Raw genomic sequence first — 72,089 nt, forward strand, 5'->3', positions numbered from 1 at the left:
CATTGAGGCATTGGCTTGTATGTGTCCCCAAATATATGGGACAAACAGCGTAACTCCTAGAAACACTTCAAAAAAAAAAAAAAGATGCACATCACGACTTCCTAACTCTTCCTGACAAATATTCATCTTTAAAATCCCCAGCTCTACCCCAGTCTCTCCTATGCTACCAAACATAGATGGAAGCACAACAAATTGACTTGCTTACAAGAGATCCATAATTTCACATAACAGACCTAAAATCTTTTGGACAGCTGACCCAGCAACACTAGCCAAGAAAGCCAAATTTTCGGAAATATTCCCAGGTGTAACACCACCTTGACTCAGAAAACACATTAACTGATGTCCAAAATTTAAACTGAACTGAGAAAGCTGAGATAGGCAGAACAAAAATGCCTAGTCAACTTTAACTTATACAGCAATAAATAGCATATGGTACATGAGATGGAACTGGAATTCCAAAGACCCATAGTAATAGATGCAAATTTATAATGGCTCACATGGCCACCTCCTTAGCACAGAAGATCATGAGTCCACATAACCATACAAAACATCAAGATCCTGCATGTACAGGATGCTCCATCAAATACTATATAGACACCAGTTCATCTACATATCTTTCTGCTTCTTGCTCTCAGTTTGATTTGTTGCAACAAATACCAGCCTGACCCATGACTTGACTAATTGCCTGTGCGACAGTGAATTATTAAAATGCCTTTGGTAAATTCTTTATGCCAATTTCTAGTTTAACTTTATTTATATTATGTACAGCTAGCTACTTAATGGTATGCCTTCTCATAACACAAATAGCTTGCTAAAAATGCCCATACTAGACAGAAAAACTATGTTAATATTTACAGTGCCATAGGCACATAACAGACAAAAAAAAACTATGGGGTTTTCCCCCTTAGGATCTTACAGTTTAACAGCTTAGTTGTACAGACAATGAACAGAGTCTGAATCACGTTTAAACAATATATTATATCCTCTCTGAGCTCATTAAGAAGAACCCACTGCCCTACTGTCTACACTTTATGAAATCTATAATAAAAAAAAAATAAAAAACAAGACACTATGATCCTGCAGTCCTTCCTCATCCTAAACGCCCGTGAAGTTATTCAGATGTCAACATGACTTTATTTTATTTCCGATTTTATATTATTTTAGGAACAGTAAAAAGCTTAAATTTAGCAAAACAAAACAAAAATCCCTACATACTACAATAAAAAAAGAAAATTAAACTGTTGAAAGCTATAATAAAATAAGGTTAATGGTCTGATTTCAGTCCACTGAAGCTAGTTTCTATAAAGTGAGTGGTGAAACACCTTCCTATAAAGCAATCCTTAATAATACTTCAAGAACTCTTGTGTGTGATTTAATATGTTTTACATTCTTTTCAGAGTTATGTGTTCTGAAATGTCTAATCTCAGGGTGGTCTGTACGTTCCAAGGAAATTAAACAGTAAATAAACAACCACTACCCTGCTTATAAGTCTCCAAATCTGGATTGAGTTGTTCTCAGACAAAGTGTTATTTTTCAAGTGAAGAAACACTGCTCCTCAGAAAACTGTGGGTTTTATTTTTAAAAAGGGGGTTGGGAGGGGGAACTCTAAAGTTTATTTTCCTAGATCACTATCCAATTCTAAAAACTGCATTCATTATGGGTGAAATTCACCTCCGTGCAGAAGGTCAGCCCTCGGCCTAGGTAGCGCTTGGGTATGTCTACACAGCTCATGCAAGTGAGCCTCCAGTCCCAGCCTAGACTCAGGTTAGTGGGGCTCATGATAGTGCTCTAAAACTTGATCTGTAGACAGTGCTTTGAAGCTGTGGATAGCTTAGCCTAGGCATCAGAGCCTGACCCACACCTTCAAATAGCTACACAGCTATTTTTAGACCACAGACATGAGCTCCACTCCCCCAAGTCTGTCAAACCGGCTGGGAGGCTCACTTCCATGAGCTGGGTAGACATACCCTTTCAGTTCCATTTAAAACCCCGAATTAGGGAATCTGGTACAAGGCCTATGAACAATTTTGCTTCCACACAGTGGAAGCTTCACACTTCCTTCCTGCCTGAAGCTTCACACGATGGAAAACTTACTTCCAAAGATCCCAGCCTCTTGGTTCCTGTCAGATGGTGCCAGTGAATATAGAGATGTTGCAAGGGATTTTGCCTGAGGAAAGTACAAGGGGGAGGATCCATGGGGTTAACCTGTGAAAAAGCTTGCAGCTCCCAGGCCATAGTCTCTCTCTCTCTCTCACTTGCTCTCACTCACCACACACATACACACATCTAAAAGAAAATAAGGCATTCAGAAAAAATAAAGCACTTGACTCATACACAACTATTGATATGATGCTGTACAGGAACTTTGCATTTTATCCCCTATTGTGTTAGATGCTAAGAAATACTTCAGAGAGTAGAGTCAAATCCTATTGATATGACAGGCAGATCCTATTTTTTCTGGTAGTCTTCACGGTCAGGACTTCACACTACAAATTAGTGACTCCAGTGACCTGTGTAAATTTAAGAGTACCTTCAGGTTAGTAATCCTGAAAGTAATAGACATATGAAAAACACAGCTCATTCATGCCTAAAACTTGCATTCTAAATCTGGATCCTATTAGTGATATTTAAAGGGATTTAGGTTCCCAGCTTGCAAAGAGACCAGTATTGAGTTTAAATGTTAAGAATAATACATATTTATATCAGACACAAAACCCCCCGTATATTAAAACAACATTCAGGTTGTAAAAAATAAACACTAAATTAGGAAATGCCAAAATAAATTTGCACAGCACAAAATTAGGGAAATGCCAGAATTAAGGTTGCACTGAGACCATTCCCCACTTGTATGTATGCATTATGATACTGTGTTTAATTACTTGATCACATATTACTTTTCTACAAGACCCCCTCTGACTCATTCAATGCACAGGATGGACAATGCTTCTTCGTAAGCAGTTATGCAATATTTTGTTTTATTCTCATTGCACTGGGTCCGCACATTGAATACATTATTCAAAGCCTTCTATGAAGACAAACAGTTATTTCCTCATGGTCTTTTCTATGGCACTCATAACTATAGTCTTCATTTATCTTCACAGAACCTCAGTGAGGTAAGAAGGTGGTATTAACCACATTTTACAGATGAGGGCAGAGAGAGATTAAGGTCAAAAGTACCTCTAATTTTGGGTGCCCAATCTGAGATGCCTATGGCCTGGTTTTTCAGAGTAGTTAACCTTATATAGCAATCTAAATGCTCAAAGCACAGTTCCAATTGACTTCATTTGCAGCCATGAGTGCTCAGCACTTCTGCAAATCAGACCCCAAGGTCTCAAGAGGCGCACTCACAAAATGAGAACACACAGTTAGTAACCACCTGGGAAAAGTTTGGTGTAAGTGATTTGACTGGCATCACATAGGAACTCTGTGGCACAGGCAGGGATTTAATCTAGTTCTCCAGGGTAGCATTCATCTGTCTTAACCATAAGATCATCCCTTTCCTTCCTGCAATCCTCTGCCTTAGTCACTATACATCTTCCTACTTCTGCAACAACTGAAGCAGGATGCCTACGGACAATAGACTCTGTCACTGCAGAATCCTGATTCATCCCCAGTGTAGGTCCATCCTGTGGACTGAATGAGGCAGGGATCCTGCAGAAAAAGTAATATATGAACTAATTAAAAACTGTATCATAATTCATATGCATGGGGGGCTGAATTAAGATTGGCAAAGCAACCTTAATTCTGGCATTTCCTCATGTCTGTTTGACTTTGCAATCTTAATAATGTTCTTTTAATATTTTTATTTTATGTGTGTGTGTGATTTCCTTGCTTTTTTAAAAAAGCAAACTGAAAAAACAACAGAAATTCTATCATGTGGCATCATATTGACACCCATATGGTTCATCAACAGTGTTGGAACCTTTAGATCCACAGCACAGACCTCTTCTGTCACTCAAGCTAATGAAGTAGCCCATAACAACAGTAAGTTGTGACCCTTGAAGTGGAGTAGCACTAGACAAGGATGGCATACTTTGCCAGGGGGCTTCTAGGTATCTGCTAAGAGCAGCAGAATGGTGAGACTCAAGAACCCTGGGTTCCAGTCCATCCCCTGGAAGGGAGTGTACTCTAGTGAGCATAGACTCTTCTGTCTGTTCCCCTAAACTTGAGCCTTTCTGCCCCATCTCCTCCAATCTGTCCCTATCCTGGTCCTATTTATTTCCCTCAAGTGGCTCCTTGTCCCAGTCCCAGCAAGTTCTTTGTGCCAGTATCTATTCTTCAGGCTTCTCATCCTAGTCCCATGCTCCTTGCCAAGTCAGTCCTAGTCTCTCCCTCTGAGCTCGCTGACCAAATCCTAATCTCTCCCCCTTCCAGTGTCCCCCCCTCCCTGCACCCAGTCCTGGTCTCCTTGTCCTGCCTGCCCCAGTGTCTCCATTTCTGACTCCCCATCTGATTTGTCTCTCCTCTCAACTCCACAACACTGAGTCCTCGACTCCCTACCCAGGGTCCTCATCCAGTCTACTCCCACTCTCACCAATTTCTTGTCTCAGTCTCTTCCTTCCCTGTCTTCTTGTCCCAGTCTCCTTGTCAAATTAGTGTCAATCTTCCCCCTCCCACCAGTTCCTCATTCAATCTCAGGTGTTGTTCTCCCAGCCAGCTGGCTCCCAGTCCACCAATTTCCTTCACCAGCTCCCAGTCCCAGCCTTCCATCCCCACATCTCCAAGTCCTAGTCTCCCTGCCCAACATCCACTCAGGTTCTCTCCTCCCTCCTACCAGAGTTGCACCAGACTGCTTTCCCTCAGTCTATTCCTTTCTTTTTCCCTTGGTCCAGCTTTTGTCCCTTCTGCATTGGAATCAGGCAGCTTCCTCCTTCATGTTTCCTGGGTGCCAGTGTGTGTGGGGGGGGTCATTGAGAGCACAGAAGAGACAAGCTCCTTGCTCTCAGTTCTGGTGACCATTTTCATCCCAACCTGGAGCAACCACTACAAGAAAAGTCCAACTTCACCACTATAGCCCTGAGCTGGAGCACGCTCATCTGCTCTGTAGGGATGCCACATGTACATCTGGTCAGCACTGGGAGCTTTGAGAGGCTCAAGCATGCTCAGGGAGGCCAGAATCTTCAGAGATTTGAGTTGCTAAGAAACTGGAGAACATGTGCATATGCAAACTGAGATTTTTTCAAGATTTCTAATTTTGGCCACATTTGTGTGGTTTGTAATGGAAATGGCAAAAGGCAAATCCCTGACACAAAGGCCACTGCCCTGCCAAATTTCAAAGTCACTGCTCCAAAGCATGAGGATGCTAGAGCTTCTCAAAGAAAAGGCTGCTAGAATTGTTTTACTATGAGAAAAACAATACTTATTTTTCCTAGCCTCGTTCTCAGAAATGGCTGAACCACTATGGCCATAATTAAAAAAAATACATTCTGACAAAGGAAAATTTCGGCAAAAATGATTGAAAGCTAAGTTATAAGCGACTGAAGGTCTTATAATTGGAAGTTTTGGGCAACCTTTAATAATGGGTGGTATGACCAGCCCCCACCTGGTAATAAAAGGCCATATAGGATAGAGAATGTTCTGATTACAATACATTATAATCATCTGGTGAGAAAAAATCCTAACAGATAGCATTTAAAACAAAACAGACTTTTTTTTCCTTTTTTTTTATGTTTTGGCTGTACAGATCAATGTAATCAGAATAAGCAACATATATATACATTGACTGGATCTTACTAGCTTTAGTTCTCAGTGCTGAATTTGGAAGCATATTTGAAATTCCAACATCTGGGTTGGTTGTACTACATTATAACCGACTCCATCTGGAATGGAAACTGAAGTCCTCTGTTTAACCATAGAACAGGCAGATCACAGATAGTAGCAGTGTAAGCATTACAAAGGATGAGAGTAATTCAGTCATGCAGTCCGACTCTTCTTGCCTCTGTTATGTTTCACAGCAACAGAGAAATTAGATAAAAACGTAAGATACCCATGCATAATGGTTGCAACACTATTTTATTTCTTAGAATTCAGAACACACAAGAACCCCAAAACAGAGACACAAAGCAGGCTGTTCTTCACTTGTCTTCACTGCAACAGTTAGCTTGAATTAACACACTAGAGTTAACTGCACTTAAGAACATAAGAATGGCCATACTGGGTCAGACCAAAGGTCCATCCAGCCGAGTATCCTGTCTACCAACGTGGCCAATGCCAGGTGTCCCAGAGGGAGTGAACCTAACAGGTAATGATCTACTGATCTCTCTCCTGCCATCCAGCTCCACTCTCTGACAAACAGAGGCTAGGGACACCATTCCTTACCCATCCTGGCTAATCGCCATTAATGGACTTAACCTCCGTGAATGTATCCAGTTCTCTTTTAAACCCTGTTATAGTCCTAGCCTTCACAACCTCCTCAGGCAAGGAGTTCCACAGGTTGACTGTGCGCTGAGTGAAGAAGTTCCTTTTATTTGTTTTAAACCTGCTACCCATTAATTTCATTTAGTGGCCCCTAGTTCTTATATTATGGGAACAAGTAAATAACAAGTAATAACTTCTGATGTGTCAGATTTTTTATGTGAATGTTTCTCGTCTGATCTGGCCCATACTTTGGCCTCTTTCATCACCTCCTCCTGACTAAAACCTAGAGAATCTCTATCAATACACTGTCCTCTAGGAGAAGTCTCTGTCTGATCCACGTGCGCCTCTGCAGCAATCGGCTTTCCCCCAGCTCTTAGTTTAAAAACTGCTCTGCAAACTTTTTCATGTTTTTAAGTTCAGTGGCGGGTATTCCATGTTTTTGGGGTCTCTAAAGTGGCTGATCTGGAGTATAGTAAAATAAGCTCAATTAACATAAAAATTAAAAACAGCATTGCAGTTCCTTTAAACCAAGGACCTCATATAATTATACAGAGTAGAGGTAGCGGATCATTCAGTTTGGGAAACACTGGAGTGGATTACTTTAAGCAAGGTATCCTCAGTTTTGCTATTTCCTTTCTGGAGAAGGAAATTAAAGGGATTTCTATAAATAAAACTAAAATGCAAGCCCTGAACAGTAAGCTCAAGTCTACAGAGAACTGTATCACGGTAGGAGAGGGATAGACTGAAGAGATAACAAAAGGCGAGTTAGTGGTAGTCCAACAACTGAAATACTTAGAAAAACCAAGAAATGTGACCGTATTTCTTGGCATCTCAAAGTGGAATGAAGTGGATGAAGACTTAACTGCATTCATGGAAAATGTAAAGCCCAGAGTTCTAAACTTTGACCTGGTCTATGTAACACAGTTAGGTACATGTAAGTTGACTTGTATCAGCCTAGTTGTGGATCTGTTTCTAGGGATATCAGCCTTATTTCTTCATTTTCAATACGACCCTTTCCCACACCAGTCCATGAGGACTTCAGCAGGCACCACTGCAGTAAATGGGCGAGCAGCATTTGGGCTCAGGCAACTTTGGGAGGCCAACAGCACCTGTGCTCTCTGTGCCTTTGTTAATTTCAGGAGCAAGATATCAGCTAAAATCACCACTGCCTGTGAAAAATAGTGCCAGTACCCAGGCTATTGTCCTGCACTCGTACCCATGGAAATAGGAACCAAAACTTTATTGTTTCATGCAGGCGAACAATTATCTCATCATCTCCCCATCCCAACAGCTGTGCCATCCTCACCATGGCTGGGACTGGAGATAGGTGTTGTGCAGAGGCACTCCAAAGCTGAAGTGCCAATAAGCGTATGTTGTTTAAACCTTTAGGGGAGAAAGGGAAGGGAGTCGTGAAACTTAACTTTCACTTTTGGTTGCAACTTTAAATATAACGATACCTCTCTGTGTTTCATCTGTAGCTGCTGCCATTGTGGCTTGAAGGGTCTCCTCTCCCAGAATGCCCAACAGTGATAAGGAGAGAAAAAGAAGGGGACATGTTCAGTGAGATCCTGCAAGCTAGCACTGCTTGCAGGATGTCACTGAACAGAGGACCTGGAGGATGAACAGTGAGGATAGTATGGAGAGGGAAAGAACTGACAGGAAAAAAGTGCAGGAGTTGGAGAGAGAGAGCTGCACCAGGACACAATGGGGCTTCTCTGGGAGCAAAACACAAATACTGCAGACTCTTGTGACCTACAAGTTCAACAATCACAGGCGAGCCCCCCTTCGCAGCTAGTGAAGAACTCCATTTTAGCACTTTCCTGCAGCCGCCCCACAACATACCACAGGGCATCAAGGGCAGCATCCCTACCCCTCCCACACTACACCGGGGGACAGTAAGGACAACCACACCTTCACATTCCGCAACCGTGGCTCTGACAGTTTAGTGTTTGTGTAGCTAAAATGGACACTCCTTTTTGTGCCAAAATCAATAATAAAAATGTTAAATAAGATGGGTCCCAAGGCTGATCCCTGAGGAACTCCACTAGTAACCTCCCTCTAGCCTTTCAGTATGACCTGTTGTAGTCTCCCCTTTAACCAGTTCCTTGTCCACCTTTCAATTCTATCCCCATCTTCTTCAATTTAGCTAATGTGAAACTGTATCAAATGCCTTACTGAAATCCAGAGAGATTAGATCTCCTGCATTTCCTTTGTCTAAAAAATCAGTTATCTTCTCAAAGAAGGAAATCAGTTTGGTCTGGCATGATCTACCTTTTGTAAAACCATGTTCATATTTTAATCCCAGTAACCTTTCACTTCTATGTGGTTAGCTACTTTCTCTTTCAACATTTGGTCCAAGACCTTGCATACAATTGGGATCAAACTAATAGGCCTGTAGTTTCCCAGATCACATTTTTTCCCTTTCTTAAAAATAGGAACTATGTTAGCAATTCTCCAATCATAGGGTACAACCCCCAAGTTTACAGATTCATTAAAAATCCTTGCTATTGGGGGTTACAATTTCATATGCCAGTTCCTTTAGTATTCTTGGATGGTGATTATCTGGGCCATAGGTGCTGGAACTAGGAGTGCTGGGGGTGCTACTGCACCCCTGGCTTGAAGTGGTTTCCATCATATACATGGTTCACAGTTTGGTTCAATGGTTCTCAGCACCCCCCACTATAAAAATTGTTCCAGCACCCTTGAGATGGGCACCCTGATTTAGTCCCATTAAAATGTTTGAGTTTGACTTCCACGTCAGATGTGGTAATTTCTACCTCCATATCCTCATTCCTATTAGCCATCCTGCCACTACCTCTAAGCTCCTCATTAGCCTCATTAAAAACGGAAACAAAGTATTTGTTTAGGGGTTGGGCCATGCCTAGATTACCTTTAATCTCCACCCCATCCTCAGTGCTTTAGTGGTCCCACTTCTTTCTTTATTTTCTTTTTGTCTATAGAACCTTTTACTATTAGTTTTAGTTCCATAAAGTTTAAAGAGCACAAACTTCTATTTCCACCCCTACCTCCAGACTTTAGTCTAGCTACACAGGCTACAAGTGACTTTGCCGTACTTTAAAAAGTAGATGAAGCTTCTATTTCATATTTGGAAAATCTTCAAGTCACTTCCAGTATTTTGTGCAATTAGCACTGTGGTGCTGAACCTGAGCCTGCCAGCCACAGCGGCTCAGGAGAAACATCCAGATTTAACTCATATTGGGCACAAGGTTTTTGTTAATTTGGTTTTGATTTTTGTCTCTCCACAGCTCTCAGGAACTGGAGCCATAAATGCTCACACAATTAAAGCCTTAGATGGCAAGTGACAGACAAGAGATGAGGGGAGAGGGATACAGTAAAATCATTTGCAATTTTTCATTGGTCATAAATAATGAAGTCACTGCCAAACATCGTCATCTGCCCCTCAATCCAGCAATCAAATTGGCTTCTTATAAATTGATTTCTTACATGTGATGAGACATTAAGAATGTTACCAGTCTTTCATCGTTACAAGAAGAATTTAATCTTTCTAAAACTGATTTGGTTATTAAATGTAGGCCTGATGTGTGGTTTGCATGTAATACAGTAGAAAATAACAAAAAACATCAAGTATTTTTCTGTTATCCAGAAGTAATAAGTACTTCTAGTTTGGCACAACTCTAACACCCATCAAGATTTTCTTTATTTTTGTGCCCAGAGTGAAACATCAATTACAGTCACATGCTTTGGTTGTCTTGGAACTTATCAGTATGGTGATAGTTTCAAAGAGAATTACAGACACAGTGTTGTGGTGTATTCCAGAGAGGACCATTTTTCAAAGTAAAAGCCTAATGTAAAGTATTTAGGGTAATATTATATAAATAAGCAATAAGACTGAGGATTCAACTGTAGCGCTCTGTGATTTTCCTTTGAAAGTTTTTACTTTTTGGAGTTCACTGTAACCTCATTACGTCTTGCTGGCACTTTCTCCAGTAGAGGCAACAGCTGCACAACACTGATAAACTTTAGGACGGCGGAAATGGATAGCTGGGGTTGTTGCTTCAGTATAAGAACACCATATATAAAAGTTCTTACTTGGCACCATTTGCTGTGGTTAAATCTCACAATGCATAATGCAGTTAACAGCAGCAAACTTCACAAAAACACATTTATTGAAAAAAAAATCAGTGTGTATGATTCTCCATGCTGTTACACCACCTAAAACGGGCGTACCACCTCTGACATAAATGGAATGTAAAATTGGTGCAGGGAAGTGGAGATTCAAGCACATAAAGCTCATTATGCATTATTTATTTTTTTATAATAGCCATAGATGCACATGGGTGGCACTTCTAAAAATCCTTTGAACGTTTGTTGAATAAAATAAATATTTATGTAAAATGCAAAACTCAATTATTAAATCTGCTAACTCAATATAGAAATGTGCTATACCAAGTATGTCACTCTGAGATACAAGAAGCCTCTGTTAAATGAGCAAGCCCTCAAAGGGTTCAGGTTTTTCCTCTGTCATTTCTAAGGAAGAGCCACATGAGGGTTTTGTCTCTTATTCCTAAATTCACAAGCAAATAAATGGAGGAAGTTAAATCTTGCCCATATGCTCAGGGTTCAGATGATTGCCATATTTGGGGTGGTTAAGGAATTTTCCTCCAGGGCAGATTGGAAGAGGCCCTGGGGGTTTTTCGCCTTCCTCTGTAGCATGGGGCACGGGTCACTTGCTGGAGGATTCTCTGCCCCTTGAAGTCTTTAAACCATGATTTGAGGACTTCAGTAGCTCAGACATAGGTGAGAGATTTATCGCAGGAGTGGATGGGTGGGATTCTGTGGCCTGCATTGTGCAGGAGGTCAGACTAGATGATCATGATGGTCCCTTCTGACCTTGATATCTATGAAACTATGAAAAAAAAAAAAAAGACTTTCAGTATACCATTAGCATCCTCCTTTCCCCTGCCAATATCTTTATCGTGAGCCAAAATTACTTCAGTATTACATGTTGGAATCTACAAACACTCTGGATATGGAACTTTTATTATTCTAATAGAACATCTATGCATGGACAACATTAAGAAAAGGCCCTATGTGAAAACAAAGTGGGTATCTATTTCTTGGGTATGATTATCAAAAACATCATTTGGGGTAAAGAATATTACCTTTCTGCTCATCAGCTCTTCTAATTCAGATTAATGTGCTTCCTGTAGAGAAATTCAGGAAGATGTAGAAAGAATTTGCATAGCTAATCTTATGTGAGGGACCTTAAAAAACACAAAGGGCTAATTTTGAAATCAGTGTGATAACCACCAGAAAGCAATTCTCAATATTTAAGCAACAGAGACTAACTCTCTGTCAGCACAAGGAGAGAGGTTAGCTTTGGTGAAGTCAAATGCAAAGAACAGAAACACTTTTGACATGGTCAGGCCTGGCTCTAGAAGACCTCAGAGTTTCCAACAAACAATTTGGAGGCTTAACTGTAGAGGAAATCTGTTTATAAACAGTGTTTATTCCCAAGAGCTGTCACTCTAATCTCTATTTTGTTATGGTAGGACGTATCAAGGCATCACACTAGGATACTCTCTCTCCTTAATACACTATTCCTTTTACTTTAAGGCTGGTCTACAGCGCAAAGTTCGGTCGGCTTAACTACATTGCTCAGGGCTGTGAAAAAAATCATGCCCTATGTGATGTAATTAAGATGATTTAAGCCCCAATGTAGACACTGCTATATTGACAGAAGAATTCCTACTAACTGGATACACCTTTTGGAGAGGTGGTTTTACTTCAGTAATGGAAGAACCCCTTCTGTTGCGGTAGTACATGTCAACAGCACAGCATTACACTCTAGAGTTTCTCATGTAGACATAGCCATATTCTCTAAATGTAGTGGGCTGCAGCAGCACAGTATAAAGTATGTGAGTGTAAAAGGATGAGGACAGTCAATAAATCCATTGTCTCAAAATGCTCTTTGAGGGAAGGTAGTAGCCAGGACATAGCTGCATAGATGCTCACACACCAGTGGGCTTGCTGCCTTACATCACCTGCATATGTCTCATATAGTTAAGCTTCACGCTGTTGGAAAAGACTTCAAAGTTGAGTGACCATTAAAGTGAAATGTATTCTTTGTTCCATTTCTAATACAAATGGCTATATTCAGAGTAAGGACAAAAATGAAAAGTTATAAAAGTGTGCACATACATATACAAAAACCCTTTGTATGTTCTTTTAACATAGCACACACAAAACTATGACCAAAGTATGTAAAATAAAGAATGGTCTCAAGCAGGTAGATTGGGAACAAGAACAAGGGGACATAAAATTGAATTAATAGGAGGGAAATTCAAAAGTGACAAAAGGGAACACCTTTTCCACATATCATGTGATTAAACTATGGAACTCAAAACACTTAATATGATTCAAAAAGGGATTGGATATTTTTACTGCTATCAAGAACATCCAGAGTTATACACAATCAAAAATTTGGAATGGATATGAAACCTCATGCTTCAGGGCTTGAGCCGATCTCTAACTATTAGAGATCAGAATGAGACAATGTGGGAGACAAATTGTTCCACATCTGTCTACTGCAAGATTTTTACACCTTCCTCTGAAGCATCTGGTGCTGGCCACTGCCAGAGACAGGATATTGAGCTAGCTGAACTGTGGCTCTGATTCAGTGTGGCAATTCTTATATTCTTACTAGGTAGTGCTTACAAGCAAAGGACCACATTCTTTCCAATTGTTTACGCAAGGTACTCGTGACAGACAGTCTGTCCTGAAAAGGATTTGTTGGTTCAGAAAATGAGGTTTCAAGGCCATTTTCATGGAAGTTTCCATAATACTTGATGGCCTGTATTTAGGACTAGACTTCATGCTGAGTAATGTTTCAGAAGTGCCACCCCTAAATGTCCACTTCTTGAGAAGGGCATGTCTTCAGAAAATACAAATACAGTTCTAGTAAGGGCAACTCTGTTCTATGCACTAAGGTTTCCTGACTCAACATCACAGGATCATGATCCATACCCATCCAAAGCAGGGGATGAGAATTTTGTAGTCAAATAAATCACTAGAATGCTCACCAGGGAGCAAAAAGGAGGACAAGACTTGTACAAAATAAAGAAAAAAAAATCACAGCTAATACATTCTATAAGAATCATAGAATATCAGGGTTGGAAGGGACCTCAGGAGGTCATCTAGTCCAACCCCCTGCTCAAAGCAGGACCAATTCCCAGTTAAATCATCCCAGCCAGGGCTTTGTCAAGCCTGACCTTAAAAACCTCTAAGGAAGGAGATTCTACCACCTCCCTAGGTAACGCATTCCAGTGTTTCACCACCCTCTTAGTGAAAAATTTTTTCCTAATATCCAATCTAAACCTTCCCCACTGCAACTTGAGACCATTACTCCTCGTTCTGTCATCTGCTACCATTGAGAACAGTCTAGAGCCATCCTCTTTGGAACCCCCTTTCAGGTAGTTGAAAGCAGCTATCAAATCCCTCCTCATTCTTCTCTTCTGCAGGCTAAACAATCCCAGCTCCCTCAGCCTCTCCTCATAACTCATGTGTTCCAGTCCCCTAATCATTTTTGGTTTTTTTGCCAATCAGTTTTGTTGCCCTTCGCTGGACTCTCTCCAATTTATCCACATCCTTCTTGAAGTGTGGGGCCCAAAACTGGACACAGTACTCCAGATGAGGCCTCACCAATGTCGAATAGAGGGGAACGATCACGTCCCTCGATCTGCTCGCTATGCCCCTACTTATACATCCCAAAATGCCATTGGCCTTCTTGGCAACAAGGGCACACTGTTGACTCATATCCAGCTGCTCGTCCACTGTCACCCCTATGTCCTTTTCCGCAGAACTGCTGCCTAGCCATTCGGTCCCTAGTCTGTAGCTGTGCATTGGGTTCTTCCGTCCTAAGTGCAGGACCCTGCACTTATTCTTATTGAACCTCATCAGATTTCTTTTGGCCCAATCCTCCAATTTGTCTAGGTCTTTCTGTATCCTATCCCTCCCCTCCAGCGTATCTACCACTCCTCCCAGTTTAGTATCATCCGCAAATTTGCTGAGAGTGCAGTCCACACCATCCTCCAGATCATTTATGAAGATATTGAACAAAACCGGCCCCAGGACCGACCCTTGGGGTACTCCACTTGATACCGGCTGCCAACTAGACATGGAGCCATTGATCACTACCCGTTGAGCCCGACAATCTAGCCAGCTTTCTACCCACCTTATAGTGCATTCATCCAGCCCATACTTCCTTAACTTGCTGACAAGAATACTGTGGGAGACCGTGTCAAAAGCTTTGCTAAAGTTAAAGTTTGCTAAAGATATTTATCTGGTTGTATTTACAATCCTGCCTCCACTGTTTGAACTCTCTGACCAACAACAGGGGCCTGATTTTCAGAATTGCTGAGAGTCATAGAAGTACAGGACTGGAAGGAACCTCAATAAGTCATCTAGTCTAGCCCCTGCACTTGAGGTGAGATGAAATAATAACTAGACTATTCCTGACAGGTGTTTGTCTAACCTGTTCTTAAAAACATCCAATGACAGAGATTCCACAACCTCCCTAGGCAATTTGTTCCAGTGCTTAAATACTCAGCCATTAGAAGTTTTTCCTAATGTTCAACCTAAACTGCCCTTGCTGCAATTTAAGCTCATTGCTTCTTGTCCTATCCTCAGAGGTTTAACCCTCCTCCTTGAAACAACCTTATATGTACTTGAAAACTATCATGTCCCCCTTAGTCTACTCTTCTCCAGACTATACAAACCCAATTTTTTCAATCTTCCCTCATAGGTCATGTTTTTAGACCTTTAATTGCTTTTCTTGCTCCTTTCTAGATTTTCTCCAATTTGTGCACATCTTTCCTGAAACGTTCCTCCCAGAACTGGACACAAGACTGAGGCTTTGTCAGTGCAGAGTAGAGTGGAAGAATTATTTCTCGTGTCTTGCTTACAATACTCCTACTAAAATACACCAGAATGAATCTACAACTTTGAGTCATTGGGAGCTGTGGGACTCAGCATGTCTGAAAGTTAGATGCTAAATGTGTAAGAAAAACAGATTCTACTATTGTTTCAGGTCAGCAGTAAGCTGTAGGTTGCCAAGAAACTGCTAAAACTTTGTATGCTGTTCATTAGGATTCAGCTATAGAAGCTAATTTTTAATCTGTCAGTTTGTCCAGTTATGACTATTTAAAATCAGCAGAAGCTCTTTGATAAGCATCGTTAGAGTAACAATCAGCTCAAACTGGAGGCACAGTTTAGAGTCCCCTAAACCCATGACCAATTCCAGACAGAAAAGAGTAATTACAAGGAAATCCTTTGGTTTAATCTCAGTTGAATTTCTTTTAGGACAGCTGTTAAGCATTTCAGGTTTCATGCAGGATTGAATCTGTGAGTGAGCTTAGAGAAGTACAGGAAATTTAGGCCATGTTCATTTTCATTGACTGGAAAAGAGAAATTTAATTGATCCCTGGAGACAGTAATCTATGGAGACTATCATTGCCTGCTTCTCCAAGTTTCAGGAGAATTGTGACTGCCTCTACTAAAAGAGGTCATTTTCACATACGTAGAAGTTATTATGGTGTCTGACTGGTAGGCAGAATCAGTGAACGGCTGGAATTATTTTTTTAGTTAGGCTGTACAGCCTATTGCTCTTAAGAAAAAAAATCTGAAGAGATGGTCTTCGATTGCACCATGCACATCAGTGACTCAACACCTTAAAAGCAAATTCCCTGATGAAAGTCAACCCTTAGGGTACATCTGCTGACTAATATGTTACACTGTGATCTGACATTGTCTGGGAATGAGTCCCAAACAACATGCAATCAAGTTCTTTGTCCCTTCCCTGGATTGCTCTGATAAAGAAAAAGATTAAAAGAAAAATCAGATAATCAGTCCAAGGCTGGACCCTTACAGAGGTCACTATCAGTGTGATGTTTTGCCATGTGTTGTCATACCATGGTATCTGAGACCCCACCAGTTAACTACACTACAGTCTATAAAGTAACTATTTATAAAAGATGTCTTGATAATGACCACTATATCCTTGGGGTATCTTCAAAGAAGGTTAATCAGGAATATGGCTGCTCCATTATCATCCAGGAATGGAAGGATTTCCGTGGGGCTAGGGCATTGGATTGGGAATTAAAAGACCTGCATTCTATTCCCAGTTTGAACATGAACCTGCTGTGTGACCTTAGACAAATAATTGTGTCTCCTTGCGTCTTGCTTTCCGGTCTCCGCCTTAGTCTAGTCTATTTTACCAATTTAGACTGTAAGCTCTTTGGGGTAACTATGTATGCAAATGATCAGCTTTCAGGGGACTAAGAACCTTTAAGAAAGGCTGAGAGAGGAGATTTTCAGGTGAGCACATATCAGTTATGTAAACTTTTCATGTGCACTTCTTGATTCAACAGACACTTTATTCAGCAGCATTATGATGTCTCGATGTAAACCTCTTCCAAAAAAAAAAAAAAAAAAAAAAGTGTTTGCCTGCTAATCTGACCCTTGCCTCTGGACATTGAGCTATATTCAATTGTGAAGCATGCCCAGAGTGAGTTAAGGCTAGGAATATTATAGCAACAGTCTTGCAGACATATTTTAACTGGGATGCACAAGTTTGGCTCTCTCAGTATGGCAATATAATTGAAATAGATGAGCATAGGATCTCTGAACAGATAACACATTTGTCCCTTTCTTTTTTTTCCCCTCTTATGTGTAAAATGACTCAACTGTTGTGCTTAAAGATACAGCAGAGGCTAGGAAGAGGTGGAGGAAGCCATGGGAGACCTCAACTTTTCATTTTTATTTGTCTGTCTATGAATTTAAAAAAAAGACCCTCATCCTTACAGAAGCACATAGGCTCAAAAACATTTTGTAACTCTACAGCATGCAACTGTTCAGGAAGAGAAAAAAATATACATCACAGTTATACATCAGGGGAAATGGTGATCACAAGATCTGGGGCTTGATTCTCCACTGTCTTGCACCTTGTGTAGTCATTTATACATGTGCAAATGTGTGCAAAAATGCTACTAAATTAAAGTGGTGGCATTTTACTCTCACTTTGCACAGGTTAAAAAAAATGACCACATGAGGTACAAAGCAGTAGAGAATGAGGCCTCTACATCTCCATGGTGAAAAAATGTAATGGAGAGCACTGAACCGGGGACTGGTCATTTTTTATTTATTTCATAATGTAGCACTAGATGAGAGGATTCCATGGGGACAATTAGGAACAAGGCATATTACTTTTTCCTCCCTGTAAAGCCTATTAACAAGCTTATTACATGAATTCCTTTACTCGATAGACTAAGGAGCTCTCCTCCCAAAGCCTTTTATTTTATTTCATTTTTTTTAAATTATACTTGTGCGCTCTGGGACTTTGAAGAGCCGGATTGTTTTTTTCATAACATTTCCATTCATATCTTCATTAGGAGAAAAAGGGCTGCTAATCCTAGACTTGCTCTTCTTGAATTATAGCACTGGTACAGGGGCTACTGGCTAAAGCACAGGACTATCAATCAGAAGATCAGGGTAAAATTCTGGCCTTGCCATGGATGGGTTGAGTGACCCCGTGCTAGTCACTGAGGGTTTCAGAAATGGCCTCCTGAAATTAGTATCCAATATAAAATGAGAACATCTATGTTAACCACCTAATTTGCAGTCTTGGTTATCTATAATTTTTGTACACAACAGCTGAATACAGAGTTAGGGTAAGATGGTCTTTCAGTAAGTAAATAGATAAGCAGAGCTGGTTGGGAATTTCTCAAAGTGTTTCCATCAGAAAATGCCTGTTAACCTGAGAAACCTTCCCATGAAAGTTCCAGAATAGGAAAAAACAGACATCCACCTTAAAATATACAGTAGCCTGGTGGTTAGGGTACTGTTGTATGAACCAGGCAAGGTACTAACAAGCTTCAACAGGACTTTATTTTCCAAAGTGGAAACCTCTTTACCAAGCTGCTGCTGCACCCTCTGTAGCTCTCTCCCAGCCTCTCAACTCCTCCTGCCATCCTTCCTATTTCCTGTCCTTTCAGACTCCCAACAGCCAGTGCTCCCAATTCTAATCATTACAAGCAACATCTAAACACATCTTCCCTCCTCTCTTAAGAAACTCTCCCAATTAAAACAAACATTATTCTTCTAACAATAGTGACACAGGAACAAATATGAAACAAGACACGATACTGTTGGCAGAAATATTACACTGAAAACACTGTAGATAACAGTCTCTAGTCCAGACAGGTGGTCGTCTGGGTCTGACAGGCTGTCTCTCAAGCCCTGGTTCCAGTGCAATGTCTTGTTGTATTGGTAGTATGGTGAAGTCATCCAGTGCACACTGGGTGTTGGCATAATCTCCTCTTGGTGCATAGGCAGGTGCAAGATAAGAAGCATTCCATACCTGCCTATCAGAAAGTAGATAGGTGTAAGGTCCCTTCTTCTCTATGATTTTAAGAGGAGCTGTGAATTTATGGTCCCCTTTGTGTAAAATTCCAGGTTTTTGTAGTCTAAGAAAGGAACCACACTCAAACTTTGGTTCCTTAGCACCCTGCCGCTTGTTTGTGAAAGCCTTAGACTTTGCTTAGTTCTGTTCGACTGTTTTTCTCGCATCATCCTCGTTTGGGGCATCAGGTCATGGCTTTAACAATCCAGCAATGTTCAGTTTAGTATTCATCTGTTTCCCATGAAGTAACTCTGTGGGTGATCTTTGTGTTGTGGCATGTCGTGTAGCCCAGTTTGCTTATAAGAAATCAGTAGTACAAGGTATCCACAATCGCCCTTCCAGTTTAGTTGTTTGCAAACTCTTTCAAAATTCTGTTAAATCATTCGATTTCCCCATTGGCTTGAGGGTAATATAGGGATGACCTTCTGTGTAAAATGTTCCTCTGTGCTAGAAAAGTTTCAAACTCCAGGGAAGAAAATTGACTACCATTATCTGAAACCAGTTCTTTGAGGCTACCTTCCCTGCTAAAAACTGAAGAGAGGAACTTAATTACTGTAGCAGAAGAGATTTCTGATGTAAACACTATCTCAGGCCATTTACTGAAATAGTCTATTAAAGTGATAGCATAACGGCAGTCAATTGGAGCAGTATCAAAAGGGTCCTACAATGTCAGTCGCCACTTTTTCCCATGCAGATTCAGGAATAGGAACAGGCTATAAAGAGAGGGGTAGATGTCACTGCTGTCTTATCATGCATTTGGCAAGTGACACAGGATTTTATGAGTGTTTCAGTTTGAGAGTCCATCCCTGGCCACCAATACAGATCCTGTAGTCGTTGTTTGGTTGGGACAATTCCTTGATGAGTATCATGTGCCAGGTGTATAAGTTTTGACTAATTCTTCTGGCACAAGGAGCCGGTGTGTACCTCATAGCACACAGCCATCAAACAAAGAAAGTTCATCCCGAACTCTAAAATAAAAGGCAGCAAAACTGGGTCAAGGTTTTTAGTGTGACTGGGCCATCTCTTTGTAAGAAATTCCCATAGTTTTTGTTGAATTGGACACGCTGAACAAGCAGCTTGAAATTGTTCTCTTGTAACTGTAGTGAGAGCGCTTGTAATAAGTGCAACCACTATAGCCTCATCCTCTGGTGGACCATATGGTGAAGGCAAAGGCAGGCAAGAAAGGCATTCAGCAACCACATTTTGGTTTCCAATCTTATATTCCAGTTCATAATTGAAAGAGAGTAGTCTTGCAGACCATTGAGCAATACGGTATCCTGCTCTTCCTAGTCCTTTCGTGGTGAGCAATGTCGTCAAAGGGCTGTGGTCTGTGCGCAACTTGAATGTATGGCCCCACAGATAAGTTCTCCATTTTTCAGTAGCCCAGACACAAGCAAGTGCTTCTTTTTTGACTGTAGAATATTTTCTCTCAGCATTACTTAGTGTCCTTGAAGCAAATGCAACAGTCTTCTCTGTGTTGTCCTCATGCAGTTGTGTGAGAACAGCCTCAAGTCCATAATCAGAAGCATCAGTAGTTACAATTGTGGGCAATGCAGGACTGAATAGTGCAAGTACTGGACTATGTACAATCAAGTCTTTCACCGTTTCAAAACTAGCTTGTGCATCCGTTGTCCACACTAAGGTTGAACTTCTCCATAGTAATTCCCATAACGGTTCAATGACAGAAGCATAATTGGGATTGAATTTTGCATACCAGGAGGTAAGACCCAAGAAGGAACGTAAGTTTTGCAGATCTGTTGGAAGAGGAGCATTTGAAATTGCCATGATATGATCTCGATCAGGTTTTAGTCCAGCCTGTGAAATTGTATGCCCCAGAAAGGAGAGTTCAGTTTGTCTAAATTTTCATTTAGACCTATTGAGCTGGAGGCCTGCTATGCTGATGCAGTTTAGTACAGACTGCAGGTTGTCATGCTCCTCAGAAGTATTTCCAAACATGATAATATCCAAATAGCCCTGAACTCCATGTTGATTATTTAGAATCAATGACATCATTTTTTGAAAGGCACTTGGGGCAGATGCGAGACTGTATGGAACACGTTTAAAACAAAAGACTCCCTCATGTGTAATAAATGCTGTGAGGTCTGCTATCTTCATGCAACATAACCTGGTGGTATGTGCTCTGCAAATCAAGAGTAGAAAACATCTTTGCTCCACAGAGTTCTGCAAATACTTCTTCTATGTGAGGAAGAGGATGGCTGTCAATCACAATAGCTTTATTTGGCTCCCTTAAGTCCACACAAAGGCGAATGCCTCCACCCTTCTTCTGCGTCACTACTATAGGTGAAACACATTCTGAGGAGTCTCTCTCTTCAATAATGTCCTTTTGAACAAGTTTTCTAAGTTCCTCTAAAACAGCTTCCCTGACTGAAAATGGTAAGCACAGTAACTTCTGTCAAACAGGCATCACATTATTCCGCATTTTAACTTTATGCAGAAATCCATAAGCACAGCCGAGTTTCTCCTCAACCTGGTGTTGGGTCCCAGCTGAAACTTGTGTGTACCGCAAGAGAGCTTTGCTGAGGAAAATCAATCTGTCCATTAACTACACTGAGATTTAAAGCAGCCAATAAATCTCTGTTAAGGATAGGAGTGCCTTTGTGGACAATGTAGAACTCTGCAGTTACACAGCAATCACCAAAAGTAACTATTACTGGCAGGCAGCCACATACTGGAATATGTTTTTTCATATAGCACATCAAGTGAAGTTTGGGTTCAGTAAGAGGCACATCTTTAAAGTAATGCAGATAGATGGAATCAGGTAGTATAGATACTGCTCAGACAGTGTCCAGCATTAGCTGACTAGAGTGTGGTTTGCCTGAGGGTATGGCGGGAACATTTACAGTGCACTTTATCTGTTCCGGAATACATGCAGTAGTGATTTTGTCCACACTCAGCGCAGTAACATCTGGTATTGTAACTTCATGCACCTGTTGATTGAACTGGCTACTGTGACATACTTTAGCAAAATGTCCAATCTTTTTGCAATGATTGCACTGAGCTAGCTACTTTTGCCGGACATCCTGTGTAGCTTGCAAGGTGTTGTGGGGATCCACAGCAAAAGCATGCTTTTACTGTATTTTGAATTTGCTGATTTGGTGGTTTTTCTTTCATTTCCCTCTTGCAGTTGTGTCTCTGTAGTGATAGTGAACTTTTCTGCAAAGGAGTCACAGCCTGGACTGTGCCTCCTGTATCCATGCTCATTATTTTGGCTTCAGCTGTAGCTGACTCAATCTGAGTAGCAATGGTTATTGCTTTTTCTAGTGTAAGTTGTGGTTCTAGAAGTAAGTGTTCTCTTAAATGAAGCATGGTTGTTTTCTCAATGAGCCAGTCTCTAATCATCTCATCTGCCATATTCCCAAAGTCACAAATTACTATCAGACTCCTCAAGGAAGCAACATACTGCATTGTAGTTTCCCCTGGTTTCTGTTCACGCTGGCGACATCTGTAGTGATTAGTTACTACATTCACTTTTGTCACAAAAAATCTTTAATGCAGTGAGTGCAGTCTCATATTTATCATCTGCAAGGGGAAACATGTAAAATATACGCTGCCCTTTTGCTCCAAGGCAGTGGATTAGCAGAGCACGCTTCCTTACTTCAGAAATCTCTGTAGCACTGATTGCAAGCAGATAAGTCTCAAACATATGGATCCAGACGGTAAAAGCAATTGGAGGCTCACCTGGGCTTTGCAAAAAGGGTGCAGGTGGGTTCAGAGGCAGAAGATCCATCCTCATCACCAAAATATTGTATCAATCAGGCAAGGTACTAACAAGCTTCAACAGGACTTTATTTTCAAAGTGGAAACCTCTTTACCAAGCTGCTGCTGCACCCTCTGTAGCTCTCTCCCAGCCTCTCAACTCCTCCCCCCCCCTTACTGTTTCCTGTCCTTTCAGACTCTCAACAGCCAGTGCTCCCAATTCTAATAATTACAAGCAACATCTAAACACCACAGGTACTCACCCGGGATGTGGGGGAACAGATTCAGAGCACAAACTTCAGCCTGGGTCTCCTATATCCCAGCTAAGTACCCTAAGCACTGGGGTATTTGGGGAGGGGGATGTCTCTCACAAAAAGTTTCACTTTGATCTCAGTGAGGAAAAAAAAAGTGCTGAAACCTCAACATAATTCACAAGAGGAAATTCTTGTTTTCCAACCAGACCTAAACTTAAGATACTATACAGGAGCACAGCTGGCAGATTTTCAGTTGCCATAACCATACAGCTAAGGGTAGCCTAGAATTCCTTCTTACCTGTAAGGGGTTAAGAAGTTCAAATAACCTGGTTGGCACCTGACCAAAAGGACCAGTGGGGAAAGAAGATACTTTCGAATGGGGGGGGAGGAGGCTGTGTGTGTTCTCTTGGGAAACAGAGAAGCACCAGGTCAGAAAACTCCTTCTCCTAAAAAGAGTCTCAATATTGCAAAAAGAGTAAGTAAATAAGGCAAGGCATGTTAGATTATCTTTTGTTTTTTAGCAGGTGAATTTTCCCTGTGCTAGAATGGAGATTTATCACTGGGTTTTTTTGTAACTTTAAAGTTTTGCCTAGAGGGAAATCCTCTGTGTTTTGAATCTGATTACCCTGTAAAGTTACCTTCCATCCTGATTTTACAGAGGTACCTTTTTACTTTTTTTTCTTTATAATAAAGTTCTGTTTTTTAAGAATCTGGTTTAGCTATTTGGTTGGTAGATTATTCTCAAGCCTCCCCAAGAAAGGGGGTGGGACCATTGCTCCTTTTTCTGTCATCTGCCACCACTGAGAACAGCTGAGCTCCATCCTCTTTGGAACCCCCCTTTAGGTAGTTGAAGGCTGTTCTCAAATCCCCCCCTCACTCTTCTCTTCTGCAGACTAAACAAGCCCAGTTCTCTCAGCCTCTAATTGTAAGTCATGTGCCCAACCCTCTGATCATTTTCATTGCTCTCCCCTGGACTCTCTCCAGTTTTTCCACACTGTTTCTGTAGTGGGGGGCCCAAATCTGGACGCAGTACTCCAGATGTTGCCTCACCAGTGCCGAATAGAGGGGAATAATCACTTCCCTCGATCTGCTGGCAATGCTCCTACTAATGCAGCCCAATATGCAGTTAGCCTTCTTGGCAACAAGGGCACACTGCTTACTCATTTCCAGCTTCTCATCCACTGTAATACCCAGGTCCTTTTCTGTAGAACTGCTCCTTAGCCAGTCGGTCCCCAGCCTGTAGCGGTGCATGGGATTCTTCCGTCCTAAGTGAAGGACCCTGCATTTGTCCTTGTTGAACCTCAGATTTCTTTTGGCCCAATCCTCCAATTTGTCTAGGTCCCTCTGGACCCTATCCCTACCTGCCATGTTTCAGAACTTCACTCCTTGAATGGTTAGAAACCTTCTAAATCATATCCTTTGACAATGATTTATCATTGGCATTATTAGTTTGTTAACATTTGCACTGTTATTCCTTGAAACATGAAGTTCAAGGTCAAACATTGTTAAATATAAGTCTTTTTTCCATATTATGTGATCATGCAGCCATGAAGAATCTGGATAAATCATATTTTGACCTGTTTTCACAAATGTAGTTTGAATTCCACCCCATTGTTCTGTTCCTTAAGAGGCTGGCTATGTCTCAGGCTTCTGAACTAATTGAGAATTTACTTTATAGCCAATTCTAAGGATCAAGCAGATATTGGTTAGGTTATTTAATGGGCTGGGCTGTATTATTGATTCTTCAGCTATTTGCAATATGCTGTGTGTTCATAATAAAAGAAGTGTTGAGATAACATACTTGATGAGGAGAAGGGGGCAGTGATAGTAGTCCCAGGGGCACATGTGATTCTCAAAGAGAAAAAGCTATTAGCAGAGCTAGAGAAATGCTGCACGCTGTTGACTTAACACGTGAACCCTTGTGTAATACTAATTTTAACAGTGCTCTAGTATAGCAAGACAGCAATGCTGCAGTTAAACTAGTGCAAATCAGCATAGCCAGAAAGCTTCTCAGAGGGAAGGTGGAGAAAACTGGGGATGTAAGTTAGAGTTGTTTTAAGTAAGCTAGCAGGAATAATCAACGGTACCCTTTGGCAAGTGGACAGAGCGTAGTCATATAGCCTTTGTGAAATGTTAATTCCCTGATTACAAATTGGAATCTAATTTGTTATGTGACCTTTTCCCGGACATACTGGACTGGAAAATATATAGAAGTTGCATTTTGAATATGAAAACATTGCAACACTACCATGGGTCCCTCAAGAACTTACAGCATGAAATCTAGGAAGTTTCACCCACACAGCCTCCATCTGCAGCCACCATTTTGGATCTGAAGCTTGAAATAAATCAATAACACTTACGTATAGTGATCACACTTGAAGCATTCCTTCTGAACACCTTCATAAATACCTTAATTCTGATAGACACAAAAGCACTTGCCAAACTGTGGATCCAATCATAACTCAGACAAATTTCTCATTGAAGAAACTAGGAATTTCACCAGCACAAAGACATCCCAAGTAGGCCTTCTTTGTTGTACAGACAAGTCACTACTCAACTTAAATACAACCACACTTCTGGAAGGGAACGCAGCAGCCACTAATGCACAGCAGCACTACAGTAATAGAACAAAGACGACATGGAGGTGGAAGCTTGTTCCCCAGCAATTTTTTGTTATTTTTTTTTTATGCATGACTAACTACCACCAGATCTGGCCAGATTCAGATGTGGCACCTAGAAATAAGAGTGTGACTTTATTCAGAAGGCCTGTCAGTAACAAGATCAATCAGTTCACAATAGATGCAAACCTTAAAGAACTTTAAAGGGTGGTGGGGAATGCATTATACTGTCTCAAGCCTTGTCCACACACACACACAAGTTTAAGTAAATTAGTAGTTTAAAGCCAGTTTACTTAAGCCTCCGCAAAACCGCATGGAGACATTTTTAAAATCACTTTTAGAATGGCATATTTTAATTTATCTTAATTTGGTAAGAAAAAAACCAGATTAAGCTAAATCAAAATAAAATACTCAAACCAATTTAAGAGTGTTTGTATAGGATTTTGCATCAGCTTAAAATATTATTGAAACTGGTGAATTTTTTGTGCCTAGACAAAGATGTCAGAGCTTTAATTTGTGGGTTTCTAGAACATGAACAGAACATGGTATTAACTGCCAGGAAAACTGTGGGTCATTTTAGTCTGTTCTGCCCCCCCACCCCACACACACACACCACTGTCCCACATCTTTAAATATTGTTTGTTTGCAGGTAAAACACAAGTTGGCCACACAAAGAATCCAGGATGGAAACTACTTTGTCTATGTAAGGGGGCTTTACCAATTAGAAACATGCATACTGCTTAGTACAGCTGGTTGAAATTTTGACTGAAGAACAATTTCCCCAATGAAATAAAGGGTTCTGTTAGTCATTTTTTAAAATTTCAGGATTTAAATGTTTTGGAACTTTCATTATTTCAACTTTTTGTCCTATTCTGGGACTAAAAAGAAATGTCAACATTTTAGAATTTCCTGAGGGACAGAAAATTCCATTTTCTGAATAGTTCTACTGTCTAGAAAATGCTTCTTTCCCTACCACCATCTCATTAGTGGTTGATATGTTGGTTATGCAACATCTGCTCATCAAAACCTTCACAAGAGATCTATCAGGTAATACCTATAATTTCTAAGGCTTATGCAACATCAAATAGTTCTAAAATGAGATTTTGATCAGATGGGTGGACAATCAATAGAAAGATGAAATGCCAGCAGACACATTCAGAAGATTGAGTAGTTGCAGAGTGATGCCAAATTAAACAAGAGGTTCACACCCATATATTATGCACTTTCCTCACTTGTGGACTTTGTGCAGCCTTTCCAACGTCTATATTACTACCTGACAGAAGACTCATGCTATAACAGGGAAACAAGCAAAAGAGAAGCACAATTACATGGCAGAGTCTACTGTACAGTCTTCACACAAAGCATTGGCAGCAACTGCTTCAAAAACTTTACTCCACACAGCATTTCCCAGCGGCAGCATACTGATTCATGGTATTACAGACATCAGTCTTGCACCAAAATTGTCTTCTCTGCCAGTCTGAGCAATCCAAGCCTGAAATGGTATGTTCTTACATCAATGAGCCACTTAAAAGATTTGCAAGCTCTCCATTCAAATACTGGAAAAAGAATGAGTCATGCTGGACTGATCTAGCAGATTTGGCCTTTGAATTCATAAGCTGGCCTCCAACAAATGTGCAGTCCGACTGGATATTTAGCACAGGAAATTCTGCACCAGATCTGAGATCCACATTGCTACTAGATAATGCAGAGCACCTAGCAGCTTTGAAAGTCCTTGCAAGATTTAAATATGTGTGAGTGTAGTCCTCCTGCAGATTCTATGGCTAATTAATTGGATGACATCTACAGTACTTGTGTCAGAGGTTAACTGCTATTGCCCTTTTGTTCTTTACCCTATTGTTTGCCTTACCTCACTTTTCCTTCCTTGAAAGTGAGGACACCTGGTGGCAGCAGACTGTTGCATTGCCTCTGGTACATTACTCAGTGCTCAACTGCCCGAGTGAGTATGTGTTTCGCTACCAGGCGTGTGATTCATCTCTTCCAGATAATGTACATAGTGCTTTAAAGCACGTGTATAGAGATTAAGCTAGAGTTTCACGGTTGCTGATTCCCTCCAAGAATAACTGGGCAACAGATTCCAGAATTCCGGTCTGTGAAAACTTTAGGTCCACATTACCCTCCTCACTCATCCACCCACAAATCTGAGAGTGATAAATCCACAGGCTTTGCTGGGGTTCAGAGTGAGCAGTGCAGGATGGCTGAGATGCACTGCTCACTCTCACTCTCTGCAAGAGCTCCGCTGGTTACAGATTTTCCACACCAGCACCATTAGAGGCATTATCCATTCCAGAACCAAAAGAGAACAGGGGCAGACAGATTAGACACATGGTTTTCAACCTTTAGCAATGGTGTTACTATTTTTTTTAGCACACCATAATCAAGCAGTTTGCAATTTACCTACAACTATTCATCAGTAATTAATTAGCAGTTCCTTGAATTATGGACACTGCATACTTGCAGACTTCTGACTGGACAATTAGGTCACATGGTATGTTTGTTTCTTGGCTGGATGACCATGAAATTGATTTTGTTCTATACAGGTTCTTACACTGCACTCATCACCATAGTACCTGAGTGCTAAAGAATAAAGTTTCTGGTGAAGAAATTCATAAATATAAATCTGTAATTCACTTTCCATTAATACTCTGCAATATTTCCCTTTCAGAGAACATCGCTGCCAGTAAAAACTTACCCACCAGAGTATTTCCTGACATCAGAAGGGGCCCACATAAAAAAGACATTCATTTAAAAATTAAAATATTTGCAAGAGGCTTTTTTTTGGGGGGGGGGGGAGGTGCAGTAGTCATCTCCATTTTCAGGACCAGATGCAAGCAGGACACTGCCAAAGTAAGCCATGAGCTGATATCCTGCACAAAGCATTGAGAAATAAAATGAGTAGGGAAAAAAGTGACAACACTAATATTAAAGACCGAGAGAGGTGAAAACAGCAATAGAGAGACCATGGGCAGTGTGATATCAGATCCCTACACATGAAACAAAACAAGATAGTTGAAAATTAGAGTTTACTAAGAGGTTCTGGTGACTACATCATAAATTCAGGCTGCATTCTCATTGCTTAATAGGTCACCAGAACTCTTTGATGGCATCACAGCCCAATAACTCAGTTACCCAAATAGTTTTATTTGCTTATAATGTGTAGTTATAAATTCCTTCAGTTATGAAAGTCTATCTGTAAGCTTTTAATTTATATGGTTGCAAGGTATTACTAATTACAGATGATGATTGTTCATAAGTTTTGCTAGTGAAAAAATTCAGCATATTTCTACTGTCTGTTCCACCCTCCCTCCTCCTCTGCTTTTACCTTGGCCAGGACCTTGAAAATTTTGGGTCAACCCTGAAAATTTATTTATTTTGATTCACATAAGTATTAAGGGCTTTTGATCCTTATGCAGTTAGATCCATTGAAGCCATTACTCATAAAAGAGTTTGCAGGATCAGTCCCTTACTTTCTAAATGCAATGCTCATGGTTGGTGGTATAGCACCTAGTTATGATATACATCCACTTCTCTCTGCTGCCATTAGCTTATGTAAATCAATACATATACTAATATAAAAGGGTCCAAACATCACCAGGAATCACATACCAAAAAAAAAAAAACCAAACAAAAACAAAAATGCAATCAGCCAAACACATCAACACTGGGACACCCTCAAGAAAGAAAACTATGTGGATAAAGAAGTTAATTAATTTGAACCACAACTGTTAAGTCACTTGAAGAATCATATAAATTTCACTGTTCCAACCAACCAGTTAGGATGTTACAAGTTAATTAGTACCTGACGCATGTCTCACTCCTTCCACCCCAATCCATAGGAAGAATGATCACATTGACTTCCATTGAGTTACTCCCAATTTATACTAGTGTAAAGGAAATCAGAATCAGGCCCTCAGAAACCAAAGCTCAAGTGTTTGATTAATCATTTCTTTATTCCATTAGTCGGTTTGCTAAATTTATGCTGAGACCCCTTTTGCTGATCCCTCAGGAATAATTCTCATAGAAACTATGTTTGCACAACAGTTACAATTACTCCCAGTGACAATATAATCCTACGTTTGTGGAGAAGCCTCTCACACTAGCCCTAGTATGTCTCCTCTTCCTTTGGAACAGCAGCATGCAAGCACTCCCCACTGATACTCTACTCCCAAACTTGGACTGGTCTTTTACTTACCCATGGTGTAGTGTGATGATAGAATGATGGACTGAAGCCCTTGTTATTGCAGATGTTGCAATTTCCAGCCAGCGTGCTGTTCGGCTCGTGTCCCTCAGTCCATCTTCTATTCACAAGGAAATAAGTTGCTATGGAATTAGTCCATCAATCATGATACTTATCTGATAAACAATCCTGGAACTGATAGAATTATTCTACCAAGAAGTTCTCTCCAAGGGAACTATTAAATACACAGATAGTAATTATTGACAGGGTTTGTTTGGGAGTTTTTTGATGCAACACTTAAAATGTTTCTAAGGAGCCTGAGGTGATCACTATTCCTCCTGTGACATATTGCTGCTGGTGTTCTTAGGAGTGAATGAAGTGGCCCCCTTCATTTTATATTATATACCATAGGCATTGGTTGAGGATGGGATTTCTGTCTGGTGGAAGTGTTGTAGGATGGAAACCTGAAATGGTATTGTCTGCTGACTTGTGATGAAATGAGATGTGGCAGGTTACAGGGTATGGGAGAAAGAGGAATGCTGTTGCTTTGGGTGATTCACATTGTAAATTCCTCTAGTTGTGTGTCAAGAGCAGCTACAGTTTTATGGGGAGATTCTTTAACATCAAAATCAAATACTTCATGATTTACCAAAATCCTCCCCACCACCATTCAATACTGATCACCTTATCTTAACAGCTATAAGTGTATTGCTTTCTTACAAGAAGATGGATTTGAATAAGAGATCACACAAAAACTTACTTGCTTACAGCTGGTTCAGCAGGGTTGTTTCTTGATGACATCTCTACCACCATGCTTCATTAGCAATGCGTTACAGCAGATCAGACAGAGTTGTAGGAAATACCTTTACTGAGGCATGCATAGGCCTCTCAGCTCTTATGTGGCCTCTGTATTTGTCTGGTGGCAGCCTGGCCCAGCTTGCACCCAGAGCCATTGATGTCAGACCAAGCTAGGTCCCTCCTGAAATCCTCTCTTTCTCCAGTTCCATTTATCAGAATACAGTGACCTCAGCGAAACTGATGAGAGAACCATTTTACACACTTAGTTTCATTTTGAAAATTCCTGGAGATATATCTACAAAACAGACAAGGTTTTGAAGAATGTCCATTCAGTTGTTCTAACGTGAATATCATTTAAGTGTTCATGAGTTTGGGAGTCCTAAAAATGATGATGAACTATTTATATTGTGTTAGGCATTGCATAAACAAAGACTACCTCTGTCCCAGAGAACTCAAACTAGGATTATGATACAACAGTATCTTGACAGACAGTAAAGGTAGTTTTGTCTCATACTCAAAAGCTACCATCGGGTAAGCTGAGGACTGTGAGATCTTACTGAAGAGCAGAGACTAGCCTCAAGATAAATACTTTATTATGAACAGGAACTATGTACAGAAATGAGGTAGCAAACTTTCTACTAATCTGAATAGTTGCAAACTGCAACTGCCCTCTCCTGGGCTTCTTTGTTTCTGTTCCAGCAGGAAGTGTCCCAGGAAACCAAAGACTGTATGAATAATGTACAGGAAGTAGAGCAACTCTATAGCACAAGGGCTACTAGGCATAAATTAGATGTCTCAGTGGTCAGTCTTCGATTTGAAATGCTCGAGAGTTAGAGATACTTCATGGGCATAAAATAAGGCGAACAGAGTGTCTGAAATCCTAGCAAACTGTGCCAGAGTTTAAGGATGTCATGGTCAAATGTTATCAGATGAACCACTGAAGCAACGTAGGATAAGCAAAAGACCATACTACACAGAGTGTAGTTCCTGCTTTGAAAGGCATGGATACCATATCTAAAAACCAGAAAGGTTGCTACATGAGAAATTCCTTAACCTGGTTTATAACCTGATCCATCACTTCCTTCCCACTCCTATGGATTTATCAGAAGAAAAAGAATTCCAAGGTTTAAAGGATCTTTGTGCAGTCTGAGGGGCACTAAGACCAGATGCATTTAACACACATGGTACCCACATGAAGAGGGCCATAATCCAAATTACAAATCCAATTCATTTTAACCAACATTCAATACTTCATCTAAAACACTTTGATCATCAGTGCAGTACTAATTAAAAAACAAAACAAAAAGAACTCGAATTCTTGTAGTGCCATGAACAATGTAAACTATATATAATGCTTTCAAGTAATAGAAGAGAATCAAAATTAAAATCCACAAAATACTGTATTGCATATAGTCAGCACCCTTTATTCTTAGTAGGCATATAATGTTTCAGAGATTAAGTATAAACATCTGTACCATAAAGGAGCAAAGGAAAGAATACATACATGTGCACCTTCCAATTCAGATTTAACACAACTGAAGAAAAAAAAATCATAGTAATCTCCAGTTGCTCTGTAAATCGCCAAAACAGGATACCTGATGAGAACTTCAGTATTTAACTGGCTATTTATTAGAGTTTACAGGGACAATAATTAATGCATTATTGTTATTTGTACTGCAGCAGTGCCTAGGGGTCACAGTCATGGACCAGGACCCCACTGTGCAAGTTGCTGCACTAACATCGAACAAAGAGAGAATCCCTGTCGGAAAGAGTTTACAATCTAAGTAATTGCTATTTGTATTTTACACAGGTTCAATACCCCAGAGCTGGTCTTCTGATCACTCCCGACTAGGTCGTCAGGATTTCTTTCTGGGTTCGATACATCCCTTTTGTGTTGCAGTACTTAGGCCTCATCCTGCACCATCAGAGTTGGTGGCAGAGGCCCAGATCCTTTGAGGATCCTACTGACTTCAGTGGGCAAAGGATGAAGAAATGATTTCTATTGTAGTATAGTCTTAAGTAACTAAAACCAATTAGTAAAAATACCTCTACGAATATTTCAAATCACAATTTAAAACCCCCCAAACATTCTGGAGCTACACAGGGACAAACATGCACAAAACACGTTAACTACTAATTTAAAGTGACATAAGGATTTACCCAATACTAACCACAATTGCTATTGCAGCTTACTGTCATTAATTGCCTTCCCAATTCTTTCTTCTTCTAAAAGCTCTTCCCTGTTTTTAAGCCAGCCTGTAACATGGGGAGGAAAGCCAGGCAACACCTCTCCCTTGCTCTTTTTATGTATCATGGGTTTAAAAAAAAAAAGTGCGATATCTTGGTAGACAAACATTAACACTAATAGGCAGGGTAATAAAAGCCTAGAACTTCAATCATTCTCCACTTGGCTCCCCAAAGCCACCAGATACGCAGAGGTCTGTAGAGTCAGGGTCTTGTCCTGCAACCTCTTACTGAGATGAGGGTCTCACTGAGTATTTGCACGAGGAAAGGACTGCAGGATTAGGCCTCTTCCCATGAAACAGAAAAGTACAAAAAAGTAAACACCAGCCAGTAACTACACATTAAAAATCTTGATAAAACAGCCTCAGGGGACAGATACTCATGTTTCAGAGTTTAAGCCATTCTGTACCTTAAGAGTTAGGAGGAAGTTTTCTCCAGAAGCAGGCTATCCCTTAGAAGCATGATACAGAGTATCAAACTTTCCTCTGCTGCTTCAGGTGCCGGCTACTGCCAGTGACAGGCCACTGGATTACAGGGAGCACTTGATTGACCTACTCTGGCAGTTCCTGTGTTCCTAATGTTGCCGGCACCCAGTGCCGAGAGGCTGAACAACAGCTTGAGTGGTTCGTTACCCAGTGTGCTACACCCAATAATCACAACGGGGTGGAGAAGCAGAAAAGTTTATTTGCAGCTGCAAAAAGGTACAGGGAGAATAAAATCTCAAATCCTGCACAACAGAGCAGGAAGTTACACAGGCTTTTATACATCCTTTTTTCCAGCATACTTGTCCAATAGCAAGCTGCCCCAAGTATCCATATAGCCAGCCAATCCAGTTCCCAGCTAGTTCCCTGATTCTCTGTATCATTTGTTAAACTATACATAAAGCTGCTTTATTCAGCATTGTTCTTCCAGATCTCCCCTGTTTGGCCTTGCTTAGTTTCAGGCAGTCTGACTCTGCAACATACTGTTGCAGATTCTCAGCATAACTGCTGTGTGTGCCTCCAGGCGGGGGGGCCAAGGACACTTGGGCCTAGTACGCAGAGCTGCTGCGAATGCCTCCAGGCAGGAGGGGGGGCCAAGGACACCGGGGCCTAGTGCAAGGGGGCTTCATCGACACTCGTGGTCTTCCATCCCCTCGAGTTACCTAGTGGCCATGCCCCAGTGTTCCCAACACTAACACACACATGCTTAATTTTAAATATACATTTTAGTGACCCATTGCAACCAGTTTGTAGGGATGCATGATCAGGAAGAGGGACTGGGTGACCCATGGGATCTTTTCTGCATGTAATTTCTATTATTTTAATTTAAGCAAATAGCTATGTATAGTGGCAGCCATTAAAAGACAAACCATGCTCCCCATCCCTAACTGTAATAAAGTTCTCTAAAAGGTTTGTTCCCCATTTTGATGGTAGGGAATGCTAGAAACATTGCAGTAAAGGTACATGATGTAGCACAGTAGGACTCTGGTTCTGCAAGACCCCAGTGCCCATGCAGAGGCCCACAGAAGTAAATGGCTTGCCACAAAAGTATGGGGTCTGAATGCACCACTGCAGAGCTCATTGCAGGAGTGGAGTTTATGTGGCTCTCTTTTAATCACACTGACTGTACATGTAGAGGATAATCTAGTATTTTTTTTCAGCTTATAAATACCATAAATAGTTCCTGGGGACTCGTACATAAATTTAATTTCACAACTAAGTTTCAAGTTCAATGGACTGCTCACTCTTCCCAACATAATAGACTCCATAGAACAAACAGCCTTCCCCAAATGCAGGACTCTGATGGACCTGGGGACAGGGCATGAATTCCCAAACTGAGGATCCTGCAGAAAGAACACCTTCCAGTAGCCTCCTCCCATTTACAGTGAGGGAGCTCCAGTACAAGTGCTTCCACTGATTCCCACCATGGCAATACCATGGGCTGGGAGCCAGTTCCTCAGGGAATCGGGCACAAACCATTTAGGGGTTTAGACATTAAACACCAATGCCTCGATTTCCACTCAGAATGCTAGTAGTAGCCAGTGCATATGCTGGAGCACTAGTTGTGTGTTCTTGTGATGCTGACAGACCAGGTGGCAGCTCATGCCAAGGTTACTGGGCCTCACTGAACACTGGTAAATGCATAGATGGAAACCAGTCTGGGCCACTTGTGTACTATTTTATATCTGTTAAAATAGATATAAGAGTTATAAGAATGTGTTTAGACTTCCTGGAAGGCTTGTAGGATGCTGCATGAATTAATCTCACTTATAATATCTGTATCCCATGTTAAAAGGTAATGTTTAAGGGTTGTTCTGTAACTATAAATATGTTTGATAAGACTGTAAACTTCCCTTCCCAGTCAGGGGAGAAGCATTACTAAGTGTGAGATACTAGTTTATAAGAGGGGTTCTCTCCTCTGCAACAAAGGAAGACACAGACACCAGACAAACCATTGTGGGACATCAGTGGACAAAAAAAAAAAAAAAACCACCAAGAATTGATTGCTTCCCCCACATCCCTGAGCAGGCATGCTGGAACAATTTGTATAGGGAGAGTGCTGAGAGCCATTGAACCAAACTGTAAACCCTGTACATGATGGAAACCCCTTCAAGCCAGGGGGTGTGGCAGCGCCCCCAGCACTCCTAGTTCCAGCATCTTGCCCCTGAAGAGGTACATACACAAGCTCTCATCCCATCACAGCTTCAATGGCAGGGAAGGGAATAAAAATCCCTATTAAGGAGAAATGGTTATCCCTATACAGTTCGAGTGAAGTTTTCTAAGCATAGGCAAGGGGTCCCCAGCTGGTTAGCTTGAGTTGGCACAAAAGGACTTATAAAAAGTTTGCATATTGTAGCAGCTACTATAATCTTTTGGAACCTAAGATTGTAATGTGTGTGTGTGTGTGTTTACCTGCATTAACCTTGTAAATAACTCATTTCTTTTTCCTAGTTAAACCTTCAGTTAGTTTATTATAGGATTGGCTACAACTGTTGCCTTTGGTGAGAGATCTAGGGTGCATTTGACTCAGGGTAAGTCTCTGGTCCTTTAGTACTGGGAGGAATCTGAATATTGGTGATTTTTGGTGTGAGGGACCATCTATCACAAAGACAAGCTTGCCAGGTTGCAAGATAGACCAGAGTGCCCAAGGGGACCGTTTGTGACTCCATGTTGAGATTGTTCTAATGCCTGAAGAGTTTACACTTGGTACTTTCTTGGGTACTTTCTTGAAATCTAAATATAGAACACAACCAATTGGGTGTTTGTGCCCTGCTTCCTGGAAGTCTGCCATGAGGTTGGCACTCACAGCTGTGAGCCATTCTAGATAGACATTTTCAAACTGAGCACACTGTGCTAACAGCAGACGGGGCATCTTGCAGTAGCAGAAGTTTGACCAGTCTCAAGGTGTGCCCCATGTAGAGCACAAAAGTAATTTATCACTATGTATTTTTGAGAACTCTAAGAATGAATTATGAGACCAGGAATCATTTATCTTATATATACACAATATGGATAAGTTCTGAGGTCAGAATGCATACTGTCCAGCGGAGGGTACAGAACATACTTGATCACGCTGCATGCAGGTCTATCCTGCTGCTCCTATTGCTCCCACCTCTGCCTCCATCCAAACTGTGGACCAACTTCCTCCTCCCCATCTCCCATGATTCATTCACTTCCCCTCTTTGGCCCCTGTCTTGTAGTGGTTAGGAGCAAATTTGACACCATTTACTACCAGTGCAATACCATTGTGCTCTTGAGGCTGGTGATGTTCCTTCAGCCACTAGCCCTGCTAAGCTGACAGACTGTCTAATGGGATGATGGCTTGGACAGTGATTCCTGCCATAAGCCCAAATCTTACCATATATGATGTGGATTACTGTACCCCTGTTACAAGCCTTGTAATTGTTTCTCTATTGTTAAGAGGATACAAACTAAGACACTCATGATTTCAAGAGTCACTAGAACACCTTGATAGAATCAGAATCTTATAATTCATGGTTAGTTATATTTTATCTTTCTATTCGAATGCAGTATATACATGCATGCTGATTTGTATATAGACTATTGCTATTATTAGCTTCCCAAATGGCCACGAGGAGATTTTTGTTAAAAATAAGGGTCTCAGGTCTTACATAAGCACAATGATTCCTCATTTTATATATGGAGAGACACTCTCAGCTGATACCACTGTGAAAGAGAGCTCTTAGAATCTCTCATCTGATTGTACTATTATGCTGAATTCCTATTTGAGAGCATTTCTACTTTGCCTGAAAGAAGACTGAGAAATAATGCCAATAGAAACTTGGGTACATTTAAATATTTCCTTACACTGCAGGTAATGTAGAATACCATATAATTTGTAATGATAACTATGATAATGAATGCATAAGTAGCCAGCTATTACCACTAGTAATTGGTGCACCTTTCATCTCCTGTCAAGCAGAGTGGTGTGGATTAGGACCAAAAGGCAGCTATCAGCTCTCTCATTTCCTGACTCAGACAAAAGGCAAAAAGGTGCCTGTCTAAGCTGATAGGTACCTGATCAAAGGGACAAAAGCTATCAGAAGTCATCCAGACTTAGCAACCTGATTGCTCTTCAATGGCCTACTGCCTTTGATGTAGGTATAATCTAACTTCAGATTCTATTTATACAGGAAAAATACAGGGGTTGTAATTGAGAAAGGATGTAGTTACCATTTCAGTATTGGCATCCTAATCAGATTGAGGGAGGCAGTGAACACATTCTGGTAAAATTATTTAAAAATCATCTCTATAAACATCCTGCAACAAACTTCTGTGGGTTATTTTTTTTCCTTCCCCAGAGGTAACAGGAATTTAGGCATGGTTCACTGTTAAGTGACTGCTCCAAACAAAACAGAAAAAAGAAAAAATCTAATTTACCCTTGAAGCAGCGGGGGATGAATTGCATAGCTGGAAAGCAAGTGCATTTGGAAAATTTTACATGCTCTATAGTTTGACAGTTAAAATAAATCTTAACTCAGGGGACTTGTAAGTTTCACATTTTTAAAACCAGTTTTAAGATATCAAGAAATGGATATTTGACATGCATTTTAATCATTTTATTAAAAGTTTCCCTGGGGAATTATTTTGATAGCAATGTCAACACAGAATGCATGCAGTGCTGTGACATGAGGCTACAGAGATACTTTAACTTCACCAAATAGTCAAGATAAAGTACTGTTTAGGGGGGTTAGGTACTGTAAATGTCAGCTGAACTAAAAGTGCCATAAAAACCACCCAGCAAAACTATTGTTATGATTATTACTATTACTACTACAAGGATACTTTCAGTAAAAAACATATATAGTTTCTCCATTCCACTGAAGCATATAATAGACACCTAATATGATAGCCAAGACTATCAGTAATAAATAGGGTCTATGTTTTTCTGGGAAATAGTTCAGTACTATTCCACTCTGAAGCCTATTTCCCTGTGTACCTTGTACTTTTTCTAAACCCACATCAGATCACCTTTGTCTGCTATACAGTACCTTTGAGGTGATTTAAATACTTATTTAAAGGAAAAATAAAATCAAACTCAAATCAAAGTGCAATTAAAGAGTTGCAATGGCTGAATGAATAAAATCATACCCTCGTAGACTGTCGTTCTAAGCATCATCACCATTAGGTTGCCTTTATAACTGTGTTATAATCGGATTACAACAATTACACCTTAACTTCCCCAAAAAGAAAAAAAAAAAAATCAACAGCTGACATGCCAACCTGGCTACACAAAAATTGTGGCCCTGCTCCTTTCTGGACCACTAAGGGGCATCATGGAACTCAAGTGAGCGAGTAGGGGTTCTCCAAGATATCCTGCTTGCACAATGCAATTGCAAGAAGAATGCCTTTACAATTGCCTCAAAGCATGATCTGTGGTGCTCCTGATAACTACTGGTTGAAGGTGCAGCATGAGCTCCCCATAGCAATGTATACAAGCCCCTGGCTACATGCTCAACCCAGTAAAGCCCAATCCTTAGGGATGTGGTATGCCATTAAGAGTACGTCTACTCTGCAATGAAACACCCACAGCTGGCCCATGTCAGCTGACTCAGACTTGTGGTGCTTAGGCTGCAGGGCTATAAAATTGCTGAGTAGCTGTTTGGAACTTGGGCTCTGGGTCTTTCCCCCCCTCAGAGTTTACCCATTCCAACACGGAAACAGCATCTATGTCCCAGTTTCCCCTCACAGATGGCCTTCCCACAGTGGTAGCATGATTTGGCCTTCTGGCCAAGTCAATAAGAACTGTCACCTTCCAAGACAGCACAAAAGGTGTCCAAAGCAAAAGCAGTAGTCTTCTAGTACTCTCCAGGCAGAGTAGTTTTTTCTCTCAGGGTCTGCCTTGGTTTTTCCTCTCAGTACAGGAGAGTTAGTCAGCTTCTTCTCACCCTGACCAGAAGACCCAGCTTGGGGCCCCTAAATAAGGACTGGTGGTCCAGTGTTGGTACCATCTCACACCAGTACTTTCTCATGCTTCACATCTTCCCAAAATCCTTCACGGGATTTTCTCCTCAAGGCTGGGTATTGCCCCAGCTCTTTGTGGAGAGCCCCACACCAGGGTTGCTCTCTCCTGGAGCCTGAGGAATGTTCCCAGGCATATCCTACTGCCCTGTGTTTCAATATGATCTGAGCTCCAGGCAGCTCTTTTCAATAGTCCTGCCATCACATCACTCTATTCTATATGGATTCTTATATTGTGCTCATCACTGTAGTATCAGAGCATTAGAAGTTAATCATGGTGCTGGTCACATGTTTGTATTCTCATCCTCTCCCCAGGGAGACAAACATGTGCAATGGAGTGTTTTATTTTGATAGGGTTTCAGGGATGTGCGTGTTGGTCTGTTTTACTAAAAATGTTACTATGTATGTGTTAGAAAAGTGGCAAGGTCAAATAAATGAACCTTGCACCTGGAGCAGAAGGTGGTGAAGTTGTGATAGTCCATAGTTCCTGGATTTGTCCATTCCACAGGCTCAGACCACCACCAAGAAAAATTCTATCACCTGCACAGGCAAACTTTACTCTTACTGTAGAGCGTTCCTTGGGGAGCAGGACTGTACTGCTTAGCCCTGCTGTTAGAGGGACAGCACCACCAGTGACAGCTATAATTCAGCGCTCAAGAAACACTAGTTTCAGGTTCCTCAGTAATGGAACCTTCTCCCTTCCCCATCACATCCCATGCAAGGTAGCTAGAATTTTAATTGCCAAGAATGTCAGTAGGATAATGCATTGGGCCATTTAGGCACTGCCCTAAGCAAGAGGAAAAAAACCCCACACATCATTCAGGATTGTGTAGCCTGCTGCTCTAGTGTACTCTACCATACAGGCTGGAGTGGGCTTTCCCTGCCCCCTTTGGGAGAACGTGCACCCCAAGTGTGCACATACGGAGCAATCCCTGTGTTCCAGAAGTGGTAGGATTGTCGCTGTAGTTAGCCCTTGCATAGAGCATTCCTTTGGGGGTGAGGTGGGGGCTCATTGTGTATCCATGCAAGAGTCAAGAAGAGTGTGTCCTGGACTTATAGGACTTTTACATTAATATTTTGCTATTTGAGCTCCCTCAAAGAAGGTATGAATCAAAAATTCTGTTAGCACACAGCCAGGATAAAGATGTGAACTTACCTCAGTGTAAGGTGTATTCTTTTCCAAACCCAAGTGTCACTGTGAATTGTCTGATTGTTTTTAACAAGAGTAAATGAAAGAAAAACAAAAAGCAAAGGAATATGTAAATATATAATTGATGTTGAGGGTCTGACAAACTGACAGAAGTAGTGACATTTGGAATAAATATTGATTTTTTAAAATAATTTCTTATTTAAAAGTCCTTATATGGGTCTCTGGTTATTTGTACAGATGTTGAAAAATATACAAAAACCCTATTAGATCACTATACATAACTTATACATGCATCTGAAAGCCCCAATTCTGCCACCACCTCCTTTCCTTTTAGGGAGTCTAACTTCCTCTGTAAAGCCAAGAAGTTTTAAGCACATAAATAAGATCATCCAGTGGTAAGATTCTTGTTTAGACTATACCTACATTAAGGAGCCATCTGTGCTAATGGCCTGATCCAACTCCCATTAAGCTAATGGCAGTCTTTCCACTGACTTTAATGGGAATTGGATTGGTCTGCATTGCTTTGCTTTCATCATTTGAAGTCAAGCTGTCAAAGACACCATCAGTTTTAAAGTCTAGGCATTTTAAAAATATGTTAGAAGTACAGTAGGTATATCTACTGCTCGAGTCCGCTGCCAAGTTGTATATTTTTTCAGTTGTGCCTTCTTAGGTTAACATGTTCCCTTCCCCTATTGCTGAATGAATGATCTGCACAAAGAAAAGAGAAAAGTGATTATATGGGTATGTATAATCCATTTAATTATTTAGACTGCTCTCAGATTCACAAAGTGATTCAACTGGAAAAAATATTCTTCCAAAATCTCTGTAACTAATCTCAGGTGGCACTTGTAACACTAGCAAATTAAAAAAAAACAAAACAAAAAAACAAAGTGATGTGAATTTTAATTTAACAGTATAACTCTTAACTCTAATAGAGCAGTCATCGTTGTAGCCCTAAAGTAAAACCTACCTTAAAAAGGTATAATACACTTGGGAAAGGCCAGAATAATCTAAGAGGCCTAATTCTGATCTCACTTAACACTAGTTTTATGCTGCGTAACTCAGTTTATTTTAGTTGAGTTATTCCTGATTCAAACAAAATTTGAAAAAAAAAATCAACTCCTTAATATCTAGCTTTTTCAAGGACATACAAAGTATGTTTCATCTCCCCTCTACTAGATCTGCAGCATTAGTTCGGCAACATCCCCAAAGCTGTGCCAACCTTGCTGATGATTCTGGTGCACAAACAAAGTAGATGTTTTGGCAAAAGGACTTAAAAACTGGAAACTGAAGTTGCTGGGCTCTGTCCAGCTGAAAACATCTGTGGTCTTCCCAGCCATGCAAGGCTCTGAAGACTACAGATGCTGTCTGTGCAGTAGGCCAAAATATTCAGGAAGCAGGTTGCCCTGAATTGTAAGGTCAAATAGAAATGCCTCTGTGTGTGGTAGAGAAAGTTTGAGTAGCTGCTTATGTAACTTATTTTTATTACAGTACTGCTTAGGGAGCCCAACTGAGATGCAAGAGCCTTTGTACTAGCCACTGTACAGACTCAGAGTAATCTACGTTAGCTACTTATATGGTCCCCTTTTACCATAATATCTGAGCAGTTCACAATCATTAGTGTATTTTTTCCCTCGGGTCACCTCTGTGAAATAAGACAATCATCTTTTTTTTTTTTTAAATACAGTTGGGATATAAGGCACAGAGATGCTGTGACTTGCCCAAGGTTATGCAGGAAGCGTGTGGCAGAGCAGGTAATTGAACTGAGGTCTCCCAGATAGAGATGGGCAGGAAATGGTTTTCCCATCCCATGTAAGTTTAAGATAAAAAAATATTTTCCTGTTCCACACTGGGACAAAAAACTTAGACCTTTCAAAAATAACAGCAAGATCCCCACCCCAGGGCACTCATCCAAGATGGGGATGCTAATGCAAACCCACGCCTTGAACATGATGTCTCCAACATCCCAGGCAAGTGCTGTAACCAATGGGGACAGACACACAGCCTCTCACATCACTATTTTGTTGAAATCAACCCTTTCCTGTGAAAAGGATATGTTTTAATGAATCTGCATTTTCCAACAACAAAAAGATAGTTTAAGCAAAAAGTTCCCAAAAGCTCTGCTCCCAAGTTCTAGACTAGCAGCTTAACACTAGACCATCCTTCCTCTTGAAGCTCAAAAATCGACAGGAAGGAAGAGGTAACAGAAGCAAAGAGAGATGAAGCAGCTGGACTAAGATGATACACCAGATCTGTGGTAAAACCAGATATAGCTCATGGACCTCTTGCCTCCCAATTCTGTGCCCTATCTACTACAGGGAACGTCTCATGCATCACTCTCTATTCTCAGTTGACTAGTCTCTCTTCCCCATATTCCCCAACCAAGGGGGCACTGTCTGTAGGAGTTACTGGAGCCATAGTATTTCCCCTTCAGGATTATGTTGGAATCTTGCTATATGGATGCAGCTGGGGCGGGGGGGGGGGATTAGGATGGTTCTGCTATTTGGGAGCTGGAGGCATTGTCAGTGGGAGTCCTTTGAATCTGGGATTTGCTGGTCTAAAAGAGCTTAATTTGTTGACCTTGTATGTGCAGAAGTGCTAAGCTGCCCTCTACCCTGGAGTTTGTCTGTGGGAAGAAGCAGATTGATTTGGTGCCTTTGATAAGGTGACAAATGTGTAAGTGTTAAATTATGTACGTGGTCCCCATGGATAGGCAATAAATACCTATATTTGATTTATAATGAAGGAGGCCACATTCTGATACCTGTACTCACACTGAGAAGTACAGCTGCACTAGCTGTATTCAGTGGGCTGGAATGTCACAGTCCTTACTCAGCCCCAACTCCCTGATTCATCTGCATGGCTCTACTTAGGCTGAGATTCCAGCCATGCTGAGGAGAGCAGGGACTAATACTCATCTGTTACATTCCACTGCAAGCAAGTTAGTTACCTCTAGCTCCCTCTAACTTGCTGGCTAGGAGCCTGGTGAAAGGAGCAAACTGCTTCAAAAAAGTAGTAACTTTTTCCACAGAGCAAGAGGGGAACAAGTTGCAGGAGGATTGGTGACTCAGTCACAATTCATTCTTTGGTCTGCTACTGGGGCAGTGCAGCTATGTGCTCATCAGGAGAGACTAACAAGGTTATAATCTAGTCCAATGCAAGCAAGGATCTCAGAATCTGGCCCTCAATAAATAGCACACTTGCACAGTACAAGGAGCTATTTTGCTCACTATACGTCACACAATCCTTCTGAGAGCTCAAGGGCATTGCTATTTCCTCCCAACCCCTGGTAAGATTTAGCTTGAATACCTGACCCCAAAATGCAGAGATTGCAGAGCTGTTTTGGGAGTGCAATCTAACAGGTTCTTGTCTACTGTCTTCAACAAAATGTTTTTTTTTTTTAGAAACACATTTTTAATGAGCAAAATTTTCTGGAAAGAGAATTAGAGTTGTATGTTACATGTTACATTAGAGTTGTAGAGTTACATGTAGGCATGTAAATCCTAACTTAAATAGAAATTAGACTGTCCTGCAAGGATAATTTGGGCCAGTTGAGCCAACTAAAGGAAGCAGAAACAGCCACTAGTCCTTTCATTACCTATCTATATCTTTACACAACTCATGGGCTGTCATAAATATAAAGGGAAGGGTAAACCCCTTTGAAATCCCTCCTGGCCAGAGGAAAGCTCCTCTCACCTGTAAAGGGTTAAGAAGCTAAAGGTAACCTCGCTGGCACCTGACCAAAATGACCAATGAGGAGACAAGATACTTTCAAAAGCTGGGAGGAGGGAGAGAAACAAAGGGTCTGTGTCTGTCTGTAGTCGTATTGGCCAGGGACAGAACAGGAATGGAGTCTTAGAACGTTTAGTAAGTAATCTAGCTAGGTATGTGTTAGATTATGATTTCTTTAATTGGCTGAGAAAAGAATTGTGCTGAATAGAATAACTATTTCTGTCTGTGTATCTTTCTGTCTGTGTATCTTTTTGTAACTTAAGGTTTTGCCTAGAGGAGTTCTCTATGTTTTTGAATCTAATTACCCTGTAAGATATCTACCATCCTGATTTTACAGGGGGGATTTCTTTATTTCTATTTACTTCTATTTTTCATTAAAAGTCTTCTTGTAAAACACTGAATGCTTTTTCATTGTTCTCAGATCCAAGGGTTTGGGTCTGTGGTCACCTATGCAAATTGGTGAGGCTTTTTACCAAACCTTGTCCAGGAAGTGGGGTGCAAGGTTTTGGGAAGTATTTTGGGGGGAAGGATGCGTCCAAACAGCTCTTCCCCAGTAACCAGTATTAGTTTGGTGGTGGTAGCGGCCAGTCCAAGGATAACGGGGGTAATATTTTGTACCTTGGGGAAGTTTTGACCTAAGCTGGTAAAGATAAGCTTAGGAGGTTTTTCATGCAGGTCCCCACATCTGTACCCTAGAGTTCAGAGTGGGGGAGGAACCGTGACATGGTGGCACAGTGGTGGGATTAACCTGAAATCATTTTGAGATCCAGTTGAGATTTTTTGAACTAGAAATACAGATTTTAAAAAGGAATTTTTAGGAAGTCCAGAAAGCAGCTTTGAAACTGAAAGCATCTTGGTTTCTCTCTGCTTTGTGGCCAAGCAGAGACAAAAGGGGATTATCTTGTGAATTGCAGGTTTTCTTTGCCTGGAGGCAGGGTACTTAACTCCTGCAGGGAAATTCACAGTCTTCCAACCCAGAGGTTTTTTTTTTTTTCTTTTCTTCCTAAAAGTAAATAGGGGGTGTGTGCTCTACCCATTTGCCTGGAGACAAAAGTGGCAGGGTTTTTTTTAGGATTTTGATTTTTTTTTTGTTTTACAAGGAGCACAGGTTTGAAAAGAAATTTTTTTTTCTTTGGGCTGGGTAAGCAGGTTTCCAAGTAGTTGGAGGTTTTTTGCTTTAATTTGGGCCCAGAGCAGAGACAAGGGAATTGTCTTTTTCTGTAGGCTGACAATCACTGTCAGAGAATAGGTATTCTATTCCAGCACAGCAAAATTTTACAGCCAAGTTTTGTTTGTTTATTTCTAAACCTCGGGTGTAAAGTTAGTTAAAAACAGAGAGGTTAGAATGGCCAAATCCTCGGCTCGACTACAGCTGGAATTAGCCAAATTTCAGGCTGAGGAAAAACAAAGGGAACATGAAAGACAGATAGAACTCATGCGGCTGGAGAAGGAGGTACAGGAGGCTGCCCACAAGAGGGAAATGGAGGCAAGGAAGCATGTGGAGGAGATGGAGAGGATAAAGGCCCAGCAGAATATACCAACAAACCCTAGCAATCCTTCTCCAGGTACCACTTCCCATCCCAGAAAGTTCCCCACCTACAAGGCAGGTGATGATACTGAGGCCTTCTTAGAAAACTTCGAAAGGGCCTGCCTTGGGTACAACATCTCTACTGACCAATACATGGTAGAGCTGAGGCCGCAGCTCAGTGGACCCTTAGCTGAGGTGGCAGCTGAAATGCCTAAAGAACATATGAACAAGTATGAACTGTTTAAATCCAAGGCGAGAGTCAGAATGGGGATAACACCCGAACAGTCTCGTCGGAGGTTCCGAGCCCTAACGTGGAAACCAGACCTGTCATTTACCCGACATGCCTACCACATTGTGAAACATTGGGATGCCTGGATATCAGGAGCAAGTGTTGAATCTCCAGTAAATTTGCCCTTCCTAATGCAAATGGAACAATTCTTAGAGGGTGTTCCTGAGGGAATAGAAAGATACATCCTAGATGGGAAACCCAAAACTGTAATCGAGGCAGGAGAGATTGGAGCCAGATGGGTGGAGGTGGCAGAGAAGAAGAAAACTGGTCGCAGTTGGAGCGGAGACCAGAAGGGACCACCCCAGACCACACCCTATTACCGGGGGCCGCCCAAAGCCCCACCTACCTCCCAAAGAACCCTCCAGACCCCTTATCGTCCCACCACCCCGTTCTCCAGCAACCCACCTCGCCCCGGTGACCCGTCAGCTGGACGATGTTTTAAATGTAACGAGCTGGGGCATGTAAAGGCCAACTGCCCCAAGAACCCCAACAGATTACAGTTCATTGCACCGGAATCACACCAGAGGTCCACAGGCCCAGATACCTCCCAGATACCCTTGGAGCGGAGGGAAACTGTGAGTGTGGGCGGGAAGAAGGTCACCGCGTGGAGGGACACCGGAGCACAAGTGTCAGCTATCCATGCTTCCTTAGTGGACCCCAATTTAATCAACCCAGAGATCCAAGTGACGATTCAACCCTTCAAGTCCAACTCTTTCAATTTGCCTACAGCCAAGTTGCCTGTCCAGTACAAGGGCTGGTCAGGAATGTGGACTTTTGCAGTCTATGATGATTATCCCATCCCCATGCTGTTGGGGGAAGACTTGGCCAATCACGTGAAGCAGGCCAAGAGGGTGGGAACGGTCACCCGCAGCCAGGCTAAACAAGCCGTGGGGCCTAGCTCTGTTCCGGAAACTTCTATCAGGGCCCGGTCAGAGGTGATGGACCCGGACCCCAGGCCAATGTCTGCAACAGCAGTAGTGGATCCAGTCCCAGAGACCCAGACGGAACCAGTCCCAGAACCGGAACCAGCCAAACAACCAACACCAGACCCCGTGCCAGCACTGAATCCAGTACTTGCAACCTCAACACCAGAGGTCCCCACCGAACCTGAACTGGCAGCAGCCGATAACCCTACACAAGAGGCTCAGCCGGAGCCTGAATCCCAACATAGTGCACCAGCGGAGAGCGGTTCACAGTCAACAGAAACAACTCCATCCCCTATATCGCTTCCAGAGGGACCAAGCCTAGGTCCCCAATCCAATGAGGAACTGATGTCTCCAGCATCAAGGGAACAGTTCCAGACCGAACAGGAAGCAGATGAAAGCCTCCAGAGACCATGGACGGCGGCATGGAGCAACCCACCGCCTCTCAGCTCTTCTAATCGATCCAGGTTTGTTGTAGAAAGAGGACTTTTATACAAGGAAACTCTTTCTGGGGGACACCAGGAAGACTGGCATCCTCAGAGACAGTTGGTAGTTCCAACTAAATACCGGGCCAAGCTCTTGAGCTTAGCCCATGATCACCCTAGTGGCCATGCTGGGGTGAACAGGACCAAAGACCGTTTGGGGGGGTCATTCCACTGGGAGGGAATGGGCAAGGATGTTTCTACCTATGTCCAGTCTTGTGAGGTGTGCCAAAGAGTGGGAAAACCCCAAGACCAGGTCAAAGCTCCTCTCCAGCCACTCCCCATCATTGAAGTTCCATTTCAGCGAGTAGCTGTGGATATTCTGGGTCCTTTTCCGAAAAAGACACCCAGAGGAAAGCAGTACATACTGACTTTCATGGATTTTGCCACCCGATGGCCGGAAGCAGTAGCTCTAAGCAACACCAGGGCTAAAAGTGTGTGCCAGGCACTAGCAGACATTTTTGCCAGGGTAGGTTGGCCCTCCGACATCCTCACAGATGCAGGGACTAATTTCCTGGCAGGAACTATGAAAAACCTTTGGGAAGCTCATGGGGTAAATCACTTGGTTGCCACTCCTTACCATCATCAAACAAATGGCATGATGGAGAAGTTTAATGGAACTTTGGGGGCCATGATACGTAAATGAGCACTCCAATGATTGGGACCTAGTATTGCAGCAGTTGCTCTTTGCCTACAGAGCTGTACCACATCCCAGTTTAGGGTTTTCCCCATTTGAACTTGTATATGGCCGTGAGGTTAAGGGGCCATTGCAGTTGGTGAAGCAGCAATGGGAGGGATTTACACCTTCTCCAGGAACTAACATTCTGGACTTTGTAACCAACCTACAAAACACCCTCCGAACCTCTTTAGCCCTTGCTAGAGAAAACTTACAGGATGCTCAAAAAGAGCAAAAAGCCTGGTATGATAAACATGCCAGAGAGCGTTCCTTCAAAGTAGGAGACCAGGTCATGGTCTTAAAGGTGCTCCAGGCCCATAAAATGGAAGCATCGTGGGAAGGGCCATTCGTGGTCCAGGAGCGCCTGGGAGCTGTTAATTATCTCATAGCATTCCCCACCTCCAACCGAAAGCCTAAGGTGTATCATATTAATTCTCTAAAGCCCTTTTATTCAGAGAATTAAAGGTTTGTCAGTTTACAGCCCAGGGAGGAGACGACGCTGAGTGGCCTGAAGGTGTCTATTACGAAGGGAAATGTGCTGGTGGTGTGGAAGAGGTGAACCTCTCCATGACCCTTGGGCGTATGCAGCGACAGCAGATCCAGGAGCTGTGCACTAGCTACGCGCCAACGTTCTCAGCCACCCAGGACTGACTGAACGGGCATACCACTCCATTGACACAGGTAATGCTCACCCAGTTAGGGTCCACCCTTACCGGGTGTCTCCTCAAGCTAAAACTGCTATAGAACGGGAGATCCAGGATATGTTACAGATGGGTGTAATCCGCCCCTCTGAAAGTGCATGGGCATCTCCAGTGGTTCTAGTTCCCAAACCTGATGGGGAAATACGTTTTTGCGTGGACTACCGTAAGCTAAATGCTGTAACTCGCCCAGACAACTATCCAATGCCACGCACTGATGAACTATTAGAGAATCTGGGACGGGCCCAGTTCATCTCTACCTTGGACTTAACCAAGGGGTACTGGCAGGTACCGCTAGATGAATCTGCCAAGGAAAGGTCAGCCTTCATCACACATCTCGGGCTGTATGAATTTAATGTACTCCCTTTCGGGCTGCGAAATGCACCCGCCACTTTCCAAAGACTTGTAGATGGTCTCCTAGCGGGATTAGGAGAATATGCAGTCGCCTACCTTGACGATGTGGCCATATTTTCGGATTCCTGGGCAGACCACCTGGAACATCTACAAAAAGTCCTTGAGCGCATAAGGGAGGCAGGACTAACTGTTAAGGCTAAGAAGTGTCAAATAGGCCTAAACAGAGTGACTTACCTTGGACACCAGGTGGGTCAAGGAACTATCAGCCCCCTACAGGCCAAAGTGGATGCTATCCAAAAGTGGCCTGTCCCAAAGTCAAAGAAACAGGTTCAATCCTTCTTAGGCTTGGCCGGTTATTACAGACGATTTGTACCGCACTACAGCCAAATCGCTGCCCCACTGACAGACCTAACCAAAAAGAAACAGCCAAATGCTGTTCAGTGGACCGAAAAGTGTCAGAAGGCCTTTAACAAGCTTAAAGCGACACTCATGTCTGACCCTGTACTAAGGGCCCCAGACTTTGACAAACCGTTCCTAGTAACCACAGATGCATCCGAGCGTGGTGTGGGAGCAGTTTTAATGCAGAAAGGACCTGATCAAGAATTCCACCCTGTAGTGTTTCTCAGCAAAAAACTGTCTGAGAGGGAAAGCAACTGGTCAGTCACTGAAAAAGAATGTTATGCCATTGTCTACGCTCTGGAAAAGCTACGCCCATATGTTTGGGGACGGCGTTTCCACCTGCAAACCGACCATGCTGCACTAAAGTGGCTTCACACCGTCAAAGAAACTAACAGAAAACTTCTTCGGTGGAGTTTAGCTCTCCAAGATTTTGATTTCGACATCCAACACATCTCAGGAGCTTCTAACAAAGTGGCTGATGCACTCTCCCGGGAAAGTTTCCCAGAATCAACTGGTTAAAATAGTCCTTGAGATGTGGAAAATATTGTTAGTCTTTATGTACTTGATAGTATATTTAGAGATGCATGTGTCTTATTAACTCTGTTTTCCTAGAGCTCCAGGAAGAAATCCCAGCCAGTGTTTCACCCTAGCTGAGATTTGGGGGGCGTGTCATAAATATAAAGGGAAGGGTAAACCCCTTTGAAATCCCTCCTGGCCAGGGGAAAGCTCCTGTCACCTGTAAAGGGTTAAGAAGCTAAAGGTAACCTCGCTGGCACCTGACCAAAATGACCAATGAGGAGACAAGATACTTTCAAAAGCTGGGAGGAGGGAGAGAAACAAAGGGTCTGTGTCTGTCTGTAGTCGTCTTGGCCGGGGACAGAACAGGAATGGAGTCTTAGAACGTTTAGTAAGTAATCTAGCTAGGTATGTGTTAGATTATGATTTCTTTAAATGGCTGAGAAAAGAATTGTGCTGAATAGAATAACTATTTCTGTCTGTGTATCTTTTTTGTAACTTAAGGTTTTGCCTAGAGGGGTTCTCTATGTTTTTGAATCTAATTACCCTGTAAGATATCTACCATCCTGATTTTACAGGGGGGGTTTCTTTATTTCTATTTACTTCTATTTTTTATTAAAAGTCTTCTTGTAAAACACTGAATGCTTTTTCATTGTTCTCAGATCCAAGGGTTTGGGTCTGTGGTCACCTATGCAAATTGGTGAGGCTTTTTATCCAACATTTCCCAGGAAATGGGGGGTGCAAGTGTTGGGAGGATTGTTCATTGTTCTTAAGATCCAAGGGTCTGGGTCTGTAGTCACCTAAGCAAATTGGTGAGGCTTTTTACCAAACCTTGTCCAGGAAGTGGGGTGCAAGGTTTTGGGAAGTATTTTGGGGGGAAGGACGCGTCCAAACAGCTCTTCCCCAGTAACCAGTATTAGTTTGGTGGTGGTAGCGGCCAGTCCAAGGATAACGGGGGTAATATTTTGTACCTTGGGGAAGTTTTGACCTAAGCTGGTAAAGATAAGCTTAGGAGGTTTTTCATGCAGGTCCCCACATCTGTACCCTAGAGTTCAGAGTGGGGGAGGAACCGTGACATGGGCCCAGGGAAACCAGTGAGAATTTGAATAGCTCAGATTTGATCTGGGAAATGAAGTTTAATTAACGATGTGAATGCTGACACTTTTTAAAGCTTAGTCAAAAAAAAAAAACCACCAATTGTCTTGCGTACCTTCAAACTACAGATCCCCTTCCCCTCCCTGTAATTTCAAAGTAGTCACACCAACTTCAGGATATGTTTAACTGTTCATTTGATACTTATCACTTGATTATCTGAGTTGCTATATTAGCTTTAAGTGTTTTTCATTTAGAAAAACCAAAAAATGTCCTCTATTTAATTTAAAATTATATTTACTACATGCTGGAAATGTAGTTACTTTGGGATAGTGATTTTAAATTGCTCTTATAATGGATTCCTATATTTGAAATACTCTTGGTGCTACAAATTTCACATCAGAGATCTAGATCAAGAAGTCCTGAGACATCCTTATGACTACAATACTGTGCCCGAAGTACTTTCTTCATCTTCCTTTGGAGAAAGGCTGAACAATACAATCAGAATCTTTTCACTTATAGGTACCACATGCTTCACCAATGTATAATGATCTTGCATTTATAGCACTGATTATCCTGTAGCATCCCAATGCTCCTCTCAGACCAATCTAAAAAAAGAAATGGACCCACCTTCTGCAGCTGATACATGTACAGAACTGCCATTAAAGGGAACTTAAGTTCTGCACTAGGCCCCAATTAACAAAGCAACTCTAACAGCTTCAATGAAGCAGGGAAGAAAAGGACTTGCAGGGTAGGCTCGATATGTAAGGCATACACAAAAGGGGAGTGCTATTATCTCACATTCATAACTGAAGTTTTCACAATGGTTGAACATTTTGGAATCCCTCTCTCCCACGCAAACCACTGTGTTCCCCAGGGACTGTAATTTTGAGACACTCCCTACCCTTGATGGCTGGGGTTAGGATATATGGATAGACATTTTAGTTTGAATCCTTGTTGATACAGACCCTGGAGTCTCTCTGCTCTTCATTACTTATTTGTACTATCAGAAGTAATAAAGAATCTATTCTTTTGAAGGCACTGGATTGAGTTTGAAGTGTTACACATGTACCATTTTAAATCTGTCTTACTGCAAACTCCCCATTGATTTGATTAGAAAGGGTCACATTCTACTGTCAAAGAGATAACTTGGCAGTGATTTAATACTGACATGATGTCCTGCCACCAGGGATTGCAGGGGTGAATGAAGACATCCTGAAATGGCTCAGGTCCTTCCAAGACCTAACTTGGAGTTAGAATTTTAAAGAACTAACTTGGAGGATTGTTGTAGGAAACAGTTCCTCAACATCCAGAGCCCTCACCTATTGAGTCCCACAAGATTCATTCTTTTCCTCCGTATTATCAAAAAAAAAAAATCTATAGGAAGCTAAAGATATAAAAAACATAGATAAAGTGTTGAAATGCAGCAGCAGCAAAGTTGCAGAACAAGCAGAATCTTACGTGTACCTAGGAAGTTTGATCTGTGCTGACGGTTCCATCAAGGATGAGATTAAAAGGAGATCTATCTTACCACAAGTGCTGCGCAGAATTTGATCAGATTATGGCCTGAACCATTTTGACTTTCGTACCAAAGTGAAAAAGCGATCAAACTAAATAACTAACAGTATTAGTCTCTAGTATGGAAGCAGCCACATTAAATGAGACATAAGAAGCTGAAGGTAGTAAAGACGAGCAGTCTGTGAAAAACAGCAGGTGTAAAGTGGAATGATTTTAAAACAAAGGAAGTTAGAAGAGTAGGATGTGAAGTCAGGGTATGGAATTGTCTACAGTTGAAGAGATTACGGTAAGGGGCCACTGCAGAAGGCAAACATATGATAGGATGCTAGAGAAAATAATGCAAACACAACCAAGGTCAGTCTGACCTAGAGACCACCTACCAACAAGATAGCAAGACATGGTACACAGACAGGACTAGTGTAAGCTTAATGGAGGAACAAGGCATGGACAGGAATTAATGGTCATGTTGTACTATTCTGTGTCTGCAAAGATGCCCTGGGAAGAATAGGGACCTGTTGAATAACATGCACTGAAGTGCCACAATAATTCTGAGAGCACCTTTCATTTCTTCTGCAAACAAACAAACAGTACCAGCACCCAAATTTCTCAAGACCTACCCAGACTTGTCAGTTTTCCACCATGGGGTGTCTTTTGGAATTCCTCAATGCCATTGGAGGCTCAAGTAGTCATGGAATCAAGTAACCTAAAAACAATCATGAATTTGTCTCTTCAAGGCTTGGTTGTTTCAGCTCATGTATAGGAACAAAACTAAACACCCCCGAGAAGACTTCAGCTGGTACAAAAACACAGCCACCCATATACTTAGCAACACACTGGGTTATGAACCTCTCTCTCCAGTGTTCTGTCTCCCCTTTGATATAGAGTCTAATTCAAGACCTCTGTCATGATATTCAAAGCCCTCCATAGGATATATTCTGGCACTAGGAACCTAGACAGATAGCACAACACTAAAATGCAATCGTATCTGGGATGAAATGTAGCAGCAGTTTTAAACAGCTACTGCAACATTACAGGACAGCTGAAAGATACTACGTGTTCATAGTAGAGACTATCTAGGCTCATCTGTACAACACAAGCCACAGAACCTCACTCAGCAATTCCTATATCAAACCAGAAAATGCAAGTGGGTATTTAGGAAGGGAGGCACAATTAAATGGAATTTGGCCAGGATATTGTGGATGAATGCCCTGCTCTTTCAAAAAGTATCATGGAATCATTAATGATCACAAGTGGTAAGAACCTGAGTGTCACATCTCATCAAGAAGGTAGAATACAAAGGTCACCGGAATCTCTCAACTAAATTAGAGACTTGTATTACGTAACTCTGTTTATATTTCAGAATTACTTTTAGTTGATATTACTCATTGCTGCAATTTCTTTAATGCATTTTATAACAAATTATGAAGGGTGTCTAAAATTTTATTCTATTACTTCAATTGATGTTTAAAGTGTCTTTATAATTCTGTTTGGCAAAATTGACTGCCCCTACCAGCTCTTTTAAGATCAGAGTGAATAAAAATGCCTTCCAGGTTCTGTATTTCAGAAGCCTGTACAAATCTGTTTGCTTTTTAAGCCTTCTGTACTGTGGATATGGGATGAAGTTTGTCTCTAGTATCTACTGTGGATTTTTAAAATCCAATTTCAAACTTGCTTTATGTTATTTTTTGTTTAAGGCTAACAATTTATTTAGCTTTTTAAAATCAGCAGGATTATTTAAAAGTCAGGCAATGTATTGGGGAACATGCCCATTGTGACTCCTTAAAGTGGTTCAAGGTAGCTATGACATGGATTTCTTATCCTTCCAGCACCGGGATCTAGTTGTTCTCAGTTTCCCTTTTACTTTCAGTAGTGGAGCAATTTGTCTTTTGGACAAATCAAAATGTTCACTCCTTCTGAGGCAACCAAGAGTCCAAATGGATCTAAACACAGGTCCTTTTCTCTCACTTGACCACATCCCTCTTCCCAGTATCTGTATAGTCCAAAGGGGGCAGCCTCCCACTGTCTCTGGAGGTTCCAGCCTAGAGCTGAAACCTATAGTAAGCACACACACCAGTAGCCCATGAGGCTAGCCTGCTATATTGCATAATGTGTTTTCTTCATTGGTTTGATTGATTACGTTGTTATTTTCTTGGGGGGTTGTTTATATTGAATTCTAGTAAGTATTACTCTTAATATTTGGCTGTAACACAAGGAACCTACAGTCCTGTATGATTAGCTAGAGCAAGTTACAAACACTTATGCTATCTTTTTGCATAGATAAATGGCCTACCGGTTACTCCTTTTTGGGGAACTGAATGGAGAACCGAACGTGTTTACCATAAGTCTGGAACAGACCAGTAACCACAAGGTACACTGCAGAACATGGAAGTCATGATTTAGGCCAAAGGTAATGGTTTGGGGGAAATGAGATAATCAATATTAGTATGTATGAATTTATGTCATAATATGTTAGCCTATAGAGTAAATGTACCCAAAGATTTATCTGGGTGAGGAAATAAGATTTGGGCATGGTAGGTTGGGCCCTGATCAGGGCAGTGCTAGGACCCTATAAGCGGGCAAACAACCATGCTGGATCCTTGTCACTTTTTTTATCTTCTGTTAAGCTATCAGCTCAGCTTTGGCAAAATAACTTAGCTACTCAACACTCGTATCTGATCTACCAACTTGGGGAGCCTGGACCATCGAATTCATCAGGCATGCCAGAGGCGAAGCTGGTCCTCTGTCTCCCACTACCAGGTCTCCAAGGAAGGGTGTGAGTATGCTTGTTTCAATAGTCTTAGAATACAGATGTTACAACCATGAACCATAGAATTGTGTTACTTCTTTGTGACTGTTTTATATCTTTGATTATTCTTTCATTTGTTTTTAATAAAGATCTTGAAATTTTGGCATTGTCCTCAGTATAAGTGTCCTTGCCACACACGCCGAGGGTCCACTCATGACATTGAACTCCAAGTTCTCTAATCCTGTAGGCTGAATTGGACAAGAACCTAAATATCTTCTGGTCAGATCACTGGTGAGCCATAACAAACTAGCCCCAAAAAGAACAGGAATACTTGTGGCACCTTAGAGACTAAACAAATTTATTTAAGCCAAGCTTTCATGGGTTACAGCCCACTTCATCAGATGCATAGAATGTTCTTTGCATCCGATGAAGTGGGCTGTAGCCCACAAAAGCTTAGACTCAAATAAATTTGTTTAGTCTCTAAGGTGCCACAAGTATTCCTGGGTTTTTTTTGCAGATACAGACTAACAGCTGCTACTCTGAAAACTAGCCCCATAAATTCAGGTCCAACACACTAGGCTTCAGGCTATACCCCTTCTGTTATTCAGCAGACCAAACAGTCCTCCTGTTTTCACCATCCTAAAGGGTTCACAAAGTCTTTTTATTTTTTTCTACACTCCACTGAACCACTTACCCCTTCCTAAGGTTCCTTCCTCTTCACAAGTCTTTTCCTAGCTGTTCAGCTAGGATGGCCACTCCAGGGCTTGCCTTTTTCCTGCTCACTCTTTCTTCTGTGAAAAGACCCACAATACATGTGGTTTTCTTGGATCTCTGCCCATTATGACAGAGCAGTTCCTTATATTTCTTGGGACTACCTTGCTGCAGCCTACAACTACAAATCCCAGAATTTCCTTGTCTAGTACTGTCAAGGTTCCTCCCCCACTCTGAACTCTAGGGTACAGATGTGGGGACCTGCATGAAAAACCTCCTAAGCTTATCTTTACCAGCTTAGGTCAAAACTTCCCCAAGGTACAAAATATTACACCCGTTATCCTTGGACTGGCCGCTACCACCACCAAACTAATACTGGTTACTGGGGAAGAGCTGTTTGGACGCGTCCTTCCCCCCAAAATACTTCCCAAAACCTTGCACCCCACTTCCTGGACAAGGTTTGGGAAAAAGCCTCACCAATTTGCCTAGGTGACTACAGACCCAGACCCTTGGATCTTAAGAACAATGAACAATCCTCCCAACACTTGCACCCCCCCTTTCCTGGGAAATGTTGGATAAAAAGCCTCACCAATTTGCATAGGTGACCACAGACCCAAACCCTTGGATCTGAGAACAATGAAAAAGCATTCAGTGTTTTACAAGAAGACTTTTAATAAAAAATAGAAGTAAATAGAAATAAAGAAATCCCCCCCGTAAAATCAGGATGGTAGATATCTTACAGGGTAATTAGATTCAAAAACATAGAGAACCCCTCTAGGCAAAACCTTAAGTTACAAAAAAGATACACAGACAGAAATAGTTATTCTATTCAGCACAATTCTTTTCTCAGCCATTTAAAGAAATCATAATCTAACACATACCTAGCTAGATTACTTACTAAAAGTTCTAAGGCTCCATTCCTGGTCTATCCCTGGCAGAAAACCAGCATACAGACAGACACAGACCCTTTGTTTCTCTCCCTCCTCCCAGCTTTTGAAAGTATCTTGTCTCCTCATTGGTCATTTTGGTCAGGTGCCAGCGAGGTTACCTTTAGCTTCTTAACCCTTTACAGGTGAGAGGAGCTTTCCCCTGGCCAGGAGGGATTTCAAAGGGGTTTACCCTTCCCTTTATATTTATGACAAGTACTGAGTTGGGTCCAGGACAATGCTTAAAGGGCCAGAATCCTAGTACCTAATCCACAGCTCTTCCACACACACCCTCATTGATTTCAAAGGATAAATAATGATGAAAGAACTGAAAGATCAGATACAGATCCATTGTCAGACAAATAGTATAAAAGTGGCATTGAAGTCACCTTAAAGTAGATGCTAGGATGATAGCATGACACAAAAGAACATTTCAAATATATATTGATAAGAATTTGAGCTGGTCCAATATAATGCAAAGAATACCAATATTGATCATATTTGACAAATCACTTTTGTTATTTGTCCACCTGATCAAAATCTTTCAAATAATATTTGATGAACAATGAACAATTGTCTCTGTATTCAATAGCTTTCACAATAATGAATTTTAACTTGGAGATGTCACTGCTCAATAGGTGCTCAATGGAAAAAAATAAATGAAAACATAATTAATAGCACAATGACGCAAGACAACATACCTAAATAATCCTAGAGATTGAACAAAACATGGATGACTCTGCATATTCAACATCATAAGTGTTTTATTAATAAGTTAGAATGTGTGTTTTCTGTGTAAAAAGCGATCAGTGAATCTCCATAATAAGGGGTCAGTTCACGCCCTCCTACACTATTTCAGATGGGAACAGGCAGTTCTGTGAAGAGCCCCTCCCCAATAGTGAGGATGGCATTCACCCCGCTCATGGCAGGAGATGCAGGTCCAGTTCCAATTCCCAAGTCCCCTAGATACCAGCAAGCCAGAACTTTCCACATGCAGGTTGGGTGCTTGATGCCAGCTCTGGAAACCTGGCACTCTCCCTCTGCCACTCCATTGGAGCCACTGTACCATGTGCCAAGGGGTGGTTATATTGGAAGGAAGGGATAAAATGGGGCCCTCTACCCACACCACCTCCAAGTTCCCAGAATTTTTCAGGGGATTACGCAATCCCAGGGAAACTAGGACGCAGGTTATGCCTCCCCTCCCATGTGGCCAAGGGGAACAACTGCAGAAAAACTACTCAGACTACAGCTAGTAGGAGCGGCTACAGAGATATCCAAAGCAGGGACCTTTGGAAATTCAGTGTCCTTCACAGTTTTGACTGGACATTCTCTGCCCTGTGCTGAGTAGCGGTTTGCTCCAACCCTCTCCCTTCCCCTGCATCAGTCTCCTCACCTCAGCTTCTACCCTCTTCTGCCCTTCCACTGACCCCTTCCTAAACAAACACATACACACAAACGTGGTCACTCACACACAATTAAAACCATGGAAATGCTCTCACATTGTTCACTATGCTTGTGTGATCTACCCCTTCTCCCACCTTGTGTCTGTCTTGTCTATTTAGTTTGTAAGCACTTTAGAGCAGGGACAGTACTATTCTGTGCTTATATAGGGTTTAGCACAATAGGGTCCCTTTTTTGGCTGGCAGTTAGGCTCTACCCTATTAATAATAAATGATAAATAAATAAAAAAAAATAAATAATAATGCCTCAGCTGGCCATGGATATCTTGGGTCCTGCAGAAAAGAGGCCCACATTTTCAGGTTGTACCTATGTATTCTGTGGAGTCTCGGGATCAGTAGGGGAGAAAATAAGTCACATCATCCCTATTCTTCCTAATGCTGGCTTCAGTGCTGTGCTCCCCAGCTCATCTCGTCCCAGTCCCCACTTCCACCTTCTGCAAAGGTCCCAGTTCAGCAGAGTACTCTGTACATAGCCTTAGGAAGGGGGTACACTGCCACAAAAGCAGCTGATTGTCCCTTCCTGGTAGGAGAAGTGAGATAGTTTAGGACAGTGGGGTGGGAGGAGGTATTGTTTCATATTCTCTGTGTATATATAAAGCCTGCTGCAGTTTCCACGATATGCATCTGAGGAAGTGAGCTGTAGCTCACGAAAGCTTATGCTCTAATAAATTGGTTAGTCTCTAAGGTGCCACAAGTCCTCCTTTTCTTTTTGCGAATACAGACTAACACAGCTGTTACTCTGAAACCCATAGTTTAGAGAGGGTCCACTCTATATCCCGATTTCAGGGGCACGAACTGGCTTAGGGTTATTAGGTTTTAGTGAAGTATTTTGGCTGCACAAAACAAAAAGGCTTCTGCTTCTAAAATTTTCCATGGCACTGGCCATTTCCTTCATCCTGACTCCTGTAAACATGTTCTTTCCAGAAGTGTCAGCCAAATGATGTCCACTCCCCTTTTGAGCACGAGTCCCAGCTGGCTCACCGAATCAGTTTTCTAACAGAAGGCATTTCCCTACAGTTTCTGAAGATTTAGTCATGCATTAGCTCTTTCACCTCAGTGTATTGTAGGAAAAGCAAGAAATATGGTAGATCACACACACAAAAAAATCCAGCTATAAACTCACACCCAGCACTACCATAAAACTGGTCTTTAATGCTCCTTTAAAAAGCTAAAGAGGCTATAAATAGAAATCTTGATTTGCACAACAGACTACCCTGGTTATTACAGTAAAACAGTCAAAGATATAATGACATTATAACAGTAGCTAACACACTAACATTTTTCTACCTATTAATATGGCTATTACATGAATATTTCTATTACAATTACCAGAATGGAATTACACCAAAGATAAATTTGGCTCATTATGTCCCTAGGCAGACAATAGCTTTAAAAAAGCTTTTAGGATTGTTTACCTTAGAAAGGAGATGACTAGGAAGGGGAACAATAAATGTACACAAAATAATAAATGGTATACAGAAGGAGATCAGGAGCTTCTCTTCTCCTTGTCACATAAAAACCAACAACAAGGGGAAATTCTGTGAAACCAAAAAGGTAAGAAAGTCAAACTGATAACAAGAAAAAAAAATGTTTTCACACAACATGTAATTGACCTGTGGAACTCATTGCCACAGGAAGTTATTGAGGCCAACGACTTGTACACTTATATGGCTAGCAAGAATATCCAGAGTTATAATTATTAATTACAATACAATTTTTGGAAGGGAAAGGATATAAAACCTTGTGCTTCGGGGCTTAAGCCAATCTCTAACTATTAGAGGTAAGGATGAAACCTATATGAGGAACAAATTTTTCCACATCTTCCTACTGCAGGGTTCTTACATGATCTTCTGAAACATCTGGTTCTGGCCAGTATTGGAGACAGTTTGCCACTGTCGGAAGACAGGATACGGAGCTAAATGGACATGGATCTGACCCAGTATGGCCATTCGTATGTTCTTGTTCTACTGGATCGATCACTGATCTGATCCAGTATAGCAATGCCTATGCTCATTAACCTAGGCATAGTAGGCTGGAATTCTTCAATATATTGAATGGGAAAATCAAGAAGAATTTAATTATGTGTTAATATTAACCAAGTGTTGAGGAATAGAGTAGTATCCTCTTAAATATTTTGTGAGCCCTCTACTGATACCCCCTGTGTTTTAGAAAGCACCAGAAACTAGTCAGCACAGCAGTGTTTTTTGTAGCTTAGTCTTGCATGTTTGTGAATATTTAGCAAACAGTTATCTTTGCTTTGTTCCATCTTCTCCATAGCATTGTCCCAGCAAAAGGAGCTATTCAAATGTGCAGCTAATGATGTGGCAAACAGGTGACATGACAGGCAGCACTTCACTTGATAAAACACGAACTACAGTAAGAAGCTGCTAGACATTAGAGTAAGGCAAGAAGAAAACAAATTGAGAACAAAGCTAGTCCTTCACCAAGGATTTGTATTCAGCGGGAATGCTGCACTCTTCAAATGAAGATGAAGGCTTTTAAATTAGCCTTTTCCCTTCCAAACCACCCACAAGGGATAGAAGAAGCAAAACACAAACTATGCACATGAAAGGGGGAATTTAAGATTGTTTGTTGAGCACCATCCTAAGAGCGTGTTAGAAGAAAACAAAATTATTAATTGCAAATCCACAAATTTAGCTTCTTTCCCTGGTTACAAGTTGTCAATAAGCAGCCTACAAATACCTTACACTAGATTAATGTAACCTTTAGAATTGGGTGTCAGGTGTGAACTTACATTTTTGAATTCAGAGTTTGGTTTCAGTTAATATTCACTTAAAATACATATGATACAGCTGTATAAAATGGACAATGTATAATTTACTGAGCACTGAATGTATTTGCTTAAGCATAATCCTCATCAAATGAGGATTATAACTATATGCTCCCCACTTGGGCATTAGTGCTGCAACTGGGAAGGAGTAACTTGATGGGTATACTGCAGAGCTCTGATGAAGCATCATATTCTCCTACATTCCCTCCCTGTTCTGATTATCACATGTTGCCTTGTGCTTATATTTGAAATATTCTTCACCTGCTCTGTTCAGGATCAAGCCTGGTGGGGCAGCTCCTCAGGAGGTTACAGAGACATGCCCATTTACATCAGTTTTTGATCTCTCTTATCAGCATGTTAGAAACATGCAGGAAATTATCCATAGTATCAAAAAGATGGTCATGTCATTCAGACACTGCTCTAGGGCTGGATTCCATGCTTTTTTACAGACTTACTATGTATCGTTGGGCAGCAAGTCATTTAGGCCCAGATTCACAAAGGTTTTAATAGGAATTAGTCACTTAAATAACTTTAAGGATCTGGGCCTTAATCTCTGAGCTTCCATTCCCCATCTATAGTTTGAGGATAATTCTTCCATTCTCTCCCTGTTTTTATGTCTTGTCTATTTAACTGCAAGCTCTTTGTGACAGGGACAAGCTCTGAATAAGTGTTTGTACAGTACCTTGTACCAGGAGATCCCATATTTGTTTGGGGACTGTAGGTATTAGTGTAAAATAAGTAAGTTAAAAATGCAATAAAATAGTCCACATAAAGCAAAGGTTTTTTTCCTCTGATCTTGTGACTATATTTAGGGATAAATGTTAGCAGAACACCTGGATAAGCTAGGAGATCAGACAGTGGTCAAGTTTCATCAGGCAAACGCTCCCTTCTCCCTCAAAGAAGGAGACAAAGAGCATGGGGGATTAGTAGCATAGAGAGGGAAGGTTGTCACCACTGTAGGTTTTCTAATATACCAGTCTTGGGAGGTTAAGTGGAGTTTAACTCAACACTGAGATGTCCAACTGCCTGCTGTTTTTATATCATTCCCCCCCCACCCCAACCCTGTGATAGGGTGGACTTGCTCCTACTCTTTTCAAGCCCACAAACAGCTCAGGGACTTTTGCTGGTAAAACACCCTGTGTAGTTTATTTACAATGTTCATTTCCACTGCCCTTATCCACTATACAGCCTTACAGCTACAGTCCTATGGAGCCTGCAGCTCCCGAGGCAAGAAGGCAGGCACAGAGAGAGCACAAACAAGCTCACTTTCTCTTTTGCTTCCCCTTCTCATGGCCTTCCTGTGCCATTTGAATCACCTGCCTGATTAGCCTCTTAATTCTCCTCAGCCCATCCCCAGCCATCCATTAGGCACAGCTCTATTGGGTCTGCTCTACTGTAATTAGTTAGAGTTGCAGTGACCAGAGTGCTCGCCCAGATGCTGCTGCTCAGCACTCTGTCACACCTTGTTCCCTCACTTCATAGAAACTCCCCCATTGGTAAGGGAGAAGTAAACAAAGGGCTATCATCATTCTTCCTGCCATCATACTCCCCTCAATGCTTTAGGGATTCCAAGTGCAAGCTACAACTAAATCAATCAGCATTTACTTGCAGCAGGTCTACTGATGAATGAACTCCAGCCCAATAAGACTTTGGGAGTAGTAATGATGACTCATGAGAGGAACATGTTTTCTGGGCAATGAAGAGACAAAGAATGAACAGTCCCGCACTGATAGATTTCTAAAAAGGCACACATTTAAGGGGCTAGTCACCTTTGCTGTCTCCCACTCCGACATCCCCATAGGGAATGGTCAGAAAAAAAAATTGTACAAATTCAGACTTAGATAGTTTCCAGTCACCTCAAGAGAATATAATGGTGTGCATGGAGATTTAAAAAAATCTTAATCCATAATAGGACAAAAGGTTAGAAGGAAGTACATTTCTTGTTTGGCAGCAAAGGCAGAAAGTTTTCATTTGCATTAAGCCAGGATTCCATGTTATATTTATACATGGGCATCCAAGGTATTACTAAGTAGCTCCTGGTGACTAACACCTGAAAAGTGAATTTTTAACAGGACATTACTTTAGTTTTCAGAGGAAAACTAATCTTATTTCTGTGTGCACAGGTGTGCTCAGACACACCAGAAAATTGAAACCCAATTTAAAAGGCAATACTGGAAACAATTTGAGCAGGGTTCTGATGCTGCTATGGCTGAAATAACACAAGAAATGACTTTGCATTTTTCTGTTCAATCTATATGACTGAAGCTATCAGTATGGATTGAAGTGGAAAACACAAATTAAATTGTGTCATTGCAGCCAGAACATACTGAAATTATTTTCAACAATGCCATTTAAATAAAACAGCATGGGGGGAGGGAGAAGGAAATCAAACCTACTTCTTAAATTTAGTATAACAGCAACATAAAGACCCTTTGCCAAATTCATCTTGGGTGTAACTGCATCAATTTTAATGTAAAAAGAAAAGGAGTACTTGTGGCACCTTAGAGACTAACCAATTTATTTGAGCATAAGCTTTTGTGAGCTACAGCTCACTTCAGCTCACGAAAGCTTATGCTCAAATAAATTGGTTAGTCTCTAAGGTGCCACAAGTACTCCTTTTCTTTTTGCGAATACAGACTAACACGGCTGTTACTCTGAATTTTAATGTAGTTACACAGCAGGAGTGTGTTTATCCCTTTGCACATGAGACTTCAGTGGTAACTTTAGATATTTTATATAGTAGATATGATTTTCAGCCCAAGCACAAGGAACACCTCAGGTAATCCATTAAGCTTTCATATGCACACCTTTATATCTCTGTATGTATGCTTTTACACCGGCTTAAAGAGAGTACTCTGTCAGAAAGTGATTTGAAAACAGATAGTGGCATAAGCATACAGAATTACGTATTTAAGTGGAATCATCATTATATAATTTCATGCCAGATGAAGAAATGCAATCCCAGGAGATGAGAAACTAACTCTCCGAGTAGACTTTGTTTAAACAAGGGAAATATTTGGGGTGAAATTCTGTTGGGGGATTGCATGGGTATGCATCAATGCAGAATTTGGACCATGAGGAGTACAAATTTTGTAATAAATTAGATAATTCAGTGTAAAAAGACTGCTAACATACAGGCAAGGTTTAATTACAAGTGATTATTCCTAGACAGAAGGGCACATCTATGCTTTAGTCATAGAAATAGTTCCACTGAAATCAATCACTACTCCCAGGAGTAAAGCAAAACAAGATTTGTCCCTTAAAAATGAATCACTGCAATCCACCTAACAATCAAGAATTTTAAATGACGTGACATTCTATATGTATAACTTTATTCAGATAAATTCTTGGACTTTTTGTTGACGGTGTTATTTCTGTTGTTGTTCATTGTGTGGTAACACTAACAGTTTGTTGAAATGGGGATGGTTAAAGTTGGTTATAAAAATGCAAAAAAAAAATTCTTTCATGTCTTTACTTCACTGAACTCTAGAGGTGACCTACTTCCACTAAGGAATCCGGTTTATGTGTTAATCAGAAGTAATTCATCTGAATCCAGAAGTAGTTTCCACTCCATTTCACAGAAAGATAATAAAATCCCAGGGCCCTGTCTTCAGATTTCAGTCTAACTTGACACATCTTGACACAGAGGCAAAATCTGCCCTATTACACCTGTGCAATCCCATTGACGTCTTATTGTTGTCATTCTTCTCAGTCCTGTATTCTGTGTAGAAGCGGGTTGAATTCTCATCCAGTCAGGGGCTAGAGAGAGAGTCCTCGTGGGGAATAGGTACTCATGAGATAGCATCTCAGGATCAGATAATGGCCTTATGCTTCAGTGGCTGGGAAATGAGGTACTTAATGAGCCTTCTTTATATTGAACTTGTCTATCTTGTGTATTATTCAAGAGATGAAACTTCTGTGGCAGAGCAATCTGTGAGGTCAATGAGGTCACATAGGTCTAACTAGGGGGAGTTAATTTAGCCCAGTAGATCTAATAAACTGATTCAACCACATTTAAACAACACAGAAAGGTAAATATTCAACGCACTATGGAGGAATCATGTGAGTAAATATTTAATGCAGGAAACACTCTTTTGTTGCTTACGAAGGACACATTTCTGGTTATTTGATTTTGAAACATGATTCCCCATGTTAATAGGAATTGAAAATCCAAGTCCTGTGTACACTACCGGAAATACACCCCTCATTCTTTTGCTATGTGGTAGATAGGGGCTTGTGTTTGATGGCAAGTGATTTTCAGGTCTTGTCAGTTCTATAATGTCAATGTGGCTCTTCGTGCCATTTGTTCATTTTTAAATGATCTACTTTTTATCAAAACAAGCCTCCAGAGTGGTCCTGTTATCTATTGGTAAGAGCTGAGGACCTGTAGTATGGCTTCTGGATTATGCCCTCTATGCCAATAACTGCAGTGCAAAACATTTATATGCTTATTTTTCTACTGTTGTCAAAAGGTAAAAGCTGACAAAGACAGGCAGTCAAGATCAATTTTAAGAAAGTACTTGTTGGTGTCAGCGTAGCCAATATGCTGAGTACCTAAGTCATTACTAAGGGCTGGTCTACATGGCACGTTACTGTGAAGCAAGCCAGGGTGTGAATATACAGCACACCTGCTTGCTGTAGCATCAAATGCTGCATGAATCCTGCTACAGCACAGTAAAGTCCCAACTTGTATCTTCATATATTACACTTCCACTGCACTGTAGCAAGGACCACACAGCGAGTTGATTCAGAGACATATTTATGGACTTGATCCTGCAAATACTTACACACTTTATGCACAGGAGTATTTCCACTGAGTTCAGCGGGATTGTTCACAGAAACAACCTTGGACTGTTATTTACCTTCAGGATTGGGGTCTGCATTTCTTTCTAAATTTTGGAATATTTTCCTTTTGAGCTTTGCTCTACCTTTAAGTAGGGAGGGAGTTTTTCTGGACAACTGCAGCCCTGGCTGGTGTGCCCTCCAGCAGCAGCCCCCAGCACAGCAGGTTTGTCTAGCCTCAGTTTCCCTTTTTGTTTGCTCATGAAAAGTTTGGTCTTTCAGTGTTCAATACAAAGCCCACTTCTTGTTGTAATTTATTCCTTTACAGCAGTGCAGGAGTTCCACAAACACCTTGTAATATAACCATTCTCCAATTCCCATAGTAAACATATCACGGAACAGCAGTATTCCATTCCCATCTCCAGGGATATCACCCATGTGACAGTGAATAGCAGCACTTTGTTCCCAGTTTCTTTTGCCCCTTAGCCAGGGCCTGCTCTCCAGGCCTCCCTGCCTGAGAGTGACTACTTTCATAACTCTTCCACCCAAGTCAGGTCCCCCATGAGAGAGCTCCCTGCAGAGTTCCACTCCCCTGGCCTCCTTGCCCAGGATGAGGGGGTCCCTACCTCTGCCCAGTGAGCTTCCCTACATGACCAACCCCTTGTCCCTGGGGTCTTCTCATAGTTCTTTATGCAGGTCTTTTCAGGAGGAAGAGCACACTGGCTAGTGTTTCACTCTTTCAGGAGTCCCTGCCTGTGAGCCATATTCCTGCTCGGGGCATCCACCTTCCCACAGCAATCATCTTGCTTCTCAGTTCAGCATCCTCTGGCCAAGCTGAGTCTTACCCTTTTGCCTAGGAGCACTACCCAAGCCTTACACTCATGAGAGGTCACTCAATTTTCACCAAAAGTTCTGTTCCAGCTCTCATCCAAACTCAGCTCTCTCCCAAGCAACTCTTACCAGTTCTATTTCTGCTTCCAGCCTCAGACAAATCTCACCCATGCTTTCTTTGTCTGACTCTCCAAGGTGCAGACAAGCCCTTTTAAGCCCAGCTGTGGGTCAGCTGACCAATCACAGGTGCACCAGTCTCTGGCATTTTAAAAGGCCACTGTCACAGGATGACCACAAGTTATAATCAACTGCTTAAAAACTGTGAGCCAAGTCCTCAGCTGGTGTGAACTAGCATCACCCCATTGGATGGAGCTATGTCACTTTACACTAGCTGAGGATCTGGCTCTTTGTAAATTCCAACATTGTGAGGTTACTAGTAGTTCAGATTTTGATCTTCCTCAGATGTTACATCCTGAATCTCACACAATATCAAACACACCAAACAGAATTAACTTTCCAGCCTTTTTAATAAAAAAAATCACTTTTCATATGTCAAAGCCTTGGTGACTTTCTGGGCATATTACATACTTATGCATTCTTTTCCTGAAGGACTGAGTTAATTTGGGAGGTTTTTTGGTTGTAGTTTTTTTAGTTTTATTGTCCTTTCTCTCAATTGGGTATGTTTTCTTTTTTCACAGTGATTTAAAATTTGTAGGGCTGTTGATTAATCACAGTTAATTCATGTGATTAACTCAAAAAAATTAATCATGATTAAACAAATTAATCACAATTAATTGCAGTTTTAATTGCACTATTAAACAACAGAATACCAATTGAAATTTATTAAATATTTTGGATATTTTTCTACATTTTTATATATATTGAATTCTGTGTTGTAATTGAAATCAAAGTGTATATTATTTTAATTATTAATATTTGAAAAATGATAAACAAAAGAAATAGTATTTTTCAGTTCACCTCATACAAGTGCTGTAGTACAATCTCTTTGTTGTGAAAGTGCAACTTACAAATGTAGAATTTTTTTGTTACATAACTGCACTCAAGAACAAAACAATGTAAAGCTTCAGAGCCTACAAGTCCACTCAGTCCTACTTCTTGTTCAGCCAATCGCTAAGACAAACAAGTTGTTTACACTTACAGGAGATATGTTCCCCTCTTCTTATTTATAATGTCACCAGACAGTGAGAACAGGCATTTGCATGGCACTTTTGAAGCTGGCATTGCAAGGTCTTTATGTGCCAGATATGCTAAACATTTGTATGCCCCTTCACACTTTGGCCACCATTCCAGAGGACATGCTTCCATGCTGATGACGTTCGTTAAAAAAATAATGCGTTAATTAAATTTGTGACTGAACTCCTCGGAGGGAAATTGTATAACCCCTGTTTTGTTTTACCCTCACTCTGCCATATATTTCATGTTATAGCAGTCTTGGATGATGACCCAGCACATAGAAAAGGAGGACTTGTGGCACCTTAGAGACTAACCAATTTATTAGAGCATAAGCTTTCGTGAGCTACAGCTCACTTCCTCAGATGCATATCGTGGAAACTGCAGCACATGTTATTCATCTTACTTTCAGTTGACATTGTAAACAAGAAGGGGGCAGCATTATCTCCTGCAAATGTAAACAAGCTTGTTTGTCTTAGCGATTGGCTGAAGTAGGACTGAGTGAACTTGCAGGCTCTAAAATTTTACATTGTTTTATTTTTGAATGCATTTTTGATATGTAATCCTACATTTGTAAGTTCAACTTTCATGATAAAGAGATTGCACTACAGTACTTGTATTAGATTAATTGAAAAATACTATTTCTTTTGGTTGTTTTACAGTGCAAATACTTGTAATCAAAAAATGTATTCTGTGTTGTAATTGAAATCAATATATTTGAAAATGTAGAAAACATCCAAAAATATTTAAATAAATGGTATTCTATTATTGCTTAACAGTGTGATTAATCATGCGATTAATTTTTTTAATAGCTTGACAGCCCTAACGTTTTGTCAAGGTCCAAATTTCTTGGTCAAACTATAGTAAAGGTCCAGATTAAATTAAATTAAATTTAATTAATTTTTAATTAAAAATAATTAAAACCCCCAATAATGATAATAATAAGTAAATAAAAAGATTTCAGAGTTCATTCAAAAGCATTTGGCAGTCTGGATTTGACCTGTTTGGTCTGCCGATTGCCTATCCCTGCTCTAGCTTATAAAATACGCCATTCATTTATGTCCCCCTCCAGTGGCTGGCCCTCCTGAAGATGAGTCTTACTACCAACAACTAGCAAAGTTACTCCTTTAGTCCAAGTGATAGGGGCTTATGTGTTTAGTGCTCAAGGTCCAGGAACAGAATTCTCCCACTGCAGGACATGTGTACCCACAACATGAGAAAAGTGCCTCTGTGTCCCATCCCTGCTAAGTCTGTATGTGTGCATTCAGAGGTAGACATATACCTAGAGATTATGATAGGCTCATAATATTGCCTGCAAAAACAATATATTGATAGTTGAATACTTTGTAGCATTCTTTCTAATTGCATTGTTGCTTACAAGAAAGTAAATAAAGTTTGAGTTGAATTTGGCTTTTTTTCTAAATATGCTTAAGTAATACATTTTTCATAAAACTATATGGCTCTGTTTCATATACTTCTTAAAACAAAGCCTATGCTTACATCTCAGAGGATGTTTTTTCTCAAAGTTGAAAATCAGATTCTAAAGATCAGGAAAACAGAGTGCCCTTATTTTGTTAAAAGTATTAACTTATAGTCAGTCTCCACCTTCAATTTTATTTCAGTCTAGTTTTCCTATTTCAGAAACAGATTATTACAAAATTCATCTTTTTTACTCGAGGGATTTGTTGATCCTTACAAAAAGGGGAATAAAGACCTGGACATTAGTACAATAAGGCTGTTGAGGTTTTTTTTTTTTAGCAAAATATAAGAGGTATTACACAACATGACCCTTCTTACCATTAAAGTGATAGAAAAGATTTCCCATAATTCCCCATTACCTTCTCTGTCCAAAACAAAACTGATCCAACCAAAGAGCTGTGGGTTATGCTTACTTTCTTCCCTACAGTTAAAATAAAAAAAAAAAATACCCACACAACCAAAGAAAAAAGCTTCTGTTCTCTGTGAAGTCTTTTTAGTAACAAATAAAAATTTTCTCCTTAGACATTATGACCCCTTGTTAATGCTGAAGCTGGCAGGAAGGATTTCACTTAATTCTTAGTGGTTCAGTATCTCCAAAGGCAACTGATGTGCCTAAAGAACTATTGTATAGAAATGCTGACAAAGATGCACTTACTAGACATCCTGAAGGGAAGAAAACATTTTACGCTAATTCTTCTCTTCAACGTCTCTTAAATAATATGTGTAAGAGGCAATGCTGGGCTCAATCCTGTAAGAACAATTTAGAGAAAACTCCTACTGTAGGCAATGTGAGTATATATACACTGTTGGCCATGCTGTAGTGGCTATTGAGCATACCGTTGGGAATTAGTACTTTGAATTGAAGCCAGTGTGGAGTACTGCTTGAGTAATGATTGCAGCATTAAGGCTCCTTGTTTTAAGTTTCCTGCCCTTGCTATATAGTTGGACATTTGTTTTGCACCTGTCATCTTGGTGCAGCATCTGGACACATTAAAGAAATTAACTACAAGCAAATGAGTATTACTGCCACTTTATGGTTGACACTTTGAAAAGAACTATGCATTATAAGTATAAGGAGGAGGGGGCAAAGTCATTTTACTTTTCCTGGTCTATTTAGTGGTTCTTCTGCAGTTATCCATTAGATGAAGCTCCCTGCCTCAAAATAAATATCAAAGCTTCCTTTAAGAAAATCTGTATGAGCCTGGGATAAAGGGAGAAAGAAGACAACACACTGTCTCTGTTTTGCACATGTAGCTGGTTTATTCATCCAGGATGAAATTCATCTCTGTCAGCACAAGTCCTGTACTTAATTCCCCCTTAAACTCTATTTGGAGGCTTTAAGTGATGCATACACCTTTGCTGGCCTTCTGGAAAGGGATGAATTTCATCTTGTGTGAGATAACCAGCCACAAGTGCAACAACTGACAACAGTGACTTAAGCTCCTATAATATCTTTCTAATGTCTAATTTCAGCGTGAAATATTAAATTTGTTGTAACATGGGAACTGTTGGCGATTGCAAGCATTTTAGACCATCTGGCACTTCTTACAAACTGAAGGATTAGATTTTGCTCTTGCAGATTTTGCTATGCAACCACTAGGCCCTTCCATGGTTTCTGCAAGCTTTTAACAAATTGATTTGGTGGGCTTCTCTGGGCATCTGCGGTGTGGAAACTGAACAGAGTATTTCCTTGAATCTGTCCTTTTAGCTTTCTAGAATTAAAAAATAAAGGTAAATTGCCTCATCAGTGCTGGGCAAAAAGAATGATGATGCATATACTATTTTTTTTACAAGGATTCACAGATATTCATGACACTTTACAGAAGAAAGGAGAATGGATCCCCTGCCCAGAAAAGCATACAGACTAGTCCTGCATTCTCTTTCATGAGCAACCAGTGATGTAGCAGTCAGCAGAGCTGGGGGGGGGAGGGGAATCTTTATTAAGCATGCTGAGGGGCCGGTGTTACATGTGAACGCTCTGGAGTTTGTAAGTAAGTGAGCACCTCAGCACCCGCTTGTGTCACCCACATACTCATTCTGCAGGATTTTTGGTAAATCCAAAGAAAAGGAGAGAAGCAGTGGGAAGGAGACATGGATTTTAGTTGCACTTCTGTGTTTCTACACACCAAACAGCAGGACTACTTAGTTAGGAGAGCCCAGAAATGTCCAGAAGTAGGCTGTGCTCTGTTACTAGGCATGCTCAGCAGCTGTTTCTGAAACTGTGCAGAGGGCAAGTCGTCTTGCAGGCGGCATACATTCACCATCTAAGAGCTGAACCAATCAGAGCTCAGGCAGGAAACAGTTATAAATATGGGAGCTGGAGACAGTCAATTGTGAACTAAATGGCTGATCAAAGCAGGACCAAGAGTTCTGTCTGCTGTGGATATTGTGTCCCAATGCTTCATGGTTTCATCCAGCCAGCAGCAAGGATCAGGAAGGAATTCCATCCACACCAATGTATTCTGGGAGGGTTTTTGTTTATCTCCTTCCTCTGCCACATCAGAGATGGCCCTGGCTAAAGATGGGACATTGGGTGTGGTGGACCAAGGTTCTGAGGAGATACCAAGCATTCTCTCTATCTCTCTCTGGTCCTTTGCTGGCTGGTTCTTGCTCTGAGCTCAGGGTCTAACTGATAGTTATGTGGCGATGGGAAGGAATTTTTCCCCAGGTCAGATTGGCAGTGACCTTCAGCGGGTTTTGCCTTCCTCTGCAGCATGTGGGTCACTTGC

This window comes from Lepidochelys olivacea (assembly GCF_965140295.1).
Source record: "Lepidochelys olivacea isolate rLepOli2 genome assembly, chromosome: 3".
Taxonomy (NCBI): Eukaryota; Metazoa; Chordata; order Testudines; family Cheloniidae; genus Lepidochelys; species Lepidochelys olivacea.